At 33.8% G+C, this 64,304-nt stretch overlaps 11 protein-coding genes and 1 pseudogene across 14 annotated transcripts; 8 read left to right on the plus strand and 4 right to left on the minus strand.

Moving 5' to 3' along the window:
- Positions 1-3,405: 3,405 nt before the first annotated feature.
- On the plus strand, positions 3,406-4,912 carry LOC125821855 (DAG protein, chloroplastic). The gene is made up of 4 exons (XM_049501217.1): positions 3,406-3,832; positions 4,331-4,428; positions 4,518-4,583; positions 4,663-4,912. Exons 1-4 carry the CDS (start codon positions 3,480-3,482, stop codon positions 4,824-4,826), a joined length of 681 nt encoding a protein of 226 aa, XP_049357174.1. The 5' UTR covers positions 3,406-3,479; the 3' UTR covers positions 4,827-4,912.
- A 1,939-nt stretch (positions 4,913-6,851) lies between these two features.
- On the plus strand, positions 6,852-7,881 carry LOC125821851 (uncharacterized). The gene has a single exon (XM_049501213.1). The coding sequence runs from the start codon at positions 6,885-6,887 to the stop codon at positions 7,848-7,850; it is 966 nt and encodes a 321-aa protein (XP_049357170.1). The 5' UTR covers positions 6,852-6,884; the 3' UTR covers positions 7,851-7,881.
- A 5,743-nt stretch (positions 7,882-13,624) lies between these two features.
- On the plus strand, positions 13,625-14,593 carry LOC125821858 (uncharacterized). 2 transcript variants are annotated; one of them, XM_049501221.1, is made up of 2 exons: positions 13,625-14,066; positions 14,338-14,593. In XM_049501221.1, the coding sequence occupies exons 1-2, from the start codon at positions 13,640-13,642 to the stop codon at positions 14,379-14,381; spliced, it is 471 nt and encodes a 156-aa protein (XP_049357178.1). In that variant the 5' UTR covers positions 13,625-13,639; the 3' UTR covers positions 14,382-14,593. The 2 variants fall into 2 exon arrangements, with proteins under 2 accessions (XP_049357178.1, XP_049357177.1); XM_049501220.1 differs by having other exon boundaries at positions 13,626-14,066; positions 14,329-14,593.
- A 3,014-nt stretch (positions 14,594-17,607) lies between these two features.
- Positions 17,608-18,950, minus strand: LOC125821859 (transcription factor DYT1). The gene is made up of 3 exons (XM_049501222.1): positions 18,165-18,950; positions 17,893-18,069; positions 17,608-17,719 (listed from the first exon to the last, which is right to left on the minus strand). Exons 1-3 carry the CDS (start codon positions 18,339-18,341, stop codon positions 17,645-17,647), a joined length of 429 nt encoding a protein of 142 aa, XP_049357179.1. The 5' UTR covers positions 18,342-18,950; the 3' UTR covers positions 17,608-17,644.
- A 1,178-nt stretch (positions 18,951-20,128) lies between these two features.
- LOC125822995 (pentatricopeptide repeat-containing protein At1g55890, mitochondrial-like) lies at positions 20,129-21,262 on the plus strand. The gene has a single exon (XM_049502448.1). It carries the CDS (start codon positions 20,129-20,131, stop codon positions 21,260-21,262), a length of 1,134 nt encoding a protein of 377 aa, XP_049358405.1.
- Positions 21,263-22,485: 1,223 nt separating this feature from the next.
- LOC125821848 (pentatricopeptide repeat-containing protein At1g55890, mitochondrial-like) lies at positions 22,486-23,900 on the plus strand (annotated as a pseudogene). The gene has a single exon (XR_007442616.1). The product of XR_007442616.1 is annotated as a pentatricopeptide repeat-containing protein At1g55890, mitochondrial-like (transcript).
- A 6,569-nt stretch (positions 23,901-30,469) lies between these two features.
- Positions 30,470-33,357, plus strand: LOC125821839 ((-)-alpha-terpineol synthase-like). The gene is made up of 7 exons (XM_049501204.1): positions 30,470-30,574; positions 30,711-30,978; positions 31,547-31,925; positions 32,112-32,330; positions 32,513-32,651; positions 32,727-32,975; positions 33,061-33,357. Exons 1-7 carry the CDS (start codon positions 30,470-30,472, stop codon positions 33,355-33,357), a joined length of 1,656 nt encoding a protein of 551 aa, XP_049357161.1.
- Positions 33,358-37,086: 3,729 nt separating this feature from the next.
- LOC125821842 ((-)-alpha-terpineol synthase-like) lies at positions 37,087-39,975 on the plus strand. The gene is made up of 7 exons (XM_049501206.1): positions 37,087-37,175; positions 37,310-37,583; positions 37,773-38,151; positions 38,353-38,562; positions 38,684-38,822; positions 38,898-39,146; positions 39,256-39,975. The coding sequence occupies exons 1-7, from the start codon at positions 37,095-37,097 to the stop codon at positions 39,550-39,552; spliced, it is 1,629 nt and encodes a 542-aa protein (XP_049357163.1). The 5' UTR covers positions 37,087-37,094; the 3' UTR covers positions 39,553-39,975.
- A 96-nt stretch (positions 39,976-40,071) lies between these two features.
- Positions 40,072-46,364, minus strand: LOC125821834 (uncharacterized). The gene is made up of 3 exons (XM_049501196.1): positions 46,127-46,364; positions 43,401-43,569; positions 40,072-43,300 (listed from the first exon to the last, which is right to left on the minus strand). Exons 1-3 carry the CDS (start codon positions 46,238-46,240, stop codon positions 40,446-40,448), a joined length of 3,138 nt encoding a protein of 1,045 aa, XP_049357153.1. The 5' UTR covers positions 46,241-46,364; the 3' UTR covers positions 40,072-40,445.
- A 3,793-nt stretch (positions 46,365-50,157) lies between these two features.
- On the minus strand, positions 50,158-51,860 carry LOC125821843 (BTB/POZ domain-containing protein At3g22104-like). The gene is made up of 3 exons (XM_049501207.1): positions 51,658-51,860; positions 50,441-51,541; positions 50,158-50,340 (listed from the first exon to the last, which is right to left on the minus strand). The coding sequence occupies exons 1-3, from the start codon at positions 51,718-51,720 to the stop codon at positions 50,158-50,160; spliced, it is 1,347 nt and encodes a 448-aa protein (XP_049357164.1). The 5' UTR covers positions 51,721-51,860.
- Positions 51,861-53,947: 2,087 nt separating this feature from the next.
- LOC125821861 (uncharacterized) lies at positions 53,948-54,761 on the plus strand. The gene is made up of 2 exons (XM_049501224.1): positions 53,948-54,264; positions 54,564-54,761. The coding sequence occupies exons 1-2, from the start codon at positions 53,963-53,965 to the stop codon at positions 54,622-54,624; spliced, it is 363 nt and encodes a 120-aa protein (XP_049357181.1). The 5' UTR covers positions 53,948-53,962; the 3' UTR covers positions 54,625-54,761.
- Positions 54,762-55,164: 403 nt separating this feature from the next.
- LOC125821836 (uncharacterized) lies at positions 55,165-60,595 on the minus strand. Of its 2 annotated transcripts, none has more exons than XM_049501199.1 (6): positions 60,293-60,595; positions 58,349-59,390; positions 58,092-58,279; positions 56,386-56,422; positions 56,077-56,132; positions 55,165-55,993 (listed from the first exon to the last, which is right to left on the minus strand). In XM_049501199.1, exons 1-6 carry the CDS (start codon positions 60,379-60,381, stop codon positions 55,501-55,503), a joined length of 1,905 nt encoding a protein of 634 aa, XP_049357156.1. In that variant the 5' UTR covers positions 60,382-60,595; the 3' UTR covers positions 55,165-55,500. The 2 variants fall into 2 exon arrangements, with proteins under 2 accessions (XP_049357156.1, XP_049357155.1); XM_049501198.1 differs by having other exon boundaries at positions 56,077-56,141.
- Positions 60,596-64,304: the final 3,709 nt, after the last annotated feature.

The following is a 64,304-nucleotide window of genomic DNA, read 5'->3' on the forward strand; positions in this document are numbered from 1 at the left end:
AATTTTTAATTTTTCAAAAGATTATAGAGAATGATAAATCCACTAATTATTTGACTTGTGGAGTTCTAAATTAATGCCAAATTAGGGTACCCCCTTTTTTAGTGGGGTTTACTCGTATAGTAGATACAAGTATAGAACCTTCTCTTTAGAGTCTTCATCTCAATGGCCAAATCATTAATTTGTTATACGAAATTTGTCTTATAATTAAGTGCCACTCCCTTTCTTCCTATGGTGTTCACATTAGCACTTTAGTTAATTAGTTCCAATAATCCCATCATTCTAATTTTTCACATTCAACAATTGTGTCTTTTTTGGAAGAAGGATTTTAGTTATGAGTGAAAAGCTTCCTAATTAACGTGATAACATATATGTAATATGTTGTTGTATAAAGTACTTAACCATTGATTCTTGATAGACTGGTTCATACAATAATAATATTTGAGCTCATTTTTGTGAAAGAAATATTATATTGATCATTTGGATGCAATAATTCATTCTTTTGTCGAGAAAAAAAAAATACTCTAGTAATTAAAATCCTTCAACGCGTTTTTTTTTCGGTTGCCATGACATACATATACATGATACATTACATCACAAATCACAATTAATATAAATAGTGCAATATATTAATTTATGGAGTTGAAAAGCAACACATGTGTTGCGATAAATAGAATTTACAAGAGGACATTATTGTTTTAGGTTCCATGAGAATATGATGGATTTGAGAAAAAGGTTGGACCTACTCTTTCCCCCCTTTGTGTTTTTATTTTATTTTATCCAATGCTCATTATTATTTTTAACGTAATAATTCATGTTTAAAAGTTTTATATTTGTCAATGAATACACACATGATACATGTTTACTTTAGCTTTTGTTAAAAGGGAATTAAAGTATGAAATATATCCTCCCATGAATTTGATGTCTGACTAAAGATCAAATAAAATGGCCTCGAAAAAAGTTAGTATTAATTTAGCGGTTTTGATAATAATTTTAATTTTTTTTATTATCTAGTTATTGATTCTTAACAGTTTGAGATTTTTTCAGAAATAATCCATTAATTAATAAATTAATTATATTTATACAGTTGGTACATAAAGTTTTTGACTTATGATTTAGTTTCATATTTGTTGCAGAACTTTCGGTTATTCTAGATTGTGCTAGTGTTTGTTTTTGAGTAAGATGCAATCTGTCAACTCAGGTGCGCGCATGGTTCATTTTGTTTGTCACCATGTTTCTAAGTGATTTTAAATTATTATTTTTTTGTCAAACTTAACGGTTCAACCGATAATCGAACTGATAACGTGATCAATAACCAATAAAACAGTAACCAATAAGCCAATGTCTTAATAGTTCTATAACGGTTTAGCATGTCTACAAACAATAACTGATAAATTTCAAAAGACTAATTGAACCGACCAGAACGCAAGTATATTATTTAAAAATAAAATAAAATGTCTTGAGTACTAAAGTATTTTACCTACGTAATTAAAGTTTGTCATTTAAGCTAAGCTAGTTTTAATATGTTAATTATATATGTGCAAATATTTATATCTTTTCCTTTAGTCAAACAATAAGGTGATCAAATCCCTTATTCCCCCTCCCCAAAAAAAAATAGGGGGGGGGGGGGGGGGAAAGGAATGTCAATGTTATCACCTCCAAGAACAACATGACAATTAACTCCCAAGGGAATTGTTAAACTACTCTTGTGAATTTTATTTTTTGTTCAAAGTTTCTAATGACCATAATAGAACGAAACTTAGATTGGAAAAAGATCATAATTAAGATGACTCATAATTCTATAAATTATGTCACCTTTTGTGACCCTTTGTAGTTAGTATCCACAAGGACAATAATCCAAATTAATTAGTACACCTTATGAATTATTTCACCTGAGAAAGTACTATAAAACTACAAGTTCCCAACTCTATAACAAACCAATGGCCAGATCTATATATATATATCAAAGAAAAAGTAAGGAGCTTTTTAAAAACCAAATTCCATAGATTAGGGCAGCAGGTTTCTTGAATAAATAAGTAGGAAACTAATTATACATATACTCAAAATTGAACAACTCTTATCTTTAGGAATTTAAGTAGCAATACCTTAATTAATAACTAAGCTATAACAAGCTAGGCCCATGAACAGATTAAAAAGGATTTGTTTATGTGACTTACATATTTGTTTATGTTAATTAAGTTGTCCACATATTGATTGAATCGTATCAAGAAATAAATAAACTACCAAGGAAAAGAAATAATATTCGATCTGATTAAGTGATTAAACAAATTATAAGCAACAATAATTTATTATTCCCTACTGGAAAGTGTGGTTAGCAAAGCTTGGTACAAATCAATTGATGTATAAAGGGGTTGAAGAATCAAGTATATTTAATTCCTCATGCGATTATGCTGGATTTTTACCAAATCTTAATTTAAATAGGATTTCTTGATTAACTTAATTCATTGTCAACACCATGATGTTATTGACATTTTGTAGTCTACGAGCCTTAGAAAACATTGAGCCCAAATTTGAAATTCTGTTGTTCCAGCTACGCATTTGTTTGATTTGATCTATCATAACTTACAAAATCTAGCAACTACTTTTATACAAGTGACTGTAAATAATATGAGATCCTATTTCATCCTTCAACGTTCGTCATCCGTGCATTATGGTAAATAATATGAGATCCTATTCATCCTTCAACGTTTCGTCATCCGTGCATTAAGCTCTTGCTATATGAGGTCTAAAAAGCATTGGATTACATTTGGGCCAAGTGTGTCATCCTCCTTACCAAATATTGAAATCTTTTCCTCTCTTTGTGACACTCTCTAGTGGGCCTAAAATGAATATGCTAGGAGGCCCTATTTTGGAAACCCAACGGTGATTGTCCAAACCTTAGCAGGCCAAGAAATTGGGCTACTGATGTACTTGTTAGTCAGAAATTTGCTCCCTAAAATTTCACTAGGGGTAGGTTATTAAGAACGTTATAAATTTTGTTCTCAATCTCTATAAGTAATGCAAATACATAAATTTCTGATTAAGAATGAAGAAGTACTTACTTTCCTATTACTATTACCATTGTTGGTAACAAAGTGTCTTTTACTTTATTATGTACTTGTATCGTATGATATAATTCATCCTTTCATTCAATTTTAATTGCTTGATAACTCTTTTCTCCGATAAGAGATAATTTTATTTTTTTTAAAGAATTCAAAGCTGACAAAGATGTTAGGTTTGAGAAATAACTCAACAAAATATGATTATATTCACTTTGTGACATCTTAATCTGTTTTTGAGTTCGATTAAGTGAAAAGATATTTTCAAAAAAAGAAAAGAAAAAAAGAACACGAAGAAAGTAAAAAATGAAAAAATATAAGGGCCTCGAGTGAAAAGATATTTATTTCTAAAGAGCATAGAGGCTAATAAGAAAATCCAAGCCAAATCCCCTTATCACTTCATTTTCCCCTCTTACAGTTGCCATGGCAGCTCTCAATCTTCCTTCTTTTTCCAAAACCTTAAACCCTAATTCTCAATTCCAAAACCTCCCTAAAACCCCAACTTTTCTTCTTTCTCTTTCCTACCCTTTTCTCACAACCTCTCTCTCTTCAATTCCACCAGCAAAAAGTTCAAGATTCCCAGTTGTAAGAGCCATTTCTGATGGGGAATACTCTTCAAAGAGGAGCAGTAACAGTGATGAAAGGGAAACTATTATGTTACCTGGATGTGATTATAACCACTGGCTTATTGTCATGGAGTTCCCTAAAGACCCTGCTCCTACTAGAGAACAGATGATTGATACTTATCTTGACACTCTTGCCACCGTTCTTGGAAGGTTAGTTTCGTAATGTATTGTTATTTCTTGTTTTTATGGGCTTTAATTTGGGGTGGGGATTGGGGGGTTTGAGTATTGCTATGAAAGTTTTCATGTTGGCAACTAGTTACTGAAGATATATGATTCTGAATATGTTTGATAATTTTCCTTAGTGATTGTATTCCTAGTTGTGTTCTTTATGGTGATAGTTAGTTACAGAATTATTACTTGTAAACTGTGAACAAAGATGATATCTTTAGGCATAGATTGTCCAAATTGTGGACTTCAAGATAGTCCATCCCAAGAACTTGAAGATTAATCTTATGCTAGTGAGTAAATCCAGTTACTACTGTGAAAGTACCATTGATTAAGAGGGTGGCGGAGTTGTTGTTATTGACAAAGTAGGTACTGATAAAATTTTGGTAGGGATTTGTAACTATATTGCTTTAGCAGGATAGACTATTTTCTTATTAACCAGCAGAGTTTTTGTTGGCTTATTAATCTAAATTTTCTTATCAGTATGGAAGAGGCAAAGAAGAACATGTATGCCTTTAGTACTACCACTTACACTGGTTTTCAGTGCACTGTATCTGAAGAAACATCAGAGAAGTTTAAGGGTGAGTTCCTATTTCAACATATGAGATGCTGTACATCCAGTGTGGTGGCATTGACTCGTTCGTTTTTCTATTTGATATTCATTCTGTAGGTCTACCTGGAGTTCTGTGGGTCCTGCCTGATTCTTATATAGATGTGAAGAACAAGGACTATGGAGGTTAGAAATTTCTTCCTTTGAGCTCAGTTTCACTTGTGATTCTACAGCGAGATAACCTCTATGTGGTTTCTTCTTTCAGGAGATAAGTACATCAATGGAGAAATAATTCCTTGTCAGTATCCTACTTACCAACCCAAGCAGGCTAACAGAACAAGAAGCAAGAGTAAAGCATATGTAAGAAGAAGAGATGGTCCTCCGCCTGAACGAACAAGACAAGCAGCAGCTCCCGAGTCTTCCTCCTAAAACTATAATGGTGCATTTTGTAAGTGCCTTAGTCTTTTTCTTGACACTCACTAAAGAAACATAGAACTCGCAGTTTTATCTCATTTGTTGTGGTTGGCATAAAATCAACCTTATGCAGCTGAATGAATTGAAATTTATTCTGTAGGAAAACCATACCCTATTCCACTGTTTATTTAGTTAAGCCTAATAAGTTCATTCTGTTGCTAATCTTCTATCTTTTTTGCCAGGGGTTTATCTGATCTTAGAGTCGACTTGCCATTTGGAAATGCCAATATATCATTCATAGTCTCATATTGGTGAGCAATTCAACAAAGATATGTTGATGCTTAAAGGTTAGATGGAAATACACTGCTAGTCTAGGAGTTTGGTAGAATGCATTTATTGTTTTATCTTTCCTCTAGACTAGCTTTCTGGTTGCATTATTGAGAATGAGGAAGAAAGCTGTGTCCGTATGTAATTTTGATCGTTACCAGGTTATTCTATGTTCAAAGCCTGAATATGTACGTGATGACTCATTATAATTTTCTGCTGGTTCATATATCTTGATGTTTGCTATGCTTACAAATTATATCACGCAGATGATAGAAAGATGCACCTTCTTGGAAGGAAATTTACTTCTTAAAGTGAATGTAAATGTTGAATGAAGAAACTTAAATGGGAGGAAATGTAGCTGAAACCTAAGAAATTATGTTTGCAGCGTTGTTACTTGCTAGTGAACTGCATGATGTCATTTACAGTAATTACAAAAGGAGCAACATAATGTTGTTCCTTTTGAGTTGCCCCTTCGAATTGCTTGGTTCACAAAACTTTTTGGGCAATGGCGCTAGCCTGCAAGGGTTGGTGTAGCCTGTGTGTTAAGTTGGCTAGCTTTTGAAGTTCTTTTGCTTGTTGATGCAAGTTAATTATACTCCGACAAGGCACTGTATGAAGTTCCATTTATATATTGAGCTCTACTAATGGTACAATTTCTGTAATTGAACTATGGTTCTGCAAAATCCCTTGTCAGTGAGACAGGGCTTTAAGCTAGATGTGACTCTATATGTGCCTTGGTCTACAATACATGATTTAAAATATATGTTGAAGAGGAAGGTGTGATATTGTCCTCTTTTGTTCTTCCAACATAAATAATTTAAAGTGCGTTTAACCAAACATCATGCAGTGTGCTCTTACAACCTTGTTGAAGTAGTCATATTGAACATATGTCATATACTTGGAAGATTTTCTTCTAATATCTAAAAAATAGCAAACAAAAGACTCTTCATATTCTTATGGAGTATTACTTACATATACCCATTTCAGATATGCAACTCGAGCCAAGTCCCATTTACATAGGTTCCAAAATATCACAGCAGCAAGGGGAAGCGACTTTTTATTAAAATCTTGATTGAGATGTTGAAATTTCATGAGGGTCCACACTCCACCATGCTTCCACAACAGGGAAATCTAGATATTTTTTCCCTCAACCACCTTTCCCATGGAGCTATGGTTGATCTTTCTTTGTCAGAAAATTAAACAGTACACATATAAAAGATTTTCTATCAATGTATATACAGTACTTAGATACTAAATTCACTTAGCTTTTCCATGTTTACCTGCTATTATGATTCTCAACTGCTCTTACTGAAAAATGCAGTTGTTTATATGTTAACGTACAATAGTAAGTGATAAGAGTTTTAGGTTTATTTTACAGATCTTTTAAAAGTAAGTAACAACAACAGTTGATATACACGTATTAACTACTACACATACAGACACAATACGTGCCCGTAAAGTAATCGGTGCAACTCAACGTGGCACTCTATATTACTCCACTCAGCCAGTAGCATTTTCAGGAAGGTGAGATGAGCCATCAATTTCATCAATCATGACGTGCTTGTCTAAGTGCATAACAATCACACACTTCTCTTTTCTATATGTTCTTATCAGCTTACACTATTATACCATCATCCCAACCAACCACTTTACACTCCCATGTTCTTTTTTTCTATATCCATTTAGCATATTGCTGAATTTATAACCGAGAATTACACATCTGATAGAAAATTGAAGGTTCGTTAGATGGCTTTCTATGGCTACAATGATGATGCTGGTGAGTACCATTGGACTCCTAATTTCAATGTCTCTTATGATTATGATGCTTTTCCAATATCATATTCTTCCTATGAGCAAAGTACTAATTACAATTACTACTATACTACTCAAATACATCCAGAATTGAGTTACTCTGTACACAACTCTGTTGAGCCAAAACTTATCCAATATGAAAAGGGTGCTGATTCATTGGAGACAAGAACCATAGTTTCTTGTTATACCAAAGAACAGGATGACTCTCAGTTTGATGAATATGATCCAACCCCTTATGGTGGTGGTTTTGATATGGCTCAAATCTATGGAAAACCCCTTCCCCCCTCAAATGGAATATGTTATCCTCGTTCGAGTCCCAAGTCTAATGGACTTCCATTAGATGGTTTCGACTATGGATCAAATAATTCGCCCTATGTAAGCCACACCAATCAGCTAGAACAACCTCAGATTCAAAACAAAGAGAATGGTGTTAAAGATGAGCAAAAATCTTTATCTGGTGTGAAAGAAAAAACCAGTCTTGAAAAACCTGCTCAACAAGATGAAGATTTTGTAGTTGGTAATGGAAAAACAGGGGAAAAACCCATTCTTGAAAAAACAGTGGAACAAGATGAAGATTTTGCAGTTGGAAATGGGAGTATAGGGGAATATGGATATGATTATGGGAGGCAATTGCAACAAATTCCGTATGGTTCAGATTTGGAATCTATGGATTTATGTGAAAGCTTATTTGGTTACTGGCCTTGCATAGCTAAGGAAAACAAGAGAAGAAATTGTAACTGTGTAAATGTTGCTGAAGATAACAGCAGTAGCAGCAATGAACAATGGAAATGTACTGCAGATTATCTTTTTGGGAATCCTTATGGATATGGTGGTGATGGAAGAGATTGGGATTGTGTTTTTAGCAATCAAAGTTACTATTATCATCAGCAACAACTTTAATTTTATGAAGGATTGGTAAAAAAATACCTTATCCTTCAAATAATAAAATGATTTTTAAAATATGAATCTTGTCATAGTTTCCTTTTTTCCTTTTAGTCATTATCATTAGTGCAACTGTTAATTTTGTGGAATTACACCTTTGATTTTTTTGTTGTGTGTTTTTGGCTCCTTAATTCTCTTTATATGTTATATTTACATTATTTTTGAAATTATATGTTACCCTCAAAATATGGATTAACAATATAAGTTTGACGAATAATTAAATGAATTAACAATAATAAATCATTATGTTTGAGAAGATCCGCAAATAGAAAGATTAGAAGTGCACATTTCAAATTTAAAGTTAAAAATTAAAATTAAATTTTGTTGATATTAGAGGGACCAAGAGTGCAAATCTTCCTTCAGGTGATTTATCTAAATATCTTAAAACTCTGAACTGAAAGGAGAAATCCTTTAAAGAAACTTCTGAGCAGACATGAGAATAATTAATATGAGACGTTAATGGGACCCAAAAAAAGGGTGAAAATAATATGATATATAAAGCATTTCATGTTCAAGTTTCAATATTTTCATTTAGGGGTTTGAAAAATAAAAATATAATTTGCGCACCATTTGCAGTCCTAGTTGCAGGGTCCAATATCACTAAGCTATTTCTCTTCTTTGATTGAGATGGTTCAAAATTAGTATATATATAAAAATATTAAAAATCTACCTTATATATACAATATAATTTTTTATTTAGGGTGTCAAATGAATTTCTTAGCACCCACGTAGGTCCGCTCTGTTCACGTAGAATCGAAAAGGACAAAAGACCATAAAATATAAAATAAATCTATATGGAGTGGTCTGAGAGCTGGAGCTCATAAGTTCACATCTTTACATAATTCAACTTTCGTGGAGCTACGTGTAATTAACAATTTTTTAAAACTCTAACCAAATAAAGGTGACTTTAGAAAATAAGTATTAATACATTGTCCGGCTATAATCAAAATGTAGTTTGGGTTTGGATAATATATGGTTTAAAATGGAAGAAAGAAAAAGAGTAGGGTAACTTGCATTGTTTGTCTCTGAATTATTAATAAATTTTAATTTTGATCCTATAATATTTGAATAAGCACATTAAACTCCAATTACCTAATATATGTGATTTTGTCCCTTCATATAGAAAATATATATTTTTAGGCTATATAACAATTCAAATTTAACGTACTGATAATTGGACAGTTTTGCACTTAATAATTCGTTAGATTTGTAAAGATTCCGAGTAAGAAATATAAAAATGCGCTTATCAAATAATTGACGATTAAATATGCTTAAAAAATTCTTAAGGTCCAAATCAAGATTAGTTGATATTTGAAGGGCTAACCATGTGAAATAAATTTCGCTTTAAAATCATAAAGAGTGTTTGAAGTTATTAAGTTAACATGAAAAAGGAATATTGAGTAGTTGAGGTGTCTGAACAGAGATTTCAGTTTAAAAAGTTAAAAATGAGAGAAAAAAACTATTATTTCAGTGGAACTTTTCAAATAATTTTTTCAATCCTTCGGTAATTTTAAGCACTGAAGTTCAATATTTGTAAAATATTGTAATAGTAAAATCAACATTTAAAATATCGAATTCAATTCAATAAATATTGAAATATTTCATTATGGTCAAACAGGGGGCCATTTAATTAATGATTTTGCCTGAAAATGCAAACCTTATTTTGGTTTTTTTTTTCTTTGGTATTGGAAGGATTTTATTTATTTAATAGTAGGCTCATCCATATAAAAAAGAACTGATCTAAACAATATAATTCCATTGCATCTCCTTGGATAATTGTACTGCATGGTTAGCTGACTAGCCAATTAGTCTACCACTTAAAGTTCATAGCAAAAATATTTTCGAAAAAAAGGAATAACAAATATTCTAATACATGTGTAGACAATAAAATTCGCGTCGAGAAAATAATAATCAAGAACGGAAAATTATATCAACAATCGTATTTATTATTTCAAAGTGCGAGTGTTACAATCTCTATGATTCCTCTGAATTCGCCTTTTCAAATATGATTCAAGGGCTTTAAAGCTTGATTTTGAATCTTTGATGAATTTGAACTTTGAACTTTATCTTGATCTTGACTTTTGCTTGAATTCAAGGGCTTCGAGCTTGTTCTTGAACCTGATAGTCTTGATCTTGATCGTTCTTGAACTTAAATGCTTGAATTCTTAAACTTGTAGCTTTATAGAGAATTTTATGGCGTTTGTACCATGCATTTTCTCTAGCTTCTTGTTTAGAATTTTCTTCTGTCCTCTCTTCTGAATTATGAGGACCCCTATTTATAGTTTTAGAATAGAGGAGTTGCGATTGGAACATGATTCCCTTCGACCAATCAGATTTAAGTGACATGTCATATGGGCTTTATGGAGCGGGCTTGTCATCTTTGACACATGTCATGATTCTATTGGCTTATTTGTCTGACTTGGCATGCCACGTCATTTGCCATGTGGCACCAAAAGAATGGGCCTCTAGGATAAGATGACATTGGACTTAGCAAATTGGGCTCATCTATAGCCCAAATCAATTAATTTTTATTTTAATTAAATTCATATTTATTGGACTTGAATAATTAGCCCAAGTATATTAATCCATAATATTTATTTGGACTAATATATTTATGAATTTAATATAATTCGAATCATTTTATAAATTTATATTTAATAAATTTTAAATGATTACAACATGAAACAAAGGTTATTTTTGAAAAACAAGAACAATAATTTAACATTCACCTAACTTTTATTTTCTTCACATATTCATATTCAACGATTTAATTAAAAAGGGCATATTTTATCATGATTCAATATTCTTTCAATAACTCCGCGCATGTGTGAGCTCACTTATATATATACACATCGGTTCAAAATCAAACAAAGAAGGAGAGTTGTCTAGAGTTAATACATGAATAATATTACATAAATTTTACGCTTTTCAGACCACACTCATTTACATTAAATTTATTGTTGCTTATTTGATTTGTTCGCAATATTCTTTGAACGTGAAGCAAGCTCTTTGATCAACAATCTTACGAAAAGATCCATTAACATGTAAGAATCTAAATATAATCATAATGAAGATAAATATTGTAACGAGTTTACCCTTAATTAGTTCGATAAGCTCTATTTTATTATAGAACCTGAAGGCTAGGATAAACCTTCTTCAAAGAAGTAAATACATATTAAGAATAAGATTTTTTTTTTAATTAATAAATGATGGAAATTAAAGCAAAGTGAGGTTTAAGACAAGCAAAAAGACATTCCAATCAGTACATGCACGAAAAAATAATTCGGCGAGGCATAAAAAGTCATAAAGTGGTTGCCTAGAAAATCATTACAAATCATATCTTTTTTGTTAATTAAGATTATTAGCCCAATTAAAACAATATTTTTTTTAATACCCAAGACATTACTTCTCTGTCCCATGCTTTGTCTTAATGCCCCGCGATTTAGGTACTTTCTGCCTAAAATTCTCACTCTTCCCACCAAAAGAAACATAAATAAATACGTTATAAGTCACTATTACAACCTTGACTATATTTATGAGTTTACCTTATCGATATAATAATATACTTTTAAACTATTGAAAATACAATAAAAATATAGTACTTATATTTGATCTAATAAAACTCTCGAATTATTAGAAATAAGACAAAATACCAAGATAGATGAAAAAAAACCTTATTAGTAAGCATACTTCATCTTTAATTAAAAGTTGGGTTTGAGTCTTGGAATTAAGTTAATATTCGTAGAGAGTGTTTTATCCATCAAAGTGAAACTTCCGACGCAAATTCAAATTAGCTTAATTCCAAAATGAAATACTGCATCGGATGGTAAAGAAAAATTGACACTCTAAAAGAATTTTTAAGTATTAAGTAGTTTAATTAACTTCTTGTACATAAATAATGTTATTGATCCATTTTTTTTAATATATTTTTTTTTTACAAATGAAATGAATGAACCTCTGCTTTTCATTTTAGTATTTCAAGAGGCATTGTAATTTGATTTTGTCTGATAAATAATCCACTTTAGATTGCTTAGTCCATTTCATTATTAAAACAATTTGAATATATATATATTTTTTTGTTAATAATTTTTGCATTGTTGTATAGATTTAAGACGTGTAACATGAATAAGGATGTATGAAGTAGTTTATTTACATAACTATACCTTTTAATTTGACTTCAGCTTATATTAATGTCCTTCAACTTTGAATGTGTACAAGTAAATACTTAAATTTGTATAAAAATTAAACAAATAGACGCATTCATCCTACGTGACATTTTATATGACAAATTTGTGTCTTATGTGTCATTCTACATGTATTATGTCATGTAGAATAATATGTCTACTTGTTTAACTTTAAGTATCTATTTGCATACAACTAAATAGATGACATAGATATCAGCCAAAGGTAAACTAGAAGATACTATTTATATATTATGAAACGAAAGTTTAAAGAGAGTAAGAATTAAAAGAGAGATTCAAAGTAGGTGAAACCTCGTAGTCTCCGTCAAAAGAGATTTTGTATGAAAAGAACATATATCAGTTTCTAACTTACTGCTTGTGGCTGCTTCTCTTTCTGCCATGATTGGATTTCACTATGAACCATTACTAACCTTTAATCTTAAGCCAATTGTCTGTCTGGTGTCTCATATACTTCTGTCTTCTTATAATATAAATAATAATACTAATGTATTTACCTTTTCTACCCTTCACCCTAATTATGTACATTGGTTGGCCCCATCTCACTTTCATTTTCCCCTTTCACAAAATTCCAACTCCACTTGCATTATTATTCACCCAAAATGACCATAGCCTGTATGATATACTACATAATTCATACTTGTATTCCCCCCACCCTCAGATACATGACTTGACTCTTTTGGAAGAACATATACATATCAATTTGAAATGGTTTAACACAAACTCAATATATTTGTCGAACTTTTTTTTTTTGGATAAAAGAAAATTTGTTGTATTGAAACTCTAAACTTGGTTACTCGAATGAGCTGAGAATTTCTATTTTACTATTTGATTTATTACCGTATAAAAATAACTCAATTATCTATTTATCAATGCACTAGATTGTAAAAATTAACTTTTCAGTTTAGCAATGCATTTAATTAACAAAAATGCAATTCCATTGAGCCGGATGCTTAATACAATAAACACCATAAAATTCAATATATCCTTAATTTGAAGTACATGCACTACTAAAAAATCATTATTTTTCCACTAAAAAATGTTTAATGACTATTTCTACTGATTTGATTGACTAAAAAATGTTTAATTACTATTTCTACTGATTTGATTGAATCGGTCATAAAAGAAAAAATAAACAGTAATGTTTTTATACGGAAAAATAAAAACTTTTTTACTATTTGAGTGAAAAATTGTTTTCTACCATGTATTTTTCCGCGAGATGATTCGATGGAAAAATTATATTGTATAGAACAAAATCCTAATAATTCACGGTGAAGAAAACCTTTGCTTCAGTAGTGATACTCACTACTAATGATGAATGACCAAAGCATTTGTGACCAAGAAGATATTTTGGTAAATGATTTGAGTTTTAAATCCTTTAACAAAACACAAAACATATGTAGGGACAAAATCTTGAATTATTAAAAAGGGCAAAATAGGAAATTAACGACACATAATTGAGTTTATGGCCCACTTGCTCACACCATAAACCTTGTTAAAATCGTCCCTTTTTTCATCACTCTCTTTGAACCAATTTTCACAATTTCCATGGCTAACCTCTTCAAGATATATACACTTTTTCTATCCATCTTCCTCTTTTCTTTCACCATTTCTTCAACTTCAATCCATGACCTTCTCAGAAGCAGGGGACTCCCAGCTGGTCTATTCCCAAAAAATGCTGTAAAATCATATGATCTTGATGAAAATGGCCACTTACAAGTCTACTTGGATAGTCCATGTGTTGCAAAATTTGAAACAAGGGTGTTTTTTGATAGTGTTGTAAGAGCTAATCTTAGCTATGGTGGTTTAATTGGAGTTGAGGGTCTTTCTCAAGAAGAGCTTTTTCTTTGGTTACCAGTTAAAGATATCATAGTTTATGATCCTTCTTCTGGTCTCATCTTGTTTGATATTGGTCTTGCTCATAAACAAATGTCCCTTTCTCTATTTGAAGAACCACCTATTTGTAATCCTCAAGGTACTCTCTTTAATTTATTTATGTTAAAAAATCCATTCTTGATTAGTTTGTTATCTCAATCCTCTGTTTTTTCACTTTCCTTTTTGTTGGCGGAGTCGGTATTTTCAATAAGTTAGTTTGACCTTATTTATGTAGTGTGATTTGTGGCCTCTCTAGCTCTGCCACTGATCACAAATTTCAAAATTTTTTATTTTTTATTACTAATTGTATTGGATCTGAAATTTGTTGTGTTGTGCACCTAACAAAAGATGAATTTATATAGGAAATGCAGGTGTGTTAATGGAGAAGAAGGAAGGAGTCTGGAATTCAGATTGAAAGATACAAAAATTTTCCAGTCAGTGGAATCTCTGATTAAAAAAAATAAACTTTCAGTTTTGCTAGCTGTGTTCTTTGATTTTGGGTTTGATTGATGAAGGCTTGAAGCTTCAACAAGAGAGATTTGCAATGAGATTCTCAATTAGGTGCTTGTAGGGTTGTATAAAGTGGAAACTAACAGTATAAAGTTTTGGAAAGAGCAAAATTTTGAATTCTTCTTATTTATTTATTTTTTTAAAAATAATTCTTGCCTCTTGAAAAATTGATATACTACTAGCTACTAGTAGTACATTGTGTTATGATTAATTACCAAAAGCAGAGAAATATGGTGTGAACATATTTCAGTTTTTCCGACCTGCTCTGTCTGCCACAAACATTATTCTAATCTGACGAATAATCAAAGAATGACGGTCATGTCATTTCTCCAAAGTCATACTCCCTCTGTCCACTTTTATTTGTCATGTTGTGTTTTTCGAAAGTCAATTTGACTAATTTTTAAAGTTAAATTAGATTACGTTAATTCGATATTTTTAAAAAAAAATTAGATATTCAAAAACTATACGAAAAGTACTATAAGTTGCAATTTTTTGCATATCAATATGATGAAAATATACATCATAAAATGTTGGTCAAAGTTCTTATTGTTTGACTCTAAAAAAGGAAAACTTGACAATTAATTGTGGACGGAGGGAGTATATACTTCTAAAAACTGCATAACGTGCCATGTGAACCAAGGGTGGATGTAGCTTTCGGCAGCCAGTGAGGATATTAGACCGAGTGACGGAGTCAAATATTCAAATAAAAGGAATTTAAAATTTGTATATACATACATTTTTTTTTACTTTTATGCTATTAGTAGTACCGTATGATTTTTTAATGAAAGAGATTCAATTGAATCTCCATCCTTGGTTGTTGCTCCGCCATTGACACACCGCGCATAATCAGCCCATTGCATTATATTTGAATTAAATAGATATATCATAGAAAATTCAAACAAAACATGTTTATATTAAATTCACATTTAAATGGAAAAGTAAAAATTAATATAGTCAATTCCAACCTATTTGAGAATAAGGTATAGCTATTGTATGGGAAAATAAATATTGGTAATAGTGTATTACGTACGCTAATTTAAAATTTTGAATTCGTCTTTAATCATATCAAACTATACTCCAACTTCCATTTATATGTCAGGAAATGGAGTAGGATGGTCAAACTAAATTGATTCATGGTCCAAGCAAGGTATGGTCAAAGATAGAATTACATATTAATTAAGTGGTGACTCTAACTCATGGTTATTGTGCGTTGCTAAATTCCTATTAGTGAATTACCCGTGAGTCTTGGGATAAGGTCACACTAATGTTTTGTACACAGGAAAAAAAGAAATATATTAAAATATGTACTACCAATTTAATTTGTATCCATTTTTGCAGCAATGTGCATGATGAGGTTTTATTTTTGCATTGTTGTAATTGCATGACCTTATTATATGAATTATTATTATTACTATCATTATGTGGGACAACAAAGATTTGTGATCTTTAAGCTTGAATAGACCAGGGCGGGTCTGTAATCCATGTGTTAATATCAATTTGAGACTTTCCAGCAACTTGCCTTGGGGTCCACAAGTTTGGCCAGATAATTAATTTTGATTGAATATGAAATTTGTTAAGGAAGATTGTACTAATAAGTAATTATCACAATGGGTTAATATTAAGCTTCTTGAACAAAAGATCCTCCCTTAAATCAGGTTTATATATGCTATTGATTGATAATAATGTAGGTGGTTAGAATGGTGTTTAGTTTGTTCTGCACTCTCTTTTCAGCTTCCTATTTTTTGTCCTCTATTTACAATGGAGTGTACACATTTTCTATTATTGAAGTTTTGTATCCTTTGCTGGTGGTTAAAGACTTTTTTGTCCCTTGGCCTTAATAATGAAGGAGCTACGAGTTCATCCAAACTTAATAATTTTATGTTAAGAAAAATTCGTAGGTATAAATAATAGATTTCGAAATCAGTAAATCAGAGTGGACATGAGAGAATGTGGAATGAGATTTAAATGCTACTAGGTAGAATGTATATAATTTCATTATCCAGCCATCTAAAATGAGCAAAATCTTGAATCCTGTGTATATATTTGAATTGGAAACTAAAAGAAGTACAAAATTGAAAATGCTGTGCCTCATCCCTGACTATGTTGGTTTCTTTTTCGTGTGACTCGAATGTAAAAGAAAATGGAAGCAATAAGAGCAGTGGCGAAGCCGCCAAGGATAAAGTCTCCACCAGCCATGGACTTGTTGAAAGAATGATGAGTCCTTATATGTGTGACTGCTGGAGCTTGATCACCTCTTCCTCTGTCCATTCCTCCTTCAAACGGCGCAGGACTTGGGACTACTGTGAAGGTGTCTAGTTTTCTAAGCGCGTTAGCATTTTGCATAAGCAAGCTAACCTGAGCTAAAACTAGGCAAATGAGGAGAAAACTAAGCCTAGCCATAGAGAATATGAATATTGCTACAACTGTGTGCGCGTTTAGTCCTATTAATATAGACTTGAGAGAGTCTTTTTCGTGTTAATATTATAAGAAGGTAGGTAACTAGGTATACTACCCATGGTCTTAAATTTTGACGATTTGACGTCTGATTTGGTTTTTCAACTAGTCTTTTATTATTTGGATCCTTAGACCTGTTAAAGAAAGTTTTAACAAGGGAAGGTGATGCTTGAGGCAGGTTTATTTTCGGCTGTTCATTGAGGACGACATTGGTCAAAGAACAGAGAAGAAATCAAGAAAGACAGTGAAACAAATGTCCTGCTATATTACACGTCTAATATTGGTGTTTGTTCAATATCTTATTCAAACACATGTGCTGGCTTTTATTATTTAGCTGTTTCTTCAGCTGGATGGGATGGGACCAAAAATGTTATTTATTCAATGTTTCATATAGAGAAGCCAAAAAGTTTGGAGCCTGGATCCCACCATGGAAACTTCAAGTTAAAATGTATATGCTATTTCAAAGTTTGCCTCAGTTGAATTAAGTCAAACGTGACTGCATGAAATGCTATAGAATTAATATAGGAGAAAGTAATTAGTAACATATGATATGTTGCTTCATCAATATTTTGAAAGAAAAAACAAGAGCTCACACAAGCTCTTTTTTGGATACAATATTTCGAAAACATGATTGAATCCTTTTTTGACACCATAACTAAAAATTAGAGGTACTCTCCAATGAGACTTAAGCTATTAGGGGATTTCATGCTGGTGCTAGTAGATTCCGTGGATGATCTCCAGTAAGATCTCTCTGATTCGATTAGCTTCAGTTAGTCCACCTCGAACCACCTGAAACACATAGAAAGATTAACAACTTGTGTATGCTGTTATATTGCAGCACACACAGTACAAGGTGCTAAGCAAGATCTCCTTTTTGTACTATTACAAATCTTGATATCTTCGGGCAATAGTTTTTTTATCGCTACTAAAAACCTCACTTTTTTAACATATGTTTCTCCTACCTCCACAGATGTAGTAATAAGAATAGCTCCTTTAGAGGCAGTGGCACTGGTGTCATTAATATCAAATCCAAGAACATTCATTGCCTCCATCAGTTTAGTTAATCCACCTCTTTTCTTTTGGCAGACTATTTTTATCCAAAGCTTAGTTGGGCCAATGTGAGCCACTTGAACTTCAGGCTGTTTTAGAAAGAAAGACAAAAGTTGTTTTACTGTCCTTTTAATTCAAGAATACCAAAGATTGAAACTTTGGTTTTATACATAAAGTTACCTACCTCTATGCCCCATTTACCCATCTCCTCTGCAGTATCAATAATCTCTTCATTTTTTGTCTCCGGTTCCTCCCCATGAGTTGCCTCCATTTCAAGAAGCTGCTCACTTAGGTTGTCCACATTCATTTGTAGCTCCCTAATGTAAGTGATGGCATCAGTGATTATGGTTTCTTTAGTCATCTGAAATCAGACAAGAATTTAAACTTTTTTAGAATTAAAAAAAAAAAGGTTAAAAATTCATTCTTTATGAAATTATGTAAAGAATGAAGGGTTTTGATTCATTGCATTTGTTATGTTTGGGACCAATGAGCGTAATTGAAGAAGCCTTTCGCTAAGTTTTTGACGCCTATTTCTCTCAGCCTTAAGGTTCTTGGATTTGTATTCTTTAACTTCACCATCAATTTGCTTCCTTTTATCTGTTCTTCTTCCTACTTCCCTTTCTTCAGAGTTGTGTGAATTATCAAATGGGGTGTTGGGGGATTCCATTTTAGCACACCTAATTACTACCATTTAAAAGAGAATAGTTATAGTATGTTAAAATGGATTCCTAAATTAGAAAGGAAATCTATAGAGAGAGAGTATTGGTGCTAATGATTAATATGTTGAGTGCAGCTAAAAGAAGAGGCAGTACTGCACTGGTTTTTTGTTGTAGGCAGAGAATAGGTTTATATAGGTGCTCCTCACAACAGAAACATTTCTTGGTTGTGGGAATCTTCTTGTTGTAGTTTGTTGGGCATTTCCTAATTGATCACAATGTACTTGGGGTGTTTTGGAAGGACTCATTTTTGGCATGAGAAAGAGAGAGAGAGTGTGTGTAGAGTTTTGTAGGTTCAGACACTACAACCCTTTTCAGTTTTGGGCTAATTACACTTTTCACTATTGTTATCCCGAAAGAGATGAATTTAAACGGGGAATATGGTCAGTAAAGATTCACATACCCCAAGTTTAACTTGTTTGGGACTAAGTTGAACAAGTACTTTTTATGTTTACATACTAACTAGTATGCATATAACATAACAATGATTGAATGGGAACGGTGATATATATAGTGCCAACCAACTATGCCTCAATTCCAAAATAGTTGGAATCGGTTATGTATCCTCATAGTTTGATTATTTACGCCTAGTTGTCGTCTTACTAAAACCCTCCAACGTTATGAGGACTCGTAATAGGCCATAGGGTTAAAGAGTAACAGCCACCCGGGAAAAAAGAATTAAACAGAATGAAGAATAGAAGTGGGGTAATGTTCTTGTTAGTTATGTTTGTGACTACTTTGTGGTTTGTTACTGGCATTGTAAAGTACAAATGAGTGACCAGAGCTGCTTTAAGCAGGAGTTTTATTCTCCTTTCACTTTTTTTTACACCTGCCAGGAATAATTTCTTTTAAAGTACAACTTCATTAAAGCACTAGAAAGAGTTTATGGTATTCCAAGTATGTGTTTTGTACTTTAACCAGTCAAAAACCAAAATATGGTACAACAAGATACCTAGTGTATGTAGTCTAAGTCTAGGGAGGATGATGTGTACGTAGTTCTATCTAAAAATAACGGGAGATAAGATGATAAATTATTTTAATTGTATAAATATTTTTTTCACACTTATATCACAAATAAAAGTAGCACTACATGTCAATGCACACTGTCCATCCTGTCTAAAGAGGAGAAATTAAATACAAGTGCAGAATTATGATGCAACAACTTATAATTCTGGTATGGAAAAAGACCATAGGAGCCTTTTAAGTATCACATAAGTCCTTCGTAACATAACACCATAGAATAAGTTGTTGCAATCTATTGTACGAAATAATCAGGTTCTTTCAGCAATTATGCGATAGATTAACAAAGGCCAGATATAATTAAATATATTTTTTTCATATTAAATATAAAAATGGGGTATGTTATATGGAACTATATATATCTATTTCTCTCATTTCGAAAGTGCTGCTCAGCGCCAAAATAAGCAATCAAATGCCTACTTCTTCATCCCTCCGCTGCGTGAAAGGCATCTTCGCCGGAAAAGACAGAGCAATAAATCAGCCCATTACTTCTTCAAGACCCACCGATCGAGCCCAAGCAATTGTAGACTCTTTCAAAAAATCATCGGAATGCCCCAAATTCCGACTGAAACGCTTCCAATATGAAATCACCGTTCACCAACTTACCGAAGCCAAACACAAATCCGGCATTATAGATATCATAGAACATCAAAAAAACTATCCTGATATTCGTAACGAAGCGTTTGTTGCCCGTCTTATTCTTCTTTATGGCAAAGCGAAAATGGATCATCATGCACGTAAGTTGTTCGACGAAATGCCTCGACTAAATTGTCCGCGCACTGTCTTTTCCTTCAATGCCCTACTGGAAGCATATCTTAAATCAGAGAAATATGATAAAATCGGCGGCTTGTTTCGCGAATTGCCCCCGAAATTGTCAATTGAGCCTGATTTGGTGTCGTATAACACTGGGATTAAGGCATTGTGCAGGGCTGGTTTGTTGGATTCTGCTGTGTATTTGATGGATGAGATTGAAAATCATGGGATTAAGCCGAATATTGTCACTTGTAACACGTTATTAAAAGCATTTCATGAAAGCAAAAGGTTTTCTGAAGCTGAAAGTTTGTGGGCTATGATGGAAAAGAGAAATATTATCCCTGATCTTTGCAGTTACAATATTAAATTAACTAGTTTGGTTAAAGCTAAGGAAGTTTCAAAGGCGATTCAGTTCTTCGAGGAGATCGTTAACAAGGGTTTCAAACCGGATAATTTCAGTTACAGTGCTATGATAAAAATGTATGTTACTAAGGGGAATCTGGAGGAGGTCAACAAGTGGTATGAGAAGATGACGCAAAACGGATGTCTTCCGGATGTTTCAACATTAACGATACTTATTAGTTTTGCTTGTAGCGCCAAAAAAATTGATTTTGCTTTGGATTTGTGCAAGAAAGCAATGAATTCACGCAAAGCTATTCATAATACAATAATGCAGAGGGTTGTCAATTGTTTGGTTGAGCATTCTAAGATTGAAAATGCGAGAGAACTGGTTAAGTTGGCTGAGTCTTATAAGAGCTTTCCGTATGAGCTTTCCTTGCCTTTGCATAGCTAGTTTCTTTCAGCTATGTTTGATCGTTTACTTGAGCTGAAGTGATCAAGGGTTTGAGGAATGCTCTATACAAAATTTAGCTTGTTGCATTTAGGTTAAGTATGTTACATTTTGACTGTTAGTTAACATTCAATCAAAGTGTAGGATCTAAACATTTTTAAAGGATGCTGGTGCTGGACTTGTATAAATTAGATGCTTGCATTTATGTATCTAGAGATTATTAATGTTTGCATAATCTACAGAGTCTCACATGAGAATGCCAAGTATGTGAAAAGCAGTTGCAACGATTTTATTGTTATACCCCAAGGTAGTTTTAGGCCATTTAGAAGGGAAAAGGTATATGGATCGTTGGTGTACCTAGAATTTTGAGATGATCAAGCCTTGGTAGAATTAATTAAGGCGTACATTAATTAGTTTGGTACAACACGGTTATAAAAAAAGAGAAGAAATCACCTAAATAGCGAGTTTTACTAAGTGTTCTAATTTCAAATGACCACTACCTAGGTTTTTTAGTTTTCATTTTTAAATTCATGTCGGGATGATCAATTATAGAAGTCATTCATCTCGTAGGGAGTTGATGGAGCAGTATAGGAAGGGAAAGAGAGACTTACATATAGTGTTCATTGATGCAAAAGAAACACACAACATAGTCTATAGTTATATAAATTTGGGATTTCAATTTCAAGTTTTAATTTTAAGTCAACGTTTATTTATGAAATCTGCAAAAAAAATAAAATTTAACTCTAATTAAAAAGCCACGATTTCAAATTCCAAATTGAGTTGTCAATCGTTTTAAATGTAAAATCTGACACATAAAATTTACATTTTGCAAAAAAATATTTCATGCTCAAACACGAAGAAATTTGAAATATCATAGCTATGGAATATCTTTAAAAAAAAAACTTGGCTAGTTATCATTGTGACTAGTGGACCTTTGTAGAATTATGTGTCTACGAAAGTTTATAATAACACGTAGTCACAAATATTTATAATTTTCACAAGTTATGAATTTTTTTTTTTTTTTTTTTTTACCCCTCCTTAGGAGCTCCCACCCCTTTTGCTCCCTTGGTGACTCAAACTCGCAACCTTCGGGTTGAAAGTGAGGGTGCTTACCATTCGAGCAACACCCTCCCATCACAAGTTATGAATATTTTATGTCTAAGAAAAAAATATAATTTAAAACATTCAAATTTCATATTGGGTAATTCTAAACGGGCCTGAAAAGGAGCAGGCCTATATTCCTAAATGGATTAACCTCAGTTACGAAACTCCAATTCAACGCCGCTTCACATGTCTTCTTCTTCTTCCGTTTATCGCCGGCTTCACGGAATCTTCACCGGGAAACACAAAGTCAGTGTAAAGCTGAAAACTGAACAGCCCCAAACAACTTCCACCAAACCCACATCCAAACTTCCTGAAAAACATAAACTTCAAACCATTGTTGACAACTTCAAAAAATCATCTGAATCTCCTGAATTCCGAAACCGTTGCACCAACTATACGACCGCTATTCGCCGCCTTGAATTCAATTCTTCCGCTATCGAAGACATTTTTGAGCACCAAAAACAATACCCAGAAATTAGCAATGAGTTCTTTGTCTGCCGTCTCATACTCTTATATGGTACAGCAAAAATGCATGAACATGCCCGTAAACTGTTCGACGAAATGCCAAACCTAAAATGTCAACGAACAGTCTTTTCTTTCAATGCCCTTTTGGAGGCCTACTCAAGAGCAGAGAAGTACGATATAATCAGAGATTTGTTTCGTGAATTACCTGGGGAGCTATCGATAGAGCCTGATGTAGTGTCTTATAATACTTTGATTAAGGCATTATGGAAAGCTGGTTCTTTGGATTCTGCTCTCAGTGTAATGGATGAGATGGAAAATCAAGGAATTATACCTGATAAAGTGACTTTCAATACGCTTTCGAACGCATATTATGAAAGTAAAAAGTTTTCTGAAGCAGAAGATTTGTGGGTATTGATGCAAAAGAAGAATGTTGATGCTGACTTGGGGAGTTACACCGTTAGATTACAAGGATTGGTTGCGAATAGCCAGGTTAGCGAGGCGATTGAACTGTTTGAGGAGATGGGGAAGAAAGACATCATCCCAAAAGCTTTCAGTTATAACATTATGATCAAAATGTATGTGGATGATAGGAACTGGGAAGAGGCAAAAAGATGGTATGTGAAAATGGTGGAAAATGGACGTTATCCGGATAATGCAACATTTGAGATGCTCATTTCTTTTGCTTGTGACAAGGATAATCTTGATTTTGCGCTTGAATTGTGTAAGAAAGCTATTGCTTCAAAAGTTGCTATTTATAATGCAACAATGCAGAGGGTAGTCAATGTCTTGGCTGAGCATTCCAAGCTTGAAGATGCACAGGAGCTGGTGAACTTGGCCAAATCATATAAGCTATTCCACTCCCGACCCCGATCCCGGTATAAACTTTCGCTGCCTTCTCTTTAATAGTTACACATTTTATGCGGTAGTTTTACTTGCACTACTGTTTCTGCTGAACTATGTTTTTAGGATTTGTTTGTGAGTTTTATGAATTACCCTTCAAGATTGAAGAATATAAGGCTTGTGGAATGCTTCGGTTGAACGTATAAATATTTTGCTTATAGCAATTTAGTTCCATATTTACATATTAGCTACCAAATTACTAGTATATCATAAATCATAATGAATTCTAATGAAATTAGGCTATTTTAAGAATCTCATTCTGGGTTTTAGATTCATTCTTCAAAATATCTAGCAATCTCCAGAGGTAGACCTCTTTGCTTCCTCTAATTAATGTGCATTGCATAAAATTGCTTGCTGCGAACTGCGATAATCACCAGTTATTAATACTTCATCAAAACTCATGTTAAGCAAAAATAAGCAAGGCTTTTGCTGCATCACGTCACATTGTTCCAAAATGGGTCATTAAAGTACAATAAGTCAAACCTGCAGTTATGTGACGGGTTGGGCATGCTATTTTCAGCAAATATAAAACTCAAATCTCATTGTAGATCTTACATTGTCATCATTAACGTCAATGCGACGAAATAAACTTATGATCTTTTCGTGTTTATTCTTTTCTATAACTTGCCAGTGGTGGAAAAGGAACTCATAAAAATGATCCTTTATATTAATACCCAAAGTAGTACCCTTTTTTATTCTTAATTAATATCTTAAAAATGAAATGGCAGGAGTAATACTTTTTAATTTGTCATGAAAAAATCTGTGTATTGCTCTCCATCAATTCACATTTTCAGCATGAACATATATGAGAATTCTATTGTTTTAAAACAAGAAGAACTTCAGATTCTACTACTTTTTTAAAACTAACTTAAAAAATAGATTTATAACACTTATTAGAATGGAGAAGAGTACATATGCTAAGAATTATTGATGTGAATAAACTAACTTAAGTGAAAACCAAATGATAGGGTCAATTATTCGTGTTATGCTTGAGGGAAATAGGTACTCCTATAGGTAAGATTTTTCATGGAGCCATAGAACTCAATGATGTGCTCAATCGTGAGTCTCCATCTGTGTTGCAAAAAATTGACTTGATATGCTCTTCTAGGACAGGAAGGCAATGATTCTCATCATAAATGTACATCATAGGAACCATTCTGGCCACGTTGAGACAAGCCTTTTGAAAGGACAATGGAATTGCACTTGGTGAGAGGCACTGTTTATTGACATCTTTCTATGTGTTTGAAACCATGTCCAGAACATGTTGCCTTGCATCTTCATTAGTTAGGCCCTGCTCATCTTTCATCAAGTACTCTACTTATGATCCATCGTTCCCTTTTTGATGCTCATCCTACCAAATATTAGAACTACGTATTAGAACAAAAGTTGGATGATGGTTAACCCATCACCAACTCAGTTGGTGAGACACCTCCACTTAATCAGTACTAGCAGAGACAACCATTAGAAAGCGACCCACCCTTCATCAACAAAAAAAAAGGGACACCCCTTGCCAAAAGATTTCCCTCATATATGTGTATACCCTACCTTTGCGGGGCTGAGAAACTTTTCTTATAGTCCCTCAGATCCAAAGAGATGATATTTGAAGTATGGTTGCACGAAAAATATGAAAACAAAATATCAAGATATAAAACAAATGAATCAACACATAGTAACACCTTAACACCTTGAAGGATAAGAAAATACAGGATTACTAAATACTACTACTAATAAGGCTGTGAGAAGATGGGGTAGCCCTAGCCCCCTTCCTCTTCCCATCTAAAGGGCGACAACACTCGGCTATCTACTACTTATACCATAATTTGCCACTTTCACATCTTCCTATATCTAGGGTCATGTTCTCAATAAGTTGAAGTTGGGTCATATCCTGTCTAATCACCTCTCCTCCCTGTTATTCTTTGGCCTACCTCTACCTCTCCTAGTTTCTGCTATAGCCTACCTCTCATGTGCACGTCCTCTTCACATGCCGAACCACCTCAGCCTCACTTTCCTCATCTTGTCTTCCACGGAGGCCATTCCCACCTTGCGTCGTATAACTTCATTCTTAATCATCTCTCTCCTAATATACCCTCACATCCATGATCCATCTAAGCATCCTCATCTCTGCTATACTCATTTTCGGAACATGAGCATTTTTTGGCCACTTTGTAGAATAACAAGAGCAAATATTAAGTGTATCGGAAACAACTTCTCTATCCCGTAAAAGTAGATGCAAGGTTTGTACATATCTTACGGTTTCCCTACCCCACTTGTGGAATTACACTGGGTATGTTGTTGTTAGTAAAGCGCCAAAACTTATATAATCCTAGACATTTACACTCAAACTAACTTGTAAGTTGAATTGTGACAATATAGGCTACAAGTGACATAAATCCTGCATATGCCATTACACTTAATAATCAGTAATACGAAATTCAAATTAAATGGAGGTAAGTGAAGAACCACTGTTGATCTCTTTGGAGTGGGGTGCGTGGAAAGTAGAAAAAACACTAATTTCAAATTGGAAACCATTACTATCTTTTTACTTCAGCATTTCCAAGGCGAAGAAACCATTACTATGTTTCAGATGTCTTGATAGTACAATTTTTCCTTTTTCTTTTTTTACAATATCAGTGTATAGAAATTGAACTTTCAAGACAATTAGTTCAGTAATACAAGTGCCCAAAATCCCTACAGCTTTTCTCAAGTGGTCAATAGGATTCCCTCCATGTACCATTTAAGTGGGTTGGCTTCAACTCTTTTGTCAGAGAAATTTTCCTTCCACCATCTAATATTTACACAAACATATGCAGGCGTCATATTAGTTTGCAACTGATTTTGTTCTTTGACAACCTTCTCTCCACATGCTTTGCATATTTCACGTCCAATATCTCCTGTCGCATACAATTCCATGCGGTCAAAAACTTCGATACTTAATGTTCAGTCAATGAAAATGAAATCAAGAAAAGGCGAGATTGATATCATTCGTGTATAATTTTTTTTAATATTATCAGTGGATATAACTTAAATTTATTAAGATTTTTTTTCTTCATGTTTTACTCTCAATATTAATTACTTATTCTCTATTTTTCAAAATTTAAGATTATACATCAATTAATATGGATATTAAGTTGTCGTTTAGACATATATAATAGACGTTATTATTGAGTTGTCGACGTCTATGATGTTTTGAGTTTGTTATTGCAAGTTTTTAAAATTATGTTTAAATCAAATACTCATATAAGTTAAATTTATTTAAGCATAATAATTAATCAAATTACTTAAAGGTCATTTTATAATTAATTATATATGTATTTGACCATTTAGGAGTATTCTTATCTTAAAAGTAGAGTAATTGAAAGAGGGAACTAATTATGAAAATTATGAGGTTAAAGTCTGGCCAATGAAAAGTAAGGAAAAAAAATGTAATCCTATACATATATGTATACATGTGGGAGGATTTTACAAGGTATAACTTACATAATTATATACGTATATCTTATTTTTTAATAACGTATTTGGCCATATGTGTATTTTATGGGAATTGGGACGTATTTATGGGAGTCTGAGAAATATTCTTTTCATATACGTAATTTAAGAGGATATGAAAATTGTCGGAATTATTCTTTTCCCTATTATATTGAGAATAAAATTGATGAAAATGTTTAGAAATTTAGGGGGAAGAATTAAAAATGTCGAAAAAAATAATCAGTTTATAGTGTGAATAAAAAATATTATAGTATTTTCGTGGTTGTGGTTAAAATATTTATTATCAAAATAATTTATTATTTTTTACGTCAGTTCATAAAATTTAAACTTTATTGTTACATTTTATATTGTTTCAAAATCAGTATCAGAGCCTTTTGCTCAAGTATCCTTTACTTTTTATTTCCACATTTGCATTTAGTTTTTTTATATATCTATCTTCAGTTCTTTGGTTTTTGTAATTATTTTTCCACACTTCCCTTTACTTTTCTATTTTTCATTTTTGTCCCTTAATTTTTAGATCTTATCACTTTTAATCCTTTAATTTTCATATCTCTATTAGCCTTCTTGAAAATTTAATGTGTTTAGTTTAACCCCTCAACAATACTTATGATTACAATTTTTTTCCTTACGTATTTCTTCTTTCCTGATCAGTATAGGCAAAACATTTTATTTTATTTCATAATTTGAGGCAAAGAACTATGTCGATAGGAGAATATATCATGAAAATTTGATCAATTACGTAGGCAATGATGCACCATACTTCTTACTAGACAGTAGACACATTAATATTAAAACTTCTTAAAGTACCTTTCAAATAAACACATGAATTGAACATGACTCTTAGATTGATTCTTTTTATCGTAGTCAATATTACCTCTACATTATAATAGTACTTAATGGAAGAATTCTCCTTTCGATTTCCCCTTAAACATACTCTTTTATAAACAGAAAATTAATTAAACATTTGATGTCAGTTCATTAAAGAAAATCTTAATAATTAAACACCTATATGAGAACCTACAAGAAGGTTGTAATAATTGTTAAATATGAAATACTCATCCACTTTTATTTGTTATGCTGCGCTTTTCAAAAGTTAATTTGACTAATTTCAAAGTAAAATTAGATTACATTAATTCGATATTTTAAACAAAAAATTTAGATATTCAAAAACTATACGAAAAGTACTATAAATTGTAATTCTTTTTTCATATCAATATAATGAAAAAATACATCGTAAAATATTAGTCAAAGTTTTTATAATTTGACTCTAAAAAAGGAGACCATAACAATTAAAAATGGACGGAAGGAGCATACATTAGTTAATTATAGTAAAAGATATAGTAAATCCATTACATATTTTTCCTTTTAGATATTAATCCTGTTAAATGAATGTAGCCATGATGGAATGTAAGATTTCGGATCATTTGCGTATTACATAAGAAAAAGAGATATGGAAATTAATTAGGCGATAAAATTTCATGAATCTTTCTTGGAGATTAGTTATTTAATTAATTAGTTTGGAAAATTGTAAAGCAACCTGGCTTTATTACTCGTGCTTTGTATCCAGCGCAACTTGAGTAGTACGGCGAGTTTATCGATTAAACTTTGGGTTATGAAAGAAAGAAAGGTTCAAAGAACTGTCTTAATTTAATTGCATGCTAATTAACCTCGTATATATACCTTATCACAACCCCCATTTTCTTGGAAGTGTACACTAATCAGTGGCTTCTTTCTTCTAAACATTACTACGTCCTCCAAGCTAAAATAAATGAATTTCTGATATTTTTTCTATGGTCCTAATGAATTAATATTTGTTTTTCCCCCATAATTATCCTTTGATTTTTCAACTATCTCTAGCTTTAAAAATAAGTTTGGAAAGAAAAAAAAAAAAGAACAATGAAATTACCCTTTAATTAAAAAAACATTTATTTTGAATCGAAATGAGCACTATTTTAAGGTTAATATTGTGCTCAAGTACCAATGAATTCTCTTTGTCTGTTGATAAATATAACATTAACTAACAAAATCCTAATAGTACTGGCAGGACATCATATCAACTTTCGACTATCTTCGAAAGATTCTCCCTAGTTCATATTATTACATGTTTTACCTAAATAAATAAAAAATATATATATATATATTTTAATTTAGTGTTATTTATACCTTTTGAAGAAGTTTTTTCAGTGAAAATTTCCTATGAGTACATTAAATAAGTGCTCTTACTATTTCTTCAAAGGCAATATTGAACATGAACTTATGACGAGAGGGAGTTGCTCGGATGGTAAGCACCCCTCACTTTCAATCCAAAGATTGCTAGTTCAAGTCACCAAGAGAGCAAAAAGGTGTGGGATCCCTTAGGGAGGGTAAAAAAAAAACATGAGCCTATTATTATTATTATCATCATTTTATTGTTATTGTTAATGATATTTTCATGGCACGGTATCTAAATAGACTGAAGATTAGTTATATTCAGTACTTAATAAGTATTGAGAGAATCATCATATCATGCAAATTTTAGAATGTGAATACTCCAATATGAGTTTGAACTTTCAACTATTGGGATTTTTTTTTGCTTTGGAATTGGAAGGATTTTATTTATAAAATAGTAGGTTCATCCATATAAAAAGGAACTGATCTAAACGATATAGTTCCATTCGCATCTCCTTCAAGAGCTAGTGTAAAGGAAGGAGATGCTTCAAAAACAAACAACTTGTTCATAGACATATTTGGATCCATAGTCTTCCTTCCATATTCCGCTAATATTGGTATTTGATTATACACATATTGAGAAGTGGGGAAGGCCGGAAGGGGAAGAAAGGGTTGATCTTTTAATTTGTCTGTCAAATACTTTTTCGATTTCAAAATAAGTGATGTTTTTAACTTAGTCATATTCCTTAAGAAAATTACTCCATTTTGAAGAAAAAATTTCTGGTAGAAAAAATTAGTAACTCTTTTATGGTGTAAAATTTCATGTATTAAAAAGGTAATTTTGGCAGTAAAAAATGATTCTTCTTTGAATATGTAAAACAAGCTTATTTTGTAGCAAATAAAAAGATAAAAATGTCACTTATTTTGAAATAATAATAAGTTGACAATTATACACTTGTTTAGAATATAAGAAATGAAATTAAGATTTTTCTTACATTACTCTTACGTGTTTTTAAAGTAGGGATTGAAACGTGAGAACTCTTTACTTCACTTGTTTTATAAAAGGTGAAAATGTGGCTCACTTTTTTCTTATTATTGTAGACATACATGCTTCAAAGTTGCATATCAGCTATGGATATTAGGAGGTCAGGAAACTACAAACCTAGCATTTGGGAGGATGGATATGTCCAATCACGACCTAATTTGTACGCTGTAAGTCCAAAAATATTTTTCATTTTCGACATTCCAAACTTTATTTACATCGCGATAGATGCATGTATGTGATAATTAATTCTTGTATATATTTTTGGGAAGAAAAGAATTAGTGACAAACTTGTTTATCATGCAGGAAGAGAAATATTGTGAACGAGCTGAAAAACTAAAAGAAGAAGTAAGAAGGATGTTGGAGAAAATAATGACAAGCTCATTGGAACAACTTGAGCTTATTGATATTTTGCAAAGACTTGGCATATACTATCACTTTGAGGAAGAAATTGATACGGTATTCAAGCAAATATACGTTAATTATAATAAAAGAGATCACCATAATGAGGAGTTGTATGCTACAGCTTTAGAATTTCGACTGCTTAGACAACATGGCTATCATGTTCCTCAAGGTATTTCAAATTTTCCTTCTTTTTTTTAGTTGTGGCAAGTCTAAGGTTTTTAATATAACACATAGTACATGACTGAAGTCGTAGATGGTAAGTATTTCTCCATCCTTAAATAGATGTTTCAAACTTAAGGCCTGGGAATGGTAGTCGTATTTGGCAAGTAGCGTTTTACTCCTTAAATACGACTCTAGACAAAAATCCGGATTAACTAGACGATAAAGTGGGTACCAGACATACGGGATGGGAATATATACACTGATAATATAAAAAATATATATTTACACTTATATGTCATAGCATGTTGCCAATTACATGTACTTATCTTATGCTCCCTCCGTTCCATTTTATGTGGCACTTTTCAGATTTCAAGGTTCAAACCAATCTATCTTTGACCGTAAATTTTTCATAGATCTTTTAAACATTTTGTATTATCAATTATTGTGACTTATTATAATACTTTTTAAAAAAATTGAAGATTCCATGCGCAAATTCCCGGAGTAGCTGATCTTATAGCTAAATCCATGCTTAAGTGTTTATCCTCAAGTAGTTACTTTTTTTATTCTTTTTGTAGAGATATTTTGCAGTTTCATGAATGAGGAAGGAAAGTTCAAAACAGTCCTTGTGGAGGATACTAAAGGACTGTTGAGTTTGTATGAAGCTTCCTATCTTTGTATGGAAGATGAAAACATTATGGAGAATGCTCGAGATTTCGCCACTCATCATCTCATGGAAAGCCTTAAGAAGAAGAAGATGGATGAGAATGTTGGTGAGCAAGTATGCCATGCTTTAGAAATGCCTGTGCATTGGAGGATGGAGAGATTAGAAGCAAGATGGTTTATAGAAATTTATCACAAAACAGAGAACATGAATCCTCTTCTACTTGAACTTGCAAAGTTGGACTATAACATGGTGCAAGCTACATACTTGGAGGAACTAAAACAAATGTCAAGGTGATTTCTATATGACCTTTGAAAGTGAAAACAGTACTATAGAATACACTATTTGACATTTTTTATGAAAAATATTTTTAGATATCTGGTTGGTGAGTGAAAATTACTTTCTAAAAAGATACTGTAGTATATATAATCAATATTAGTAAATTGGAAAGAACATTAATCTTGTTATGACGCATGCAGGTGGGACAAGAACATTAAACTTGTTAAAAAGATGAGCTTTGTGAGGGACAGATTAGTGGAGGGCTTCTTCTGGGCTGTTGGTTTCACTCCTAATCCTCGGTTTGGATACTGCAGAAAGCTTTCAACAAAGCTTTCTGTTCTCCTCACAACAATTGATGACATTTATGATGTTTATGGTACCTTGGATGAACTTGAACTCTTTACTGATATTGTTGTCAGGTTTGTCCACATGCATGCTTTACATCCATCTTTTCCGCTCTCCCAATTTTTATACTATCATGTCATGTCACCTAAAAGGTAGCCCCGTACGTCCATAATAAATGAAATCAATAACCTGGAATCTCAAATTCATTGTTTATCATGGAGTACTTAATTATTGTGGTTACATGTATGTTGTAAAGATGGGACATCAATGCAATAGAGCAACTACCTGAATACATGAAAATCAGCTTCCTAGCTCTCTTCAACTCAATGAATGAACTCGCTTATGATATTCTCAAAGAACAAGGGTTCAGCATAATTTCACAGATAAGGAAGCAGGTAATAAACCTTTTTTCTTTATCTTAAATTTCCCACCTAATTGTATATTGACATGTTCTGGATCAAATATTTCAGTGGGCTAATCTGTGTAAAGCTTACTTATTGGAAGTGAAGTGGTATCAAAGAGGATATACACCAACGTTGAATGAGTTCCTGAGAAATGCCTGGATAACCAACACCGGTCCTGTACTAATAATGCATGCTTATTTTTGCATCACAAACCCCATAAGGGAGGAGGAATTAGAATTCTTAAATCATTATCCTCCCATCATTTACTCACCTTCGCTAATTCTTCGACTTGTAAATGATTTGGCAACTTCACCAGTAAGTTATGCCTGCCTGATCAGTAATTAGCTCCTTAATAATCTCTGATACTCACAACTCAAAAGTTGTTCCATTTTTTGTTCAGGATGAAATCAAGAAAGGAGATTATCTTAAATCGATCCAATGTTACATGCATGATTCTAAGTGTTCTGAAGAAAATGCTCGAAACTACATAAAGAAATTAATTGATCAGACCTGGAAGAAGATGAACAGAGACATACTAAGGGACCAATCCTTCTCAAAGGATTTTAGAAGAACTTCAATGAATTTAGCTAGGATTGCTCAATGCATGTACCAGCATGGAGATGGATTTGGTATTCCAGATCGTGAGACAAAGGATCGGATACTCTCCTTGTTCTTTGAACCCATTCCTCTTACCTGAAATGCCATGCTTCATTATGCCTCCCTACACATCAAAGCTCAATGTAACAGAAATAAAATATACTACTGTGATAAGGCACGTATCTTCCATAATGATTTGCATCTTCTCAAACTCCTGGAGGTTTCACACATGGTGGATTGAGCAGCTTGGCAGTTCCTTATGGTTATTATCGGTCTTTATCCTAAATAGTTATGAAGTTGTTATAGTATATAAGACTGCATCCAGTAATGTGTAGGCAGGCTATAGTATATCTTTTATATGCAGAAAGATCATTACGATCGGAATGCCCAATTTTCTATCAAATAATTTTGTGTATTATAGATATAAATTCTTAATATTTAAATTTAGATATAATTTATCTTTTTAGGATTAGAAATTATAAGCTAAAATAGATAGCCAACACTTTACCCCTCTTTTGTATTTTTTAATTATTTTTTTAATTAAAAAATAAGAAATGAAAAATAAATAAACAAAAAAGAATAAGTAGAAACGAGGAAATTTAGAAATTGAAAAAGGTATATATTATTTTTATTTTTTTACTACTACTGTCATATTTTTAGTGTTTTTTTTTAGATCTTGAAAATTTCAAGGAAGAAGAGTAGGTGAGACTTATGCTTTCTTTGGTAAACTTTGTGGTTTCTTTCTCATGTTTAATTATGAAATCATCAATAATTAATCTCATTAATCATTTTTAATGTATTGGAAATATAATTGAAGAATATTTTCAATATTTAAGCTAAAGAGCAAAAATGTCCAAAAATAAACTAGTTTATAGTGTGAATATGTCCTTTTATCATTCTGGCCAAATTATGACCAATTTTTTATGGCCAAAAGGATTTTTCCTCAACTATATCTAGCTTTAAAAATAAGTTTAGGAAAAAAAATAAAATAATGAAAATATCATTTAATTTGAATCGAAAGGAGCACTATTTTAAGGTTAATATTGAAGTACCAAGGAATTCTCTCTGTCTGTTGATTCATATAGCATTAATTAATTGGGAACAAAATTTGACTAGTATTAGGGGCGTCAAAAATGAGCCCAAACATAGATAACCGTCTAATCCGTCCAGAATTTTAAGAGTTAGACTCAAGATAATTTGAATTGAGTTCAATCTCAACCCATTCAAGCCTAATCCATTTTAAGAGAATCCTCAATTGAGCCCAATTCAATCTCCAATGTCAACCCGTTTTAAAACTTTTTACTAAGATATGTTCCTATATTAAAGGTATGAATTATTATTATTATCTATTTAACATCTTTTAGGATTTATCATCCATTTGTTACTTTTTTTTAAAAAAAATCTTGAGCTGAAATTCGCATTATGATTATAAAAAGTTAAATATCACTATGTTAAAATTATTGAGATTAATCGGGCCAAATTGGGCGGGTCAAGACTCAACCCGTTTTTTAGCCCATTTGAACCCAACCCATTTGAGCCCAAACTAAACTTGGGCGGGTTAAGATCCAACCCGATTCTATGTCAACCCGTTTTAATATCTTCAATTTCAACCCAACCCACCCATTTGACACTCCTAACTAGGGGTGTACAAAATCGAACCGAAAACCGAATCAAACCGCAAACCGAGAAAAAAAACCCAACTAGTGGTTGGTTTGACTTGGTTTGGTATTGAAAAAAAACCCGACTATATTTGGGTTGGTTTGATTTTAACTAAAAAAAACCAACCCGACATTATATATATAATTTTAAAATTTTATTTTATACATAAAAATATTTACTTTGATATAATTTTAAAATATTTCTTATACTTTTTCATTGTTTTTATCTGTTAATATATTATTTTTAGTTTGGAACTTAGAATTCTAAATGGTTCAATAAAGATTATAGTCCACAGATGTTAGTAATTAAAATAAAGCTTAAATCAAAATCAAATTAATATTAATGCAAAAAGAAAATCAATTCAACACTAAGAATGACAATAATATTGAATATTTGTTCTTTGGTTTTAGATTGGTTTAGACAATTCAAATACATAATTTAATTTTAATTTCTTTTAATATTTAGTCATGTAACTAATACTTATTAAACTTATTTTAGCATGATTTAGTACTTTTAAATTATGATCATTTTTATTATGACTTGTTAATTTGCAATATTTGGTTTACACGATTTCATTATTATTATTATTATTTTGGATATTTTAGTGTATTATATCATATTTTGTATTATTTTCTTAAGAAACGTCTTAGATAGTTGTATTTTGGTAGAAGTAGAGAAATATTTGAAGTACAAGTAAATTATAAGTTTGTATGAATACTTTATCGGAAAACTCCGAAAAAACCCGAAAATCCAAAAAGCCCAAAAAAACCCGAGTTTAATTGATTTGGTTTGGTTTATAGATTTAAAAACCCGACACAAATAATTTGATTTGATATTAGAAAAACCTGAACCAACCCAACCATGTACACCCCTACTCCTAACTACTGGATTATCTTCCAAATATTCTCAACCCACTTCTTTCACTCTATAAAACCTCTTTCTAAATGCCAATAGTTAATAATAATACTCTTCAAACTATTATCTTTGTGTTTTACATAATAATAAAGATATTAATTTTACTTTTAAAAATTTATCCTTATTTTACACGTTTTGAAAAAGTATTTTTCAGTGAAAATTTCCTATGAATACTAAATTAGTAGAAAGAATGTTTAATTGAGAGGTGGGCAAGGAGCGGAGATGGTTGATCTGTTATTTGTTTAATACTTGCATCTTTTTTAAAATTATTGATCTTTTTAGCTTGAAATACCTCTTAAAAGAATTACTTACTTGTAGAAAATATGAAGAATTATACTTTATGATTAGACTTTTAATTAAATGTCTTGAAGAAAGAAGTCGTTCTATAATGACATAAAATTCCACGAATTAAAAAGGGTGATTTTGGCTAGGAAAATATATTTTTTCTTAATTATGTAACACAACACTAATTTTGAAACAAATAACAAGATAAAAATATCACTTATTTTAAAACGGAGAAAGTAACAAGGTGACAAGTGGGGAATTGCTTTTACATCAATTGATTTTGTGATTCATTTAATTTATTCATTTTGTTTTATTCTAAATTTGTACAAAAGAAAAAGTACTCCCTTTGTTATTTTTACTTATCATTATTTGACTTGATATGTTCATTAATAAAATAACTATTGCTATAGGTATTTTACTATACTATCCCTATTAATTATTGTTTTGTATTTGGTCTTGATAAATGATACGGAGAATATTATTTAATGTTAGGGGTAAAACATGAAAAAATAATAATTGTCTTGTATATATATATATATATATATATATATATCGAAAGTGACAAGTAAAATTGAAAATTTATTTAAGAAATAAATGACAAGTAAAAGTGAACTAAGGCATAAGGAAGTAAAAGTTCATTACATAATTATTTTCTTTTATTCAAATTATTCGCTGAATTATTTCATCAATTATACACTTGTTTAGAATATAAGAAATGAAATTAAGTTTTTTCTTGTTTAGAATATAAGAAATGAAATTAAGTTTTCGTGTTTAGAATATAAGAAATGAAATGAACCTTTTTGTTGTTTAGAATATAAGAAATGAAATTAACGTTTTTTCTTACATTACGCATGTCTTTCCTTTTTATCGAAAGTAGGGTTTGAAACGTGAGAAGTCTTGTCTTCACTTGTTTTATAAAAGGGGTCACTTTTCTCAATTATTGTAGACATAACTTCAAGATAAGGTTGCTTATTAACTATGGGTATTAGGAGGTCAGGAAACTACAAACCTAGCATTTGGGATGATGAATATGTCCAATCACGACCCAACTTGTACGCTGTAAGTCCAAAAATAATAAGTCGATTATTTTTTTTTTTCATTTTCAACATTCCAAACTTAATTTACATCGCGATAGCTAGATGCATGTGCTAATTATTTGGAAAAAAATAGTGACGAACTTGTTTATCATGCAGGAAGAGAAATATTGTGAACGAGCTGAAAAACTAAAAGAAGAAGTTAGGAGGATGTTGGAGAAAAAAATGACAAACTCATTGGAACAACTTGAGCTTATTGATATTTTGCAAAGACTTGGAATATATTATCACTTTGAGGAAGAAATTGATACAGTATTGAAGCAAACATACGTTAGTTATAATTATAATAAAAGAGATCTGAACAACGAGGAGGTGTATGCTGTTGCTTTAGAATTTCGACTTCTTAGACAACAGGGCTATCATGTTCCTCAAGGTACTTCAAATCATTTTTCAATACCTAATACGAAACATCAATTAATATATGGTAGTGTGGTAAAACAATTATTGTTGTCTTAACCGGTGTACCAAGTCTAAATGTGACAATTAATTGTAAAAATGAACGGAGGGAGTAGCTATATCTTATAGTAAATCCATGCTTTGGTTCCTTTTTGTTTTTTGGCAGAGATATTTTGCAGTTTCATGAACGAGGAAGGAAAGTTCAAAACAGCCCTTGTGGAGGATACTAAAGGACTGTTGAGTTTGTATGAAGCTTCCTATCTTTGTATGGAAGATGAAAATATTATGGAGAATGCTCGAGATTTCGCCACTCATTATCTCATGGAAAGCCTTAAGAAGAAGAAGATGGATGAGAATGTTGGTGAGCAAGTAAGCCATGCTTTAGAAATGCCTGTGCATTGGAGGATGGAGAGATTAGAAGCAAGATGGTTTATAGAAATTTATCATAAAAAAGAGAATATGAATCCTCTTCTACTTGAACTTGCAAAGTTGGACTATAACATGGTGCAAGGTACATACTTGGAGGAACTAAAACAAATGTCAAGGTGATTTCTATATGACATTTGAAAGTGAAAACAGTACTATAGAATACACTAAAACACTATTTGACATTTTTTTATGAAAAATATTTTTAGATATCTGGTTGGTGAGTGAAAATTACTTTCTAAAAAGATATCTGGTTAGTAATCTAGTACTAGCTAGTAAATTGGAAAGAACATTAATATGGCTGGTTATGACGCCTGCAGGTGGGATAAGAACATTAAACTTGTTAAAAAGATGAGCTTTGTGAGGGACAGATTGGTGGAGGGCTTCTTCTGGGCTGTTGGTTTCACTTCTAATCCTCGGTTTGGATACTGCAGAAAGCTTTCAACAAAGCTTTCTGTTCTCCTCACAACAATTGATGACATTTATGGTACCTTGGATGAACTTGAGCTCTTTACTGATATTGTTGACAGGTTTGTCCACATGCTTTACATCTTTTCCGCTCACCCAATTTTTATACTATCATGTCACCTAAAAGACCTGTCCATAATAAATGAAATCAATACTTATTGTGGTTACATGTATGTTGTGAAGATGGGACATCAATGCAATAGAGCAACTACCTGAATACATGAAAATCAGCTTCCTAGCTCTTTTCAATTCAATGAATGAACTGGCTTATGATATTCTCAAAGAACAAGGGTTCAGCATAATTTCACAGATAAGGAAGCAGGTAATAAACCTTTTTTCTCTATCTTAAATTTCCCATCTAATTGTATATTGACATGTTCTGGATCAAATATTTCAGTGGGCTAACCTGTGTAAAGCTTACTTATTGGAAGTGAAGTGGTATCAAAGAGGATATACACCTACGTTGAATGAGTTCCTGAGAAATGCCTGGATATCCAACACCGGTCCTGTACTAATAATGCATGCTTATTTTTGCATCACAAACCCCATAAAGGAGGACGAATTGGAATGCTTAAATCATTATCCTCCCATCATTTACTCACCTTCGCTAATTCTTCGACTTGTAAATGACTTGGGAACTTCACCTGTAAGTTATGCTTATAAAATAAATTTTTGTGCCTCATCAGTAAGTTCCTTAACTATCTCTGATACTTACAAGTCAAAAGTTGTTTGGTTTTTCTTTTCCCTTTGTACAGGATGAAATCAAGAAAGGAGATCATCTTAAATCAATCCAATGCTACATGCATGATTCTAAGTGTTCTGAAGAAAATGCTCGAAACTACATAAATAAGTTAATTGATCAGACCTGGATGAAGATGAACAGAGACATACTAAGGGACCAATCCTTCTCAAAGGATTTTAGAAGAACTTCGATGAATCTTGCTAGGATTTCTCAATGCATTTACCAGCATGGAGATGGATTTGGTATTCCAGATCGTGAGACAAAGGATCGGATACTCTCCTTGTTCTTTGAACCCATTCCTCTTACCTGAAATGCCATGCTTCATTATGCCTGCCTACACATGAAGCTCAATGAAAAAGAAATAAAATATATAAGAATATATGTTTAAAGAAATAAAATATATAAGAATATTTATGATAAGGCACGTATCTTTCATACTTACTCAAGGAGGAAGAAGCAAAGAAAGATAATGATTTGCATCTTCTCAAATTCCTCGAGGTTTCACACATGGTGGATTGAGCAGCTTGGCAGTTCCTTATGGTTACTAAAAGTTATTTGTCTTTATCCTAAATAGTTATGAAGTAGTTATAGTATATAAGACTACATCCAGTAATGTGTAGGCAAGCTATAGTATATCTTTTATTTGCAGAAAGATTGTTGTTATGGGAGACACGAGATACTTGTCTCTCTATGTATTTTATGTTGCTTGTATCCAGTATAAAACTTTGGTTTCTATCAATCTGTATTCTATATCCTGAAACTTGTACAATGCCCTGCAGTAAATAAGGCTTTGGAAGAGCCATGGTATTGCAAGAAATAGTTATCGACATTGTCACGAATTTCCGACATTACATAACAATGGAAGATGAAAAACCCTACAAGAACAATCAAGTAGAATACAGGGATCCCCTGACAATTCTAAATTGGGGATGAAGTATTATAATCTCAATATCAAGAAAATAGTTATGAAAGAACAATTATACATGTCAACATACAAAACACATCATCAGGGCAAGAAAATGGTTTTTTTATTATGTTTCTGGTGTTCTGATCATTTACTCGTTGAGCTCATCAATTGGAATGACTTAACCAGCATACACGAGGCAAGTACCTAGTCCGTTATCCCAACTCCAGTCGTGCTTATCGTTGGTTTATACCATGTGAGAAGCCTGTCCAAACACAGCCACTATACCAGCTTCATTGTTATGAAGCTAAAGCGTTCAACTTCTTCTCAAACATCTTAGCTCGTCGAAGGGCGTCCAAGGCCTCTGCCTGCTTTCCAGAACGTTTCAAGTTTAATGCCTTTAATTTCTCTGCCTTTACCCGCTCTTCCAACTGCTTTCTCTCATTGGAAGTTTCATCAGATACACGTGCTTCAGATAGTTTTGGCTCTGATCTTTCAAGGATTTGAGAGGCAATAGTGTCAGTTTTATCAGTATCACCAGTTATAGGTTTTTTCGTTTCCTGCCTTTCCGGGCCACGGGGTACAACAAAGGTATCTGCAATTCCAATTGCTTTTAAAGCAGAGAAAAGCTGAGGATCAAGAAAATCCTCAACACTGACACCCTCTGCTGATTCACCTGTGGGGTCAGAAGACTGCATTGTACCTTGGGAAGACGCTTCTTCCAACTGGCTCTCAATAGCTTTTGCCAATTCAAATTCTGCATCAGCTTCTTCTGTCCTACCTTCCCTTCGCAACTTAAGTGCTTGTCGTTTGTGGCTGAGAGACTGTTGCTGTAATTTAAACCGATCACGTCCAGACAATGGCTTTGGACCTGAGCTGGGACTTACTTCTTTCTGTCCTACTTGAGATATATGAGGTACTTTGTTTGGGCTAACTTCATTTTGTCCAACATGTGAAGTATTAGGACCTGCTGAGACTGTGGAACTACTACTACCCAGAGTCTTTTCCTCCTCAAGGTGCTTCTCTAAGAGTTTTGCCTGTCGAAGTTCCTCCTTGGCTTCTGCCACTTTCCCTTCTCGCTTCAATGCAACTGCTTTCTTCTTGCGAGCCAGAATATCTTGACGAAGGGAATTTTGATCAAGCTGAGAATTAACTTCCTCGGCAGTTTTTGACTCAGAGATGCATGGTTTCTCATCTGATTGAGAGACCTCTTCTGGTTTCTCCGGAGTATGTGTAACTTTGCTTTTCATATCCTCAATCGGACTCTTCCATGAATCTGACGGTGGAAACTGTGGGTTCTCAAGGGGAGAATCAATAGCTATACGTTCTTTCTGCTCATTTGACTTACTTGGGTTAGACATAGATTCTTCAATTTCAGCCAACTGTTCTTCTAACATTTTAGCCGCATTCATCAATTCCTCTGCCTCCTCAGTCTCTCCTTGGCGTCTTAATGTGAGAGCCTTCCGTTTCAAGCCCAGAAGTTCCCTCTGGATTTCACCTCTACTTTTTTTAGATGCTCGAGTTTGGATGTTACTCGTAGCTTCCTTAGTTAGGGACTCGCTAAGATGAGAAACATTATTTTTCCCTTGAAATGACACAGATGGAACATTAGCTTTTTCATCATCCTGCCAGCCCAAATTATTAAGCAGTGAAAGATAAGTTGGGTCATGCATATCTTGATCTGTAACCTCTGCATCTTCATCTCCAGCATCAATATCTGCAATACTTTCATCACGCTTATTCCCAGCAATAGGCTGCACAAATTTTGGTGGATTATCAATATCTTCAAGTTGCTTCTCAAGAATCTTGCCTCTTTCCAGTTCTTCTTCAGCCTCATCTAACCTTCCCTCCCTTCTTAAAGCAAGAGCCTTCTTTTTAATACCAAGAAGTTCTCTCTGGATCACAGACTTACTCTTTGGTGCTACTTTGGGCTCTTTATCCTTTCTTTCAACGAACTTTCTTACATCCTCTTCACCATTACTTAGTTGTTCTTCAAGCTCACTCTCCAGTGTTTTTGCCCTCTTCAGCAGTTCCATTGCCTCCTTAGTTTTACCAGCCCTTTTCTGGCTAACGGCTTCTCTTTTCAGAGACTGAATTTCACTTCGTAGCACTTCCCTATCAACAGGTTTGAATTGCTTTTCTGAAACCTCAGATTCAGCGGCATCTTCAGTCCAGCCCATTGACTCCAAGGCAGCTGCTATTTCTGGGTCATACATGTCATCATCAGTTACTTCAAAATTACCATCTGTACCAATATCATCAGCAGTTCCAAGAAGGTTGTCAAAATCATAACTAGAATCTGGTTTATGTCCAGTGGATAAATCATCAAATTTATCAGTATCCAGCCCACGTATTAAAGAAGAAAGCTCATCATCAGAATCTTCATCATCACCCAACAGTTCCTGCTCTTCTATTTGCTTTTCAAGAATTTTAGCCTTCTTCAATTCTTCTTTGGCTTCAGCAAGTTTCCCTCCCCGCTTCAGCTGGATTGCTTTTTTCTTATGAGCAATGACCAGTGACTTGTCCATTCCATGAATTTTCTTTTCAGGATTAGTCTTTCCAGAAACTTCTCCAAGAAGCGCAGAAAGTTCACCCTCAAGGCTCATGGTTGCTGGCCTTTTGTCAGCAGTACGAAGATCCATATCTGACCATCCCAGATCTCTGAGTTCAGAAGCAAGATCATCCTTCTCTTCGGTAATTTGAGGAGAGAGCTTATTTTTCCTACCAGATGCTTTGCCAGCATCATTATCTTGCTGGATCTCGGTGACATTACTGGACGACAATGCTCTTTTACGATTTTTTCTCAGAGAAATCTCCAAAGCAGCAGCCTGCCTTTCAAGTTCTTTGCCCCTCTTAAAAGCCCTTAGAGCCTCTTCAGGTTTACCTGCAGCTTTTAGAGTTCGGTGATTCTGTTTTTCTTCCATGGCTTGCTGACGTAATTCTTCAGGAGTAGTGGAACCCATCTCAGTCTGCTGCTCTGTCTGATTACTGCTTCCATCTCCAGCCTCATCTTTACCAGAGAAATCTAGAACATATGAACCTGATGCAGTGCTTGCTGACTGTTGATCATGGGAAAGAACATCTGAGGTCCTTTCTTTACCCAGAAGGTGATTTAAAACTTCATCCTCACTCTTTGATGCAAGTCTTGAGCTCCCTATGACAGACAACACTTGTATTTTAAATCAAGCAGTAGATCATTTCTATCTATTAGCACAGTAACTATGACTGAGTAAAACCAGTTATTTGTTTGGTACCTTTTGACACTCTACTTTTTTGACCATATCGCAATTCAAATCGTGCAGCCTCTTCTAATCTTTTGCATGGTTCACAAATACGCACCGGTGAATCACCTTGTCCGCGTAGCACCATTCTTTGCTGGGTACAGCTATTGCAGAAAATGCCCCCGCACCTCCGGCAATGATGCTGAAATTTCATAGTGTGAATCACAAAACAAGTGGAAAAAAAAACCAAACACCTACCATATTCATATTTCCATTCAAACAAGCACAAAGAGACAGTTGAGGGGAGGATAAAATCATATATATAGCCTTGGTAATAAGGAGATAAAAGATGATATTGATATTTCAACAATACTAATGCAAAAAATGTCATTATTAAAAGAACAACAGTAAGGCAGAAAAGAAAAGTTGAAGCCACACCTAAATAATCAACTTTAACATGGTGTGTCTTAGAAAAAAGGAACCACTCTAGGCAAACCATAAAAGCATATCCGTTAACTACTCCTTTCAACTACTACCATTGCAACCTATTCTCACAGCCCAGAGAATGGCATATAGCCCGCTACTGAAGAGGATTGGTTTTTAGGCAACAATATGCGAAAAGTTCAGAGGCTTCACAGTAAAAGGCTAGATTCCTAGGAAGGTAATCTGCAAACACTTGTTTGGAAACAGCAAGAAATTTCCAGGCCACACGTGTGAATTTTGTTTGGAGGAAGATTATCCTTGAGCTGAACCACTACTGAAGAGTTTGAGAACATCATAACTCAGATATTGCCAAGAAGACGGAAACTACAGAAAAAGCATTCAATATCTGAGCTATAATGACCACAATTTGCTTTCCAATTATATCAAAAAGGAGAAGGTTCATAGTTCTCATAAGAAACAACACCTGCTAACATTGATCAATCAGCAAAAGCAAAAAGAAACAATTCAGCAAATAGAATTTTAACTCCAGCTTTTCAAACAGGGTTGATAGATGCCTCAATTGAATTGCAGTTCTACTTGACAAAAGGTTTGGACTATGAATCGCACACAAAAATGTCTATATTCTTGGATTATTACCTATGAGAGAAATATAAACAATTAAACCCAACTACTAAAAGTTATGAACACTTCAAGGCCAACTACTTCTGTGGAGATAACCAAATATATAGAAGCATCTTTGTGGTCAAGAAATTCACTAGAGAAGCAGATGAAGAACCTCTTGTTCTCCAATAACTACAATCGCAGATAAGAGCACAAGTGAATGAAAGTTGTATATTGCTGATAACGATGGAAGATATTGGGGGGAGGGGGGGGGGGGGGGGGGGGGACTATAGATTCCCATCTTAACACCCGTGATCATTTTTCCCGACATTAAAGAAGAATTGATTGCAACCATTCTTGTCCAAACACTTGCCAATTTACGTAACAATGAAATAGAAATGCATAAACTGTTTGCAACCAGGATGAAATAGATTGATTTTCTGATGAATATATTGCCTATACTGCACACCCTTTCAACTCTAGAAAATTGGCTTTTCTACTGAAGGAGGACCAGCTTGAAATAGCACCCACTAAAGTGGCAAGTCAGGTGATTCCTCTATATTTAGAACACAATAGAGTTCTCTGCAAGATGCGTCACTAGAGTCAAAAGGACATGCATTACCTAGATGAGGAGGTGGAGAAAGTTTAATATCATCAGCCAATTGAGCTGGTCTAGATGAAATCTAGAAATCTACTAAAGACATCCCCAGCCATAGTTAAAGTACAATAAAATATGAAAGAGATTATAATTTCTTGCTCCCAATTCGTTGCAGAAAGAGGTTCATATTCCCTTGAAATAGGAGAATGATGAGCTATTGGGTTTGCTTTGTTCTTTCTCTTGGTGACTTAACTACCTCTGAAGGTCTCAGATTTTTTGTCGAGCTTATTTTCTTGTATAATGCATCCTCAACAGATGGTGGAGTACAATGGAAGCAGTATCATACTGCATGTACTATTATCTTTTTCTTGATAATTGTTGGAGCTGGAACAAAGATAAATATGTACTGAGCAAGCTTGTTCACATCCAAAGTTCTACACAAATCTAAGTAAAAGAATTCAGAAATCTATTGTAAGCGAGCACTTCAGTCTTGCCACTAAGCCTAAAATATAAATTCGCTGTATCTTTCCCATTATATCTCTTTTCTCTCAATAAACCTGTTTATCGCAAAAATACTTTGATTGCCACGCTATTCAGGAATAATATTTGGGAGGATTAGCTATACACTTGGAATTCAACATAAGATCATTCCGTCGAGAATAATGTTCACAAGAGTCCTTCAGCAATATGAAACACCTCAAACATACTGGAGTAAGGTACAAAATTATAGACATTCTTCTGTACGACTAAACCTAGGAGGGATAAGCATTTCCATAAGTGTATATTAATGGACCCAACAGGGTATATGAATGATCATCAATGCTATAACATAAAGGTGAGATTTTTGCTACAACTCCGCAATAGTACCACAAATACTACAGTACTTGACAACATATTCCAATAAAGTCAATGGGAAAATAAAAGGGTATAACATAAAAATTCAATCAAAAACTTATATTGACGACATATTTAAGATCTAACATGTGATTATTCAAGAATCAAACCCCATAATGATCAAAACTTAAAACCTTGGGAATTTGCCTAATGGGTATCGAGAAAAATCATATTTTTGAAAAAGGGTGTCAAGAAAAAGTTGAAGAAACCATGGAAAACAAACCTTGCGATTGATGAAAGTGAACTGAGAAGAACATCCTTGGCAATGAGAAGCATCAACTACCCAATTATTCCCTCTGAGTGATGGTTTTGAAGGTAAACCGATCTTCTCCAACATTTTCTTCAATCTGTTACTTTCAAAGTAAAGAAAAAGTAAACCTCAAATAGGAAGAAGAATCCTTCGCTGATTCACTTTTTCTGAAATCTTGTTAAAAACGCCGAGTGGAGCCAACCGAACGACGACGTTTACGTGATGTTTCGGCGAAAGTAAGAAAGAGAAAAAGAAATCAAATACCTAAGAAGAATTGTTTATTTATTTATATTTATTAAATAGTTTTAATACCTAAGAAGAAATTGCTATCCTTCTAATTTCTATGTTGATACTTTTTTCACTTAATTCTCAAAAATTAGTGTTTTGTCAAGCTTAATTCAGTTCAAAATATTAACGTTTTAGAAAAAATAATATTATTTATAATAGTTTTCTAACTGAATTCTTACTGTTCTAATTAATAAAGTGTTAAAAAGTAAAAAATTAAAAGGAGATAAAGAATAATTTTAGACAAATTCTAATGGTTAAGGCTATTAAACCAAACAATATATATATTGAAAATATGAAGAAAAATATACAGCACTTTATGTGTCTAATAGTAACAATATGTTATCTTGATATGTCTATTTCTAGATATAATAACTTAACAAAATTATATGACTAATAATTATGAATTAGATATTGTGTGTGAAGCTTCACAAATGCATCTCTTCAATACTACTCTTTATACAGTGAATTAGTTACACAATAATTTCTTTTTCCACAATACTAACCTTTTTTTTATATACACACTATATCGTATAGACCACATAAGAAAGAAAAAAAATCTTATTTATATAAAAAAAGATAAAGTATAATTAGTTACACATAATAATGAAGGTATTGATAGAAATTTTACTCCTCACACATTACATCTTATGTTATCTCAATTTTTATGATATTTTGATGAATATGCCCAATTTTTATAGGAACCAGCGTATAACAACATCGTTGCACATAATTATATGAAATCTTAAAAGGAATTGGCCTACAAAAACTTGGACCAAACTTCTGGTGAATTTATCACTCTATTTTGGGAACGGATACATCTGGCCCAATTTTATCCTAAGGGCCTTGGCCCATTCATTTGCAAAACCGGAATCTTTTATTTCTTTTTTCTTTTTTTCTCCTTTACCACTTCTCATTGTGGAAAAAATACATAATAATACTATAACAGGGAAGGAATTTGATTAGACAAATTCTACCAGGATTGCATATGAATACTATGCAAAGTGCAAATATTATAATACGGTTCTCTAATAATCACTAAATTATCATGTTTGTCATATTTGGATTATTCCATTAAAATTTATGTATGTTGTGTATCATTTAAACGTAGTCTGATTTTAATAGGATAAAGCGAGATTTAGATTAATTAATAAAGGAAGCAGTATGAAATGTAGCAGCATTTTGATCTCAAAACTACTTATCCGTACACATAATAATAATAGTAAAATATAATTATATCCGCATAATAAATGTCTATAGTATCTTTGTAGTGGAATACATTGTATTCGTGCACGTACAAGAAATACATTTTACTCACATATGCTTAATGAATGTATCCACATGTAAACAATTTTCACACCTAACTGTATTCGTGCAAATAACAAATATATTTATGTGTATTTGCTTGAAAATCTCAAATTATACTTCTATTATCTTTTTAAACTAGCAGTGTCACTTGATTTTTGATGATACGAAAAGGCTTTTCACTTTGTTGACTCATAAATGCACACGGAGTCCGATTGCCTGGGAATTGCGCCTAAAAAGAGAATCACAATAATCAAAGATGTTTGTTGTTGGAAACTTCTAAAGCCAAAACCAAGATGATTAATTTCAAGGATGTTTGCTTCTCTTAGGGTTTGATTTTTGAAGTTCCCTAGCTTTTCATTTAATACCCCTCCCTTCTCCATCATGTCCTGTTGAAAATATAACCACTTCTTTCTTTTTTATTAAAAAAAATCTCAAAGCTAAGATCGAAACCCTTTTGGGTACCAATTAATCAATTATCATCTTATATTTCATGTTTGGATTTGCTTCTTTAACGTAACATAGCAGCAACTTGTTTTGTTTGCCTCTTGACTCGACGAAGCTCTTAGTTCCAACAATGTTTTAGATTATTATTATTTTATATGCATAAACCCGCATGACATGGTTTCATTTTAGGGAAAATTGTATGAAATATCAAATTAAATGATATAGCCATAGTTTATTTTATTTGTAATTCGCAGCAAACATCTTATTTTTTTACCATCTGATTCGGTATACAATTAGTCATTTTCGGTATACAATTAACAATTTTATACATTTCGGTATAAAATGTATAAAATGTGTTTGTGTTTATATAAAGCGAGAGAAAAATGTATATACAAATACAAATACATATATTTTCGTCTTATTCACTTATAATTATACAAATACAGATATTATTATACAAATTACAATGTATAAATGAATTTATATAAAACTGAACAATTTGTATAAAATTGGATGTATATATTTAATTATACAAAGCAAAAGCTCATAGCAAACATAGAATTTGCTATGGAGCGCAATTATGCAAACTATAACTATAACATACAAATATAATTTTTATATTTGCTATATGTGAAAGTTGCTCATAATTTTATCCTTGAGAAACTTTTTAAAGTGTACAAATGTTATACAATATATTTACGGTTGCACGTTTCAAATATACATATGCTATGACATGCTTAACCCTTCTTAAATGGTATGTTGATTCAAACTAAGTCACATAATGCAACACACTGAGCAACTCTTTTCTTATTAGAAAATTAAGTCCAGTTTTACTCCTAATAAAATAAATATGTGGCCATAGCTTACAAGTTGCAACAAATTTTTCTCGAATGTTCATCTTTATAATGTTACAACTACAATGGGGAGATGAAGAAGAGTTCTGGTGACATTTTTTTCCATCAGTTGTTAATTATGAAGTAATTAAACTTCGTGCAATATTTTACTCTATTTACCGCAGCCTAGGAAGCAAAATATTGTCTAGGTGTTCCTGTTGCTCAGATCTCTTCTATGTGATGTTGTCTAGATCAAGAGCCATAGTTATAATTTTTTGTTTCTTTCTTCTTGTTGATATACACGTGTTCAAAGAAAATTTATGCCCCAGATTATAAAAATGAAACTTTCCATGCACCTAAAATCTGTAATACCTAAATAATTAACAATATTGAAATTAAAGCATAGTGTTAGCGAGCCCCACAATTGTTGTGCTTGTAACGAGCCGCATTAGTCGCTGGGAGATTCTGTATTAGAAAAAGTCTTGGCACACTACTCTGTGTAAAATTATTCTTTAGAAACATCCATCAAATATATTATTAATATACTTCTCTGGCTCCAAGATTAGACAAAGACAAATACAAAAGACAAAAATCTTATACTTAGATAACTATTTTTCTTTCTATCACTCCCAGAATCAATGAGAAATTTATGTTCATGACTATTCCACTCAATGAAAAAATAATGATTTTTTAGTAGTGTATTTTTTTCTCCTAGTTACTCCTCTATACTAGTAAGAGGTCTTAACTGTCAAATAAAAGCTTAATAAAAAACACTTTCATTCTGGTTTTTCCCTCTAGAAATGTTTGGAGATCAGTACTCCCTCCGTCCAAATTATGTGTTTTACATTTAAAGTCGATTAAAAAAGAATGTTATACTATTTTAATTAGAATCAATTTGCTTTTAAACTTTTTATTTTAGGGTTAATAAGATGATTAATAGCCTCTATGACTTACTCTAAATCAAAAGTTTTAAATGTCTTTCTTTCATTTTATGTCTAGTCAAACACCTAACATATATTGAGACGAAAGGAGTAGTTAAGAAACACCTTACATATATTGCTCTTTAAGGACTAATATATACATTGCACTGCTTGCTTTTGAAAGACTACATTGATTCATATGATCACCACATAATTAAGAAAAAATTGAAGTCCTTGTGACTGAATATCTGAGCCTGTTCTGCATAGTGACTAATGCACAAGCTGGAAAGTTTTCATTTTGAGCTATTTCCTTCTGAGTTTCTTCAGAGAGCTTCTCATAGTTGAGCACGCAACATATCTTTATCTTTTCTTCTTCACATAAAACATTAATATGTACCTGTTATAAAATCAAGAGCTTAACTTCATTCTATGTACTCATACTGTAAAAAAAATATTTACATAAACATATTCACTTTAAAAGCACTTTTTAATGTTACCTTGAGGTACATATCTATGGCAATATAAATGTTGTCATATGATTCTCTTGCAATATCCGGCATAGCCATGGCCAATGCCAAGAACTTTGAAGGTTTAAGACGAGGATCAGGGGCCACTTCTATGATATAAAGATCAATTAACTCAACAACTTTCTTCACTTGATACATTAATAATTTTTCGCGGCTAATGGAGAGGAATGTGTCCAGCAGCCTCAGAATTAGATTGTTATTGTAAGCAATTTTTTCACCAGCTGGAGAAGGAACAAGCAAATCATCCAGTTTAGCTTTATCTAGCTGGGAGCCAATTAGATGTTCTAATTTCCCTATTGAACATTTGCTCATTTTCAAGGTAAAAGACGCCTGTAGAATGTCGAATAGACCCCTGATAGATATGAAGTTGCTATCAAGAGAATAAAGGAATTTGATTACAGTCTCAATGATTCTGCATTTCTTAACTGATGAAGCATTTGGACAGTTCATTCTTTTGTAATAAAACAGGAATGAAGATATCACACGATGATCCAATTTCTTAGAAGTCATTGTGTCTATAATCATCTTGAACATATTGAGTTTCAAGAATCCAAGATCTGCAAACCACCAGGTTGCTTGACAAGTGTAAATTCCCCTGCTTTCTGTACTAATGTCCCCTGAAAACTGCATGGACGAATTGTCGGTAGAAGATGCACATGGACTAGAAATGTAATGAAGTTCAAGCCTTCCTACCACACAATCCAAGAACTCTTGTAATAAAGATGAAGATGGCATGAAAAAGATCAATTCTTGGCAATTTTTCAAGCCAATAATCAGCTCAGACCATGTCATGTAATGAATCTTTTCGAAAAAAGAAATAGTTTGCTCAACCAAACTTGGTCTCCCCTGCATTTCTTGATTCATTTCAAGGTAATTGGCAGCACAATGCAGTTGAAACATGTTAAAAGGAGTTATCTTTATCCTACCACCATTATAGCAAAACTTAACAATGTGTTCAAAACAGTCAGCACCTCCTGGAAATTTGTCGAAAATTAACTTCAGCCTTCTTGTTTTCCCTGTCAACTTACTAAATAGTTTTCTTAATCTCCCCGAGAAAGATGCAAGAATAGTCTGCACAATACAAAACATATATAAATGAGATGGTCAGTCAAGGGTGCATATTAGTCCCTAAGAAACATTTTTCTAAAGGGAAATGGAAACAATTGACAATAGTAAAATGTATGTACCTTGTCCACCAAGAATATTTCTTGTCCATTGACATCAACCTCAAGAAGACAGAAATTTTGCATAATCAAAGGATGGTTCCAAGAGCTAAAAGACAGGGAAATGAATGTTAAAATAAAACATCAACTGTGGGATGTCTAAACTTGTAGAATGATATTCAAAGGAACAAACAAAATGCTGAGAGATGGAAAATAAAAGAAGTTCCAACACTCATTTTTCTAATTCCAGTTTTAAAACTAGTTTATTGAGCAAGTTTCTCGACATTTGTGAACTTTGCTACTATGTCAATGGCTGGTCAGCATAAAATATTCTAGGAATTAGAAGCATCCAAAAAAATTACTCTATATTATTACTATTTGGAAATTTAGAAAAGAAATATAGTATTTCTTTAATTACGATTATTTAAAAAATTGAAAATAACACTGAAAATTATTGATTGATAACACTTTTTATGAAATTGCTAAAATGTCACAATTAAAATCAGATGTCCAAATTCACAAAGAGAAGGATTTTGTTTTTAGATGTGTTAACTTTACGCATAGTTAGTAGGTCCCTAAGGAGCATTCAAAAGGGCGGCTGTTAGATGGCTACACGAAAGAACGAAAGAAATGAAGTTGGTTTGACCGTAAAATTCATGTTTGTCTATTGAAGCGAGTTGAATGATCAGACGGAGACTTGCCTCATCTTCTCTAGTATGAACCTTGCGAAGAGAAAAAGATGTTGCTCCCCTTCCCTCTTTCTTTTTCCACTTTGCTAATCTTCCCCTCTAATGCGGGCTAGAATCACAATGTTTTTTTCTTTGTTATTCTAATTTTGGTTTTAGTTATCAAAGTCTTTCGTACTCCCAATATTGTAATTGTTTTACAAGCGAGGATGTATGTTAAATTCTCTAGAATTATTGTAATTCAGATCCTCCACAATTTACAGTAGTTGTTGATGATTTTTCTACTTTTTGCCGTCAATTTTGGATAGTGGGATAATTAAGCTGACTTTGAGATAATTAATTTGCTCCCACTATAACGAGCAGAACTTGTTTCACTTTCAGGGGAATACTGCAAATTCCAAATATTAGTGTTTCATACAGATAGCTAGTGTGAAACTTTTAATTTGGAAAAACGAGTTTGACTAGCTAGGTTCTTTTACGGAAACATAACATGTTTTTTTTGAAAGTTTAATTTAGTGAAATTCATATCTTCTCTTATATCTCTAGTACTGTATATCTATAAATCGTTTCTTTTATCGTATTCATCTCTTCTTGAGCTGAGAGTCTATTGAAAACCGTCTAGATGAATGAGATTTCTCCACTCTTAATTAGCTGTTGAATGAAGAAATTTCTGACAAGAAAATAAGTCTAATGCAGTGATGAATCCAAATTAATCAAGCCAGTAGAATATTGAATATCTAGGATTATACCCAAAAAAAATTAACAACTATATTTGTGTGGCTATACAAAAGGACATCCAAGAAAATGGAAAAAGAAAAAAGAGTAAAAAGAGAACACGGATGATAAAGGCAAATATTAAGGGTTGAATAGCATGTACACTTTTTTTAAAGCAGGAAAATTACAACAAGGGAAAGGTATAAACTTTTTATGAATATTAGATTTTACAAAATCTGAATCTCGTTGCAATTTGCAATTACAATCTCATTTTTAAGTATTAAATGCTAAAGCTGGCATGTCCACTATGCCCAATCAAATACTAATTTAATAAGAACTCTATAAAACATTGATTAAACAAAAATTTATTCACTAACTCTCTTTCTGAATCTTGACATCAGAGAAAATAAAAGATTCCATCATTTTCCTTAACCTTTGAGCTCAATTAGAAAACTCAAAAAGGAGTAGATAAGCCAGATGAGCTAAATTAGTATATACATTGTTTATAATCCAAATTGTGGTCAATCAAATAGTTAGTGAAGAGAGAAAATAGGTAATTATCTAAGTCATGGTTAACAAAGTTATTTAATAATAATAATTATTATTATGATAGTAATAGATAATAGATATCCACACAATCGAGATCAATTATCATTTATATATAATGAAAAAAGAAAGTAGTAGCTTCACGCATTTGACATGCATTTAGATTTTGATAATCTTTATCCATTAAATGCAATCCACCATATCTTTATTTTATCACCAATTATTCATCACCCATCTATTACTAAAACTAAAAAGGTGGCATTTCACTATCATCACCTAAAGCTTGTGCAGCCTCCCTAAATTGACCAAATTGACCTTAATAGCTTTCTACTAAATTGTTATAAGCATTCAACAGAAGACTAGAAATTTGAGTTGTAAGAAGTATGAAGTTCTTAGCTGATTTTCTGTCCTGTTATAGTGGTTGTGTTGGTGATAATAATTGTCCCAAAATTGAGTCATGTTCTCTTGTTCAAGTAACATGCCTAGAGGAAAATACTACTTGCAGGGCTCGAAAATTGACTCGTAAAAATTCATCATCAAAGGGATTGTGGCAGCCATCTCTATACACCATTTCTGAAAATGATACCATCAAAGCACAAGAAGGGATCAAAGCCAGCACCAAGAAGATGAAAAGTTATAGACGACCAAAAACCATTTCTCAAGCTTGTTATTACAATGATCTGAGGTACGCTTATATTTTACGATAATATAAATAATCAAGCGAAATCAGCACCAGAGTTAGAATTTTTTTGAAAACAAAAATAAAAACCCAAGACCAGTGTAATTTTTTGACAAAGAGGGTTCATATGAACCCCTTGCGCCCTCTAGCTCCCTCCCTGCTTGAAATCAGAAGCGGAGGTTTCATGAGTTCAACTTAACTCATTGTTTTCTACTCAAACTACATGAAAAAATAATTAAAATGTTCCATGGTTATTATTCAAGATCATTGATTAATATTTGACATGTAATTTTGCCTTGTTGTAGGGTACAAGCTCAGTTTCAGACAAGTATTATGGCACTGTCGGCAGTAACCTTCGTGTTTTGATCTCCTTTTTCTAGTTACTGTTTCATATGAGATGTTCGTGTGGAACCACATTAGTGTCATGATAAATACATCAATGGATGAAATATGTTTAATTGTCCTTCAGTTTATGATAGAATCAATCAGCAGAGCAAGTCTTACTACTGTACTGACACTGTAATTACCTGGTTAAAACCAGAGAAGCCATTACATAATCAAAGTTCCCACATAATGCAAGATCAGCCACTGACAAGGAGATTTAATCGAAAACCAACAAATGCTCCCTAATGCACTGAAAAGAACAAGTACATACTGTGAGAATTTGTAACCACAAGAACCTAAAGGCAAAGTAATACAGTAGCTAATTTCATATTCTTTAAACCAAATTCAGCCAAGGGGCATCGCCAGATTGTGATACTGCAAGACAAATAAAACGATTCTGTTTCTAAGCTCAACGCATAGAACGATTCTGTTTCTAAACTAAACTAGACCATCAATCAGATAACAGACGGCATTCACCGTGAAATGTCAAACACCTCCAAAATTATACATCATTTGTTTATGCCATCAGGCTTCAAATCAGAAATTCTTTCTGAGAAACAAATCATCTATAAAGGGAACAAACATCATCCCTGATGATTATTATCAAACTAAAAAGATATAAAAGAAAAGGGAGAAAAAATGACTGCATTTCTCAAGGTTGAAGGTGTTAGGTCTAAAAGGTGAAGAATCAGGTTCTAGATTTTCAGCAGCAAGATCATTAAATTTTGTTGCTAGCCTATAGCACGGGTAACAATTACTACCCCATCTTGGTGTTCCTGCTGCAAACAAAACTCTGTTGCAGCCCATTAAGCAAATTAGCAATGATAAGACATTTTTCATTCGCTAATCTATGGGAGCTTAGTACCCATTAATCTGAGGCCTCTGCTGAGGGCCTGTCAATCGAGAAAAAGGGATTTGACCTCGATTAGGAAGGCTTTTCTGACCAGAAAAACGATCAGTTGTTGTTGCTGGATCAGAGACTGATTTTGAGAAGGCTGCAGCCAGCTCGACTGCAGAGGTTGCTTTTCCATACCTCGCACCAGGAGCATCAGCAGAAGCAGGTCTTGGTGGTTCAACAGGTTTGCGCCACGTTTCTGGTGAGGGCGGCCTTTCCTGTACATGTTGCTGCGGCTGATGGTGGTGGTGGTGGTGCCTTTCAGTCTCCTTGTTGTTCCTCCAGTTCTCGCTTCTCCAATTCCTCCTCTGCCCATCTCCTTTGTCGACATCTATCCTGTGATCTCGCCTATCTGCGTTCTTCGCCATCCTATGGTCAATCGGAATACTCTCTGTTTTCTCATTATGTCTGGTCGCATGCATAACTGCCTCTGCTTTGCCAGCATGTTGTTTGCCCCTTCAGACAATTATCACTTAGTTCGTCAAACGAGAAAATTTCTGAGTCATAGAAAGAGATTGCATAATCAACTCATTTACTACCTAGGATGAGGTTGCTGAAGGTCATGATTATGCATAACATCATCAATCCCGCGATTCTGCAGTATCTGGTGGCGACCACCCATAATTGAACAGTAGAGTTAACAGAAAAGAGATATCAAACATTAGGGAACGAGAAATTGAAAAGGGCAAGTACAATCTTAATTTTATTAAAGGTGATTCATCAAGCAATTACAAAAACATTGAGGTGCAAAATGAACAAATTATGTTTCCTTTCAACAACAGAAAAAAAAAAACAATAATCTTTAGCAAATATTACTTTCTTCTGCATACATAAGATCAATAACTTACCATTTCACGTGGACGAGCACCGCCAAATAATGGTTTCCTGTGCCAATAAATCATAAGCACAAAACAATGTCAGCTTTAGCTAGAATAGATGTCCTCAGTCACATCATAAAGCAAGGGCAGTACATACTGCCAAGGGAGGGAAAGAAGAGCAGAAGAAAAAGTACAGGCGAAGTGACACAGACAGGTACTTTTTAAAGATAGATAATCATCAAGCAAGACAAACCGCTGATTCAGAGTCATGGTAAAGAAGACCATCATACCATGAATATCTATCTACTTCAATATATCATAAGAAAAGAAAGACACATGCATGATACTGATCGATGCATGAGTTGTCTTGGACAGTTCATTCCTTTACCAAGTGAATCAATTTTTCAAATGGCAACTTGATCACAAAATGATCCAACAATCAAGAATTATTCAGGATGAATAATGCTTGCAATTATTTTTGAGAATTGGTAACAGTAATGCTTGCAATTATGCTTCACTAAGGATGTATTCTAGCCAAAGAAATAAAGGAAATGACTAGCATTTTACTTTATCAAACATGAGTAATCCATTGTACATCATAAAGCTGACTTGGTTTGCATATCAATAAAATCTGCTTTGAAAAGTTGGAGATTACAAAGAAGATAGAACAGATGACCAAACATTAGGTGTGAGATCTCACAGAGAGCTTCTAATTTGCCAAGGAATGATGCCCCGAATATCATCATCATTTTGATATTAGAGGTGAGTTATTGCTTAGATCCATGAATCAACTACCAGTCCCCTACTCTTCCCCAACAGGAAAAAGAAAAAGAAAACAAAACAACAGCCAGTTTGCTATCTAAAAAGAAAGTCATACTAAGTTATGAAAAAACAAGTTTTCCATAGCACCATAATAAGAACTTTAATAATCAAAAGGAATTAATTCATTGTGACTCAGCTCTCATCATTTCCCCATACCTAGTCCACCAACTCCTATTATTCTTCCTCTAGATCACCACAATTAACTTCCTAAGGCATCAGAACAGTCCATCATAGTTCATTTATACCGTTGTTAAGACAAACCTTCTAGTGCACTTAACGAGTAAGAGATGCATCAGGAACAAAAAGCTGAAGTCACAGAGGGTTTGCACAGGCAAATCACTTGGTAATACAACTACAACCATGCCACAATACTCAAGCTAGTTTGGATCGCTGTCGGAATTCTCACTGACCATACCGCTCCATTCAGAATCATATAAATCCAATATTTAAAGATTTGGGTTCTCATACACTAGAAATTCTTTATATTTTCTACTAGCATACAAATTTCTAACAAGACAAATAATCCAAGAGAACTAAACCTTAATCACAACTAATTGGTATCACCCATATGGATCTTTTAGCTCTTCCCGTGAGAACTTGCACACATTGCCAGCACTAAGCCCAAATAAAGAAGGGTTGCAACAGGCGTAAAACTAATCAATTTCTGATAAACCCTCACAATAAAGAATCTTTTGGTAAGTTGGTTTTGCAGCAAGGAGAAAATGCTCGACATATCTCTTACGACTTCATTCCTGAAATAGAACTATATTCTAACAATACTAACCATTGCAACCAAAAGGTCCTGATATACATTTGATCTTTTCATCATACTTCCAAATTAACAAAGACAGACTCAGGCAATGGAATTGAAGCAATTAACAGATGCAAGGGGGAAGCAGAAATATAAGGAATACCTTTTATTTTCTGTGTTTCCCTCCGATTGTTCAAGAAGCTGTGACCGAGGCCTCAAGTTCAATTTTGGGCGTTCAGTTACTTGATTGCTTCTTTCATGTTCAACAAACCCAGTCTTGGTGGGATCTATGGTGGGATATGCATCGGCCAATTTCTCAACACGAACAGGATTACTTGGCTGCTGGTTGACCTACAGTAAGAGAACCAAATGAGATTCAAGCACATAGATAAACCCTCCACAGAGAGCAATGTCACAAACCTGCTTATAATCTATGGACTGCTCCAGATTCTCCAATGGTTTGGATCTTGGTAGCAACTTTAATTTGGGCCGCTCAGATGGTTCAGAAGATGCTGGTGACTGCATCTCATATCCACCAAAGCTAACAACATTATGGGGCCGTTGTAACCCAGTAACATTAGAAGAAGTTTTTCTCTCATTTGCCTCCATGAATGAAGGGGACCTGGCCCTCTCCCGTGCTGGTAAGTCCTTGTTAACCCCGTGAACCCCGTCTGTAAGAACAAGATTTCTTTCAGCATGAACCGCTAGCACCTGATCACTATATTCGGGTCCTCCCACGACATCTGGCATGTTGTAGACACTATCGTTGACTGTAGTACTTCCATGGTAATATAATTCTTTCTCTGTGTCTTGATGTTTAACAACCTCAACATCCATTTGAGAATGAATCTGCTGCTTTGAATGCCACCTGCCAGATGTGACCTTCTCAAGGGCACTGGCATGTGCCAACTTTGACTCAGCATCAGGAGCAGACCATGGAGCTGAAACTGATTCCTTTGCACTTGCCACCTCCTTCCTTAGGCCCCATGCATTTGGGTATGACCCAGCAACAACTTGAGCACTACTTGCAGACACATTCCGAGAACTCACGCTCCTGCCGCTACCACCAACAGAACCTTTAGTACTCGCTCCCATACTAGTCGATTCATTGAACCAACTTGCTGCGCCTCTAGGATTTTGAGACGGAGGAGCTGATACTTGCCCACTACCTACCATCCCAGTAACAGAGTATTCTGCCTTAGGCTCCACACGACTTGGCAATGCACGGATACTCTCATCACTAACAGTTCGACGAGGTCCAGATGATCCATCCAATGGCTTCCTCTCATCCTCATCAAAATTACGGCCTATTGGTGCATTATTACTTAAGAAAGGAGTCTTCTCATCAAAGTTTCTGGTTGCACCAGCTGATCCTGGACGTAAACGATGCTCTGGCCTTCCCATGGGGTTTCCCCATGATGCTTGGCGATCAAAACCACCACGATCTGATGGCCTTATCATTCTACCAACCAGAAGGAAAACATTCAAATATCAGCATTAGGAATTTTCTACCCAAAAGAGTGAATAATACAAATAAATACACAATTTTCAGTAACTGCATTCATGTTTTTTTTTTCATATGGACACAATAGTATAGGAATAAAACAAGTCTAAAATCCAAATAGAGTGCGAATGGAATAGCAGATCCATAAAGTAGCCCAACTAGTTCGAAATTGAACATCATTGATTGAACGTACTACAATAGCATCCACCTTCGATGATTTCATTATGTTTACAATGTTCCAAAAGGTGAGCAAGTCATTAAGTTTACATGTATCGAGGGAACAACCTTCTGGACGTTTCCTAGAAGAAGAAAGGTATGCAAGTCATTGGTTATTGCAACTTGTGCAACCACTTAAAAAATAATCCAGTAATAGGTATTTCAAGATTTTATGCCCCAATTTAACTTTCCAAAACTCCAAGATCCCCTAAATCAATTAGGATCTCTATACCCAGATCTGCAAAGCCAGTTTGAATTAATCGCAAATCATGAACAGTAAAAAAAAATCATATATACTGAAACGCCAGATCACATATACTGACAGATAACCTTTTCGTGAGAAAGTTCAGAAATTCCCAAACCCCAGCAAAATTCTGACCTCGATTTATGAAAACCAATCAGCTAAAAGACACAATTCAGTTAAACAGGAAAAAATAGATCATTCCAGCATAGAACAGCAATTTTTCTCCATTCAATCATGAGAAAGGCCAAAACTTCCATTAACCAAACATCAAGAAATAGGTCAGTTAAGTTTCAATTGAGGAAAAAACAAATTCCCAACAACTCAATTCGCACAAAAATCGAAACCCATTACATAAATCTCAATAAAAATGAAACAAGATTGGGTAAAAAGGGAAACTCACACGCCAGGGGCAGAAGGTAATGGAAGATCTGAAGGAATAGAACCACCATGGAAGTCTTTAAGAGTCATGGTTGCTTTCTTCTTCGCCATTCCTTCTCACCCTTTACCGCGCTATATACGTATATCTATCTACCTATAATATTACTATATATATGTATGAATCAGAAATCTCTTCTTTCTCTGTCAAGAAAGATTAGTTTTTATCGCAGAAGGGGGATATCTGAGACAGAGAGAGAAAGAGAGAGAAGGGAGGAGGAATGTGGATTCGGGTTTTGCTTGTAAAGAGGGTCACGGGACCAAATCTAGCCTAACCACTGCTCCAACTGTTGTGTTTGTGTTCATTGCATCCAACACTTGTCCCTTTTGATATATGCCCTATAAAAGGAAAATATGCAAATTGTATCCCAAGTTTACATAGCACTTTTTTTTGTTGGTCAGTCATCATGGTTCCTTTCCTATTAGTATTTTTTTTTATATCCAGAATTTAAATTTATCTCTATATTAGTCTTTTCCTATATTACTACTTAAACAACTGTCAAGAATTTAAATTTATTAAACTATAGATTAAATTAATGGAGTATCTTATTTTTTGTGTTCCATTAAGCATTCACATTCAATGAGATTGAAAGAATGTTGTCAATTACAAGCTCTTAAGTTAGAAGTATTCAACATGTGAATCCAAATTGTAATTACCACACAATTTTAAAAAGCGTTTTTCGCACGAGGACTGGGGTATAATAATAACACATCGGTATAATCTGTGAGGGTGAAAGTATTATGAAGTATAAGTTTCATTAATCTAATTGTAAGCTTTGGTGTTGGACGAGTTTTTGTTTTGGGGGTGTAAGCCTAAAAAATCTTAGAAATTTATCAAATATAGTAGGGGTTTCTTTGCAATGTATACAAATATTCGTTACAGGTTTAGAAAATTCATTCAAAATTTCATGTATGAAAACTGTATAAAATTGGTATGAACTATGTGCATCTCGCTCAAGATTTAGAATGTTTGCTCACTACTTTCTTGTATAAAAAGCGTATAAAATCGATATAAAATGTGTATATCTCACTCAAAAAATTGGATATAAAAATGTATAAATTCAATATAGAATATGTATATAACTGTATAAATTTCTTATAAAATTCATATTAGTTTCTCAAACTTAAATAAATGAAAACGGCTAGACAATTGAAACAAAAACTTGCTACTAAGCGACAATAAGAGAAAGATGTCGAGTGGCTATTGTGTTTTTTACCCAAATTTTTTATCTATGTTTTGTAAATTATTGGTATATTTTATAAATAAGATTTTATTTTTTTTGATAATATAGATACTTATTTGGTTGTGGGGAATGAATGAATTTCCCAAAAAAAATAAAAATAAGTTTAAATAGGAACCCCAAAACAGGTGAATTCGTGCACTTAAAGAACTGATTTGGTGTTTTACAAATTACTGGGCCAAGTGTCACGGACTTAGAGTGTTGGCTAAAGTTCTGTGTGGCCCTTGACAATTTACTCACTACTCTTTCAAGATCTTGTAAATTCAAGGAAGCCTTTAAGACTTGGATCGCTAAGAGAATGCTTAAGGAAAGACTTAGAAAGAACAAAGAGAGTTTTTGGAAGAAGGCTTTTGTATTGCTTTGGAGAATGTTTTACACTTGAGTGATGCCTTTGCAAATGAGTGACACCTCTATTTATACTACCTCCTAAGGACTAAAGTGCAATTAATATTTACATGAGAAGTCCCTAAGATATTTACACATTGGCCCCCTTTCTAGAGAATTCTACATAATCTAGAATTCTCCAAGGCCTTCTTGAAATCTCTAAGGCATTCTAGAGCTCTCTCTTGGACTCTAGAAACCTCCATGCCTATTTGGCTGCAAAATTTAGCCCAGATAGTGGCGGGACATGACACGCTCCTCCACCTGATGATGCGACAATCGCGGCGCATTGTTGCAGAAAATTCCAGACTTGGTCTTTGAATTGCCACAAGTCTTCATATCTCTCCCATGTGGCCTCCTGCGGGGATTGTCCCTTCCAATGCACAAGGAACATGGTGCTGGCTTGTTGACCCCGCTTCTGTTTGGCTTGATAATCTATGAAAGCTTCAATCTCCCGGTCAAGCGAGGCGGTGACAGTAATGAGGGCCCGATGGGGTTGGTTCCGGCTGGTGTCTTACTTGTCCTCATGGTAAGGGTTGAGGACGCTTGCATGAAATATCGGATGGATTTTGAAGTGTGGAGGCAACTCCACCTTGTATGAGATCTTGCCCACCTTGGCAACGATCTTGAACGGACCCTCATATTTTTGCACTAAGTTTTGATGTACGCCCCTTAGTGCCTTGAACTGTATTGAATTTAATTTCACCAAGACCATGTCGTCTTCCTTATAGTCTGTGGGACGCTTCTTGCGGTCGGCAAACTTTTTCATCTTGCTTGTTGCCTTGTCTAAGTAGGACTTGGCAGTGTCAAGCTGCTCTTCCCATCCTTTGGCAAGATGGTAAGCTCCCAAACTCTTCCCTTCGAAAATGGCCGGTAAAGAATGCGGAGTTTGGGGCTGTTGGCCCGTCGCCAACTCGAACGATGTGCGCCCGGTGGACTCATTCCTTTGCAAATTATATAAAAACTGTGCCATGTCCAGGAGTCTGGCCCAATCCTTCTGATGCGCACTAACATAGTGTCTTAAGTAGCACTCCAGCAGGGCGTTGACGCGTTCGGTCTGGCCGTCGGTCTGCGGGTGGAAACTTGTGGAGAAATGAAGTTTTGTGTCAAGTATCTTGAACAACTCCCTCCAAAAGTTCCCAGTGAAGCGGGGGTCCGGTCGCTAATGATGGATCTTGGCAGCCCCCAGTATTTCACCACGTTCTTAAGGAACAATCGAGCGGCCTTCTTTGCGGTGCATCCGGCTGTGGCGGGTATGAAGGTAGCATACTTTGAGAACCTGTCCACCACGACCATGATAGTTCCGTACCCGTCGGACTTGGGTAGGGAGGTGATGAAGTCCATAGTTACGCTTTCCCATTGACGTTCCGCTACGGGTAGTGGCTCCAATAGTCCTCCCGGATGCCTTTGTTCTACCTTGTCTTGTTGGCACACAAGACAAGTCTACACATAGCACTCGATGTCGTCCCAAATGCGGGGCCAGAAATAGATGGCCTCAATCAGCGCCCTCGTTCTTCGCTGCCCTGGATGCCCGGCCCACGGTGTGTCGTGGCTTTCCTTGATTATTCGCCGTCTGATGGTCCCGAACTTTGGCACGTAGACCCTTCGACCGGTCGTGAGCAAGAGGCCTTCCTCCACCAAAAAGCACCTAGTCCTGCCTTGGGCGGTTAACTCCATCAGCTTCTTGGCCTCGGGATCATGTTACATGCCATCCCTGATTGCATCTTGAATATCACAATGGGTTGTTGTGATGGCAGCAAGTTTGGCCTTCCTACTTAGCGCATCGGCCACAACGTTGCCTCTCCCTGGTTTATACTCCAAGACGTAGTCGAACTCGGCTAGAAAGTCCTGCCACCTAGCTTGTTTTGGGGTGATCTTCTTCTGTGATTGAAAGTAGCTAGTGGCCACGTTGTCCGTCTTAACTACGAACTTGAAGCCTAGCAAGTAGTGTCGCCACGTGCGCAAGCAATGTACAATGGCCGTCATTTCTCTCTCTTGTACTGTATAGCGCCATTCGGTCTCGTTCAGCTTGCGGCTCTCGAATGTTATTGGGTGTCTTTTCTGCATTAAGACTCCCCCAATGGCGAAGTCTGAGGCATCCGTATGTACTTCGAAGGTCTTTGAGAAGTTGGGCAGCGTCAAGACCGGCTCTTCTGTTATCGCGGCCTTGAGACCTTCGAACGCTTGCTTGCACTCCGCGCTCCACACCCACGACTTATTTTTCTTTAATAACTTGGTCAGCGGAGCGGCCTTTGCGGAGTAACCCCTTATGAACCTGTAATAGTAATTCGCAAGTCCAAGAAACGATCGTAGCTCGGTCACTTTGGTGGGCACCTCTCATTCTTGGATTACCCG

This window comes from Solanum verrucosum, unplaced genomic scaffold, assembly GCF_900185275.1.
Source record: "Solanum verrucosum unplaced genomic scaffold, falcon-dt-bn FXZP01000103.1, whole genome shotgun sequence".
Classification (NCBI taxonomy): domain Eukaryota; kingdom Viridiplantae; phylum Streptophyta; class Magnoliopsida; order Solanales; family Solanaceae; genus Solanum; species Solanum verrucosum.

What these genes read in the sequence shown, in the direction of transcription:
- LOC125821834 (XM_049501196.1), bottom strand. Translation starts at nt 46,240, where the DNA reads ATGTTGGAGAAGATCGGTTTACCTTCAAAACCATCACTCAGAGGGAAT. An exon ending in TCACTTTCATCAATCGCAAG is followed by an intron (nt 43,570 to 46,126) that starts GTTTGTTTTCCA and finishes ATGAAATTTCAG; the next exon opens with CATCATTGCCGGAGGTGCGG. An exon ending in AAAAAGTAGAGTGTCAAAAG is followed by an intron (nt 43,301 to 43,400) that starts GTACCAAACAAA and finishes TGTCTGTCATAG; the next exon opens with GGAGCTCAAGACTTGCATCA.
- LOC125821855 (XM_049501217.1), top strand. Translation starts at nt 3,480, where the DNA reads ATGGCAGCTCTCAATCTTCCTTCTTTTTCCAAAACCTTAAACCCTAAT. An exon ending in CTTGCCACCGTTCTTGGAAG is followed by an intron (nt 3,833 to 4,330) that starts GTTAGTTTCGTA and finishes TTTTCTTATCAG; the next exon opens with TATGGAAGAGGCAAAGAAGA. An exon ending in GAAGAACAAGGACTATGGAG is followed by an intron (nt 4,584 to 4,662) that starts GTTAGAAATTTC and finishes TTCTTCTTTCAG; the next exon opens with GAGATAAGTACATCAATGGA.
- LOC125822995 (XM_049502448.1), top strand. Translation starts at nt 20,129, where the DNA reads ATGCCTACTTCTTCATCCCTCCGCTGCGTGAAAGGCATCTTCGCCGGA.
- LOC125821859 (XM_049501222.1), bottom strand. Translation starts at nt 18,341, where the DNA reads ATGACTAAAGAAACCATAATCACTGATGCCATCACTTACATTAGGGAG. An exon ending in TGGGTAAATGGGGCATAGAG is followed by an intron (nt 18,070 to 18,164) that starts GTAGGTAACTTT and finishes TTTCTAAAACAG; the next exon opens with CCTGAAGTTCAAGTGGCTCA. An exon ending in TTATTACTACATCTGTGGAG is followed by an intron (nt 17,720 to 17,892) that starts GTAGGAGAAACA and finishes TATGTGTTTCAG; the next exon opens with GTGGTTCGAGGTGGACTAAC.
- LOC125821861 (XM_049501224.1), top strand. Translation starts at nt 53,963, where the DNA reads ATGAAGTTCTTAGCTGATTTTCTGTCCTGTTATAGTGGTTGTGTTGGT. An exon ending in TGTTATTACAATGATCTGAG is followed by an intron (nt 54,265 to 54,563) that starts GTACGCTTATAT and finishes GCCTTGTTGTAG; the next exon opens with GGTACAAGCTCAGTTTCAGA.
- LOC125821842 (XM_049501206.1), top strand. Translation starts at nt 37,095, where the DNA reads ATGGGTATTAGGAGGTCAGGAAACTACAAACCTAGCATTTGGGATGAT. An exon ending in GGGCTATCATGTTCCTCAAG is followed by an intron (nt 37,584 to 37,772) that starts GTACTTCAAATC and finishes GTTTTTTGGCAG; the next exon opens with AGATATTTTGCAGTTTCATG. An exon ending in ATGACTTGGGAACTTCACCT is followed by an intron (nt 39,147 to 39,255) that starts GTAAGTTATGCT and finishes CCCTTTGTACAG; the next exon opens with GATGAAATCAAGAAAGGAGA.
- LOC125821836 (XM_049501198.1), bottom strand. Translation starts at nt 60,381, where the DNA reads ATGGCGAAGAAGAAAGCAACCATGACTCTTAAAGACTTCCATGGTGGT. An exon ending in AGTCCATAGATTATAAGCAG is followed by an intron (nt 58,280 to 58,348) that starts GTTTGTGACATT and finishes CTCTTACTGTAG; the next exon opens with GTCAACCAGCAGCCAAGTAA. An exon ending in GTGCTCGTCCACGTGAAATG is followed by an intron (nt 56,142 to 56,385) that starts GTAAGTTATTGA and finishes GGTCGCCACCAG; the next exon opens with ATACTGCAGAATCGCGGGAT.
- LOC125821851 (XM_049501213.1), top strand. Translation starts at nt 6,885, where the DNA reads ATGGCTTTCTATGGCTACAATGATGATGCTGGTGAGTACCATTGGACT.
- LOC125821858 (XM_049501220.1), top strand. Translation starts at nt 13,640, where the DNA reads ATGGCTAACCTCTTCAAGATATATACACTTTTTCTATCCATCTTCCTC. An exon ending in ACCTATTTGTAATCCTCAAG is followed by an intron (nt 14,067 to 14,328) that starts GTACTCTCTTTA and finishes GAATTTATATAG; the next exon opens with GAAATGCAGGTGTGTTAATG.
- LOC125821843 (XM_049501207.1), bottom strand. Translation starts at nt 51,720, where the DNA reads ATGCAAAATTTCTGTCTTCTTGAGGTTGATGTCAATGGACAAGAAATA. An exon ending in AAATATTCTTGGTGGACAAG is followed by an intron (nt 51,542 to 51,657) that starts GTACATACATTT and finishes TGTATTGTGCAG; the next exon opens with ACTATTCTTGCATCTTTCTC. An exon ending in CCATAGATATGTACCTCAAG is followed by an intron (nt 50,341 to 50,440) that starts GTAACATTAAAA and finishes ATTTTATAACAG; the next exon opens with GTACATATTAATGTTTTATG.
- LOC125821839 (XM_049501204.1), top strand. Translation starts at nt 30,470, where the DNA reads ATGCTTCAAAGTTGCATATCAGCTATGGATATTAGGAGGTCAGGAAAC. An exon ending in GAACTAAAACAAATGTCAAG is followed by an intron (nt 31,926 to 32,111) that starts GTGATTTCTATA and finishes TGACGCATGCAG; the next exon opens with GTGGGACAAGAACATTAAAC. An exon ending in ATGATTTGGCAACTTCACCA is followed by an intron (nt 32,976 to 33,060) that starts GTAAGTTATGCC and finishes TTTTTTGTTCAG; the next exon opens with GATGAAATCAAGAAAGGAGA.